At 39.4% G+C, this 61287-nt stretch overlaps 3 protein-coding genes across 4 annotated transcripts in view; 2 read left to right on the plus strand and 1 right to left on the minus strand.

Annotated features, from left to right (window-relative positions):
• The window catches only part of LOC100693141 (ATP synthase subunit beta, mitochondrial), a 3747-nt gene extending 2805 nt beyond the window's left edge, over positions 1-942 (minus strand). The window contains exon 1 of the mRNA XM_003440860.5: positions 788-942. Coding sequence (XP_003440908.1) covers positions 788-890 — 103 coding nt within the window. The 5' untranslated portion in view covers positions 891-942. The remainder of the gene's footprint in view (positions 1-787) is intronic.
• Positions 943-10782: 9840 nt separating this feature from the next.
• Positions 10783-47532, plus strand: LOC100699459 (collagen alpha-1(XXVIII) chain). 2 transcript variants are annotated; one of them, XM_005449934.4, is made up of 36 exons: positions 10783-11091; positions 11223-11380; positions 12719-13293; positions 16084-16104; positions 16194-16253; positions 18627-18680; positions 18772-18816; positions 19008-19034; positions 19378-19422; positions 19542-19586; positions 20598-20651; positions 25149-25217; positions 25326-25394; positions 27032-27100; positions 29688-29756; positions 30549-30617; positions 31733-31801; positions 32378-32446; positions 32562-32633; positions 33655-33723; positions 33811-33882; positions 33992-34060; positions 34549-34617; positions 35144-35212; positions 35842-35910; positions 37182-37250; positions 39090-39158; positions 39296-39364; positions 39451-39531; positions 40239-40274; positions 40353-40389; positions 40554-41111; positions 44214-44500; positions 44585-44759; positions 46231-46425; positions 46588-47532. In XM_005449934.4, the coding sequence occupies exons 2-36, from the start codon at positions 11230-11232 to the stop codon at positions 46593-46595; spliced, it is 3633 nt and encodes a 1210-aa protein (XP_005449991.1). In that variant the 5' UTR covers positions 10783-11091; positions 11223-11229; the 3' UTR covers positions 46596-47532. The 2 variants fall into 2 exon arrangements, with proteins under 2 accessions (XP_005449991.1, XP_005449992.1); XM_005449935.2 differs by lacking the exons at positions 10783-11091; positions 12719-13293 and having other exon boundaries at positions 11295-11380.
• Positions 47533-51281: 3749 nt separating this feature from the next.
• Positions 51282-59492, plus strand: LOC100695463 (kelch-like protein 41b). The gene is made up of 6 exons (XM_003440869.5): positions 51282-52518; positions 53696-53853; positions 54154-54261; positions 56251-56436; positions 58831-58977; positions 59080-59492. Exons 1-6 carry the CDS (start codon positions 51406-51408, stop codon positions 59189-59191), a joined length of 1824 nt encoding a protein of 607 aa, XP_003440917.1. The 5' UTR covers positions 51282-51405; the 3' UTR covers positions 59192-59492.
• The last annotated feature ends 1795 nt before the right edge of the window (positions 59493-61287 follow it).

The raw sequence follows: 61287 nt of genomic DNA on the forward strand, positions 1-61287 counted from the left end.
CATGAACCACAGAGTGTCATACAGATGTGCTGCAGCTGTGACCTTGTTATGCTTTATGGCCGCAAGAAGCACCGGAAAGGGCTTGTGTACTTGTGTGTGTCCGGCCGGTACATCTCAATGTCAAGTGGCTTCGGCTAATCTGCGAATAAGTTTTTAAACAGTGCTGGAAAGTGAAACAGCAGTACTAAGCAGAATTCAGTAAAATTTCAGTTTATTTTATCAAGTGCAAATAAGCGAGTTCTCCCACTAAATAGCGTCAGCGCCAACAGTGACAGATGAATGGATAGCGATTCCGAGCTAGCATTGCTAATGCTGCATACTTGGCCACAAACTCAGTGACATAACTTTGTTTTTCACTTTATAGTTTTGTTATTTTGGCATTACATTACCTCCACACGTATCACAAAAGTGAACTGTGTTACCGACTGTCTAACCCTGCTAATCTGCAACTACTAATGCTAACAGCAGTCTCCGACCGCCTCATGTCATTACAGAGGTCATTTCTAATAACACAAGAATAATACAGTCTGCTCATTTCACAATGCGGAGCAACCATGAAAAGATCCGTTTGCACACATGTGTACTCATTTAATGTTTTAGAAACACTCCGGCTGATTTAAAATTTACATGTTAATATTAAGGCCTGCTAAGCCGCCGGCAGGCAAGCCAGCGTGTTGCTAGCACCAGCTAAGTTTAGCACGGTCCCTGCCCTCTTCTGACAGCCACGTAAATGCGTCTGTTCTTTAAACAGTCTCCTTTCCAGAAACAACGAGCATGCAGGACTCACGTGAAAGGACAGCAGGAGATCCAACAAGAGCCTTCAAGGGCTGGACTCCAGGCTTCAGAGCCTGCAAAGCCCCGGTGCAGCAGCGTCCCACAGCTCCTAACATTGTCAAAATGGCTGAAGGTGGAAAGAGACAGAGAAACTTCAGGCTTTATAATGTATGACCGCTTAGACGAACTGCGCATGCGCGCAACGTAAACCACGCCACAATGAGCATGCGTAGTAGTTAAGCGCATGTAGTTGACATTCTGCCCTCGATAGAGCTGTCTTATTTGAACCAAATGACCGCCCAAACAAAAGGTTATAATCCCAGTTATAATTCTGTGGTTTAGTTAATGTGGATGGTTTGGACATATCAGTGGGGTAGCCAAATTAAATGAAAACCCTAGTGAAACTCGTTATCCACGTAACTTATTTTTACTGTAGGTCACTGACAGTGCCCTCATTAAAATGAGAAATAGCCACAGCTTGCCTCAAGACATTTTTACCGTGTTTACATTACAGCAACAGCCGGTAGACTTTACGGAACAGAATAGCCCTTTATTTTTATTGTACATGTAAATCAAATTACCTTACTAATGTTAAAGATTCACTGCATAAATTGGAAAGTACTGTGCTGAAGTAATAGGGTTAGGGTTAATTCAACTATAATTGTATTGTGATTTTAGTTTGACTTAGATTTAGTTTGTTCCTGTCAAACCACTTTTTTAAATTTTGCACATTTATATTGCCATTATCAATAAAATATTGAGGACAATTTTGTTGTCCAGAACTGTTTTTAACAATACAATTTAAAATATCCCATATTCCCTTTATATTGTTGAATATTTTACTATAATACTCCTTTTTTACATTCATTATTGATCTTTTGTTTTCCATTTTGATGGTGTGAGTAAACTGTTCATCAGTGAAGTAACAGCAGTTGTTGTTGAAAGTCATGTCCTTAAGAAACAGGAAAATAAACAGCAAAGACTTGACTTGCATCCTGAAAAATGCATCTGACCTTTCATTTAATCAATCCGCTGTTTCTGAAATGATCAGTGGATGTCACAAAGCCATTTAGCATGACCATGATATACACTGCCAATGCCGTAAAAGCACAGTGAGTGTCTACAGCCATCCTGTTTTGCAGCCATATTTTAGACAGTGGTGTCTGATGATCTGATGGGGCCAAGTACAATAACTGAATCTGTAATGTGCCCTATAAATGCTAGAAATATGGTGTTTAACAAGATACTTACTATGGATGGCACTACATTGTCCTCCAGTAATACTTTGAGGAATCTTGGAATCTTGTTTTTGACCAGGATGTGTCTCTCAATGTTCATATTAAAAAAAATATAGGGCTGCTTCTTTGCATTTGCACAGTATCTCTAAAATCACTAACATCCTGACTCAGAGTGATGCTGAAAAACTAGTTCATGCATCTATTAATTTTAGGGCAGACTGTTGTAGTGCATTATTATTAGGCTCTCCAAAAAACTCTCTGAAAAAGTGTATCCAGAATGGTGCAGTGAGATTACTGACAGAGTCTAGAAAGAGAGATTATATTTCTTCAACACTGGCCCCCTGTTACATACAAAATCTCATTTAAATTCCTTCTCTACGAATACAGGATCTTAAATAATCAGCGCTCATCATATCTTAAAGATCTCATATTACTGTATCAGCCTATTACAGTGCTTAACCCTCAGACTGCAGGATTACTTGTTGTTAGAGTATAAAGTAGAGTGGGAAGCAGAGTCCCTCTTCTGTGGAACTAGCTTCCAACTTGGATTTGGGAGAAAAACACCCTCTCACCCTTTTAAGATTAGGCTTAAAACTTTCCTTTTTAATAAAGCTTATAGTGAGGGCTGGATCGGATGACCTTGAATCCTTCTACAATAGGCCTAGGATGATGCACCTTTTTTCACTCATTATCTGTTTATACACATATTTATTTCTGTCTCTCTGTAATTGGGCACTGTATAAATATAACTGAATTGTGTTTAACTTGATTCAGTTTGATTAAATTGTGATCCACCATGCCAAACTTGTCAGAGGATGAAGCAAAGGTAGTGTTTCATCTGTGTTCGAATTGTACAATCTCTGTTTGTGCCTTATACAATTCAGTCTGTTTGTTCGCCCATGTTTCAATGAATTGCTGCATTTATTTCCCATTTTGCTAACAAAATATAAAGACATAACAGATGGCTCAAGGCATCTGGAGAGGTCTATCAGTTTCTTAATCAATCAAAAGAGAGAGAGAGAGCGATACACATGCACAGATAGAGACAGAGAGAGAGAGAGAGAGAGAGAGAGAGAATATAGAAAGAGATTTCAAGAGAAATATTTTGAGTTAGTCTGCAGGCTGAAACTGGGAAAATGTGAATTGTAATTCCACTAGATTTACAGTAGAGGGAGCTGCCGTACCAAAAGATATAGAACGTGTGACTCATCCTCTTTGCTAGTGTATGCACAGTTGTTTGGGGTTTTTAGTGTATGAATATGTATAGAAAAGTCTGTTGTCTTTGTTTTATTACACTTTGCCTTTTCAGCAGCACATAGTTAACACTACCACATTAACAGCAGGAATGTCTGTGTGCTAATCTTTCGCCAAAAGTCAAAATCAGACGTTGCATCTGATTACAAAGCATACTTAAGATTAGAATGGTTCTATACAGAGCATAACTGCAGGTGAGTCCAGTCAGCATGAAATAATCAAGTTTAGTGTTTGCTGATGCACTCGTGGTATTCTATTAGTTTTTTAATGTTTCTTTTAAACACCTATAATTTGGGTTATTGCTGTAAGTGAAAAATTGGCATCCCTCCACATGCCTGTAGATGACTATCTGACAACCAGCAGGCTCAGATAGAGCTCTACTAGTCTGAATTTGCCTGCAAAAACAGCACATGAATTAAGCATCCTTTGCATGCCCCAAAGTAATGTCTGATGACTGATGACTGAGATTAGTTGCTAGGCTTTGTGGTTTGTGTTGCTGGATTGTTACAGGTAGAAGCTCGTTGAAAAAAACTATTTTAACATTTCTGCTGAAAAAGCTCCAATGTAGTCGGTGGAACAATACTGACGTCAGTTGGCAGCCTTTACTTAGTGTTTGACAGACTTTGAGTTTCTGTTACTGTAGCCACAGTGATCTGCTGTACGAGTTCACAAGAGTGTGATACAAGAATCAACATGTTTATTCAAACAGTCAAATGCAGCAGAGGTCGAAGTGGTTACCGTTCAAGCACATAAGCTTAATGTGCTATTTAAAAAGTCTAATGATAATCATTACGGAGTTATCTGTAGAATCTACTCTCTGTTTGAATCCACAAAAACTAACCTTTGACCTTCTATGGGCATTGTCTATGGCAAACTGTAGTATTTCCTATTTTTGATCATGAGATGATGGGAGCAGTTAGAATGCTCACAGTGGAAGTCGTGCTTGCATAGACTACATTGCTTTTCTTTTTTCTGGCCTATTTAGCACTGCTATTGGTAAGGTTCTAGACAATCTTGCAATGCCTATGTTTTTTTTGTCAGGTGAGTATTTGAATGAACTATATGAATCCACAATGTATTTAAAAGATAAACTTAGCAATGTCTTGTCCACTTAGTTTGTGAATTCCTGTCCTAAATGTGTTAGCCTGTAGGTAGTTTGCATGCTAACAATGAACTTGATGAATATTAGACCTGCTAAACATCCAAATTCTATTATCATCAACAGGTTTCCATGCTAATCCAAGCATTGTTTTAGGTGTATTTTGGAAAAAATGTAAATGTTTCGAAATGTTTCATAGATTGCAGTACGGTATGATTTTCCCCTGCAGATATAACTGATAACATGTGACCTCTTTGACTTTTCATCTGATTCTTCTTATTGATACAATATAATTTAATTAATCCAATACTTGGCTTTATAAACCCAAGTACTAGACTCTCTCCCCAGCCGGTCACTGCAGATGGCTGCGTCTGGTTCTGACGGAGGTTTCTTCCTGTTAAAAGGGAGTTTTTTCTTCTCACTGTCGCCAAAGTGCTTGCTCATAGGGGGTCATATGATTGTTGGGTTTTTCTCTGTATGTAATATTGTAGCATCTACCTTACAATATGAAGTGCCTTGAGGCGACTGTTGTTGTGATTTGGAGCTGTATAAATACAATTGAAGTAAAAATTGAATTAAATAAAACCAAATACATTTAAACTACAATTAAAACATCTAAAAAATTGCACAAAAATAATTACATTTCCTTACTGGCTTACTATTTGTATTATGTATGTTCTAGTGTGCTTATAATGGAAAACATCACATCTACTAGCATGCTGATATTAAGATCCAGAGACTATGAAATAGCAAGGAAATCAGGTGACTTGTATCAGTGAGAACAGAATAACTGTTGATGATGCAAAGCGATGAAAATCAAGTGATACTCATCACCCTTCCACTGTGATGCTTGACAACTGATATGAGGTGTTGATGCAGAGCTACTGGTTTTTAGTAAAAGAAAACTAATCATTGATTGATGTCTCCATTTTTGTCTTGCGTGACCAAAGGAAATTGTTCAATAAGTCTTATGAACAAATCACATGAATTAACACGTAGCCTAAAGCAGATAACTCGTAAGCTGGAGAGGAAATGGTGTGTCACAAATTTAGAGGATCATCATTTAGCCTGGAGAAATAGTTTGCTGCTTTATAAGAAAGCCCTCCGCAAAGCCAGAACATCTTACTATTCGTCACTGATTGAAGAAAATAAGAACAACCCCAGGTTTCTCTTCAGCACTGTAGCCAGGCTGACAAAAAGTCAGAGCTCTACTGAGCCAACAATCCCTTTAACGTTAACTAGTAATGACTTCATGAACTTCTTCACAAATAAAATTTTTATCATTAGAGAAAAAATTACCAATAATCATCCCACAGATGTAATCTTATCTACAGCTACTTTTAGTACCATCGATGTTAAGTTAGACTCTTTTTCTCCAATTGATCTTTCTGAGTTAACTTCAATAATTACTTCCTCCAAACCATCAACGTGTCTTTTAGACCCCATTCCTACAAAACTGCTCAAAGAAGTCCTGCCATTAATTAATGCTTCAATCTTAAATATGATCAACCTATCTCTAATAATCGGCTATGTACCACAGGCCTTCAAGCTGGCTGTAGTTAAACCTTTACTTAAAAAGCCATCTCTAGACCCAACTATCTTAGATAATTATAGGCCAATCTCCAACCTTCCTTTCATATCAAACATCCTTGAAAGAGTAGTTGTCAAACAGCTAACAGATCATCTGCAGAGGAATGGCTTATTTGAAGAGTTTCAGTCAGGTTTCAGAGCTCATCACAGCACAGAAACAGCTTTAGTGAAGGTTACAAATGATCTTCTTATGGCCTCTGACAGTGGACTCATCTCTGTGCTTGTCCTGCTAGACCTCAGTGCTGCGTTTGATACTGTTGACCATAATATCCTATTAGAGCGATTAGCACATGCTGTAGGTATTACAGGTACTGCACTGCAGCGGTTTGTATCATATCTATCTAATAGACTCCAATTTGTTCAAGTAAATGGAGAGTCCTCTTCACACACTAAGGTCAATTATGGAGTTCCACAGGGTTCAGTGCTAGGACCAATTCTGTTTACATTATACATGCTTCCCTTAGGCAGCATCATTAGAAGACATAGCATAAATTTTCACTGCTATGCTGATGACACGCAGCTCTATCTATCCATAAAGCCAGATAACACACACCAATTAGTTAAACTGCAGGAATGTCTTAAAGACATAAAGACCTGGATGGCCGCTAACTTTCTGCTTCTTCATTCAGATAAAACTGAGGTTATTGTACTCGGCCCTGAAAATCTTAGAAATATGGTATCTAAGCAGATTCTTACTCTGGATGGCATTACCTTGGCCTCCAGTAATGCTGTGAGGAACCTTGGAGTCATTTTTGACCAGGACATGTTCTTCAACGCACATATTAAACAAATATGTAGGACTGCTTTCTTCCATTTGCGCAACATCTCTAAAATGAGAAATATCCTGTCTCAGAGTGACGCTGAAAAACTAGTTCATGCATTCATTACTTCCAGGCTGGACTACTGTAATTCATCATTATCAGGATGTCCTAAAAACTCCCTGAAAAGCCTTCAGTTAATCCAAAATGCTGCAGCAAGAGTCCTGACAGGGACTAGAAAGAGAGAACAGATTTCTCCTGTTTTGGCTTCCCTTCATTGGCTTCCTGTTAAATCCAGAATTGAATTCAAAATCCTGCTCCTCACATACAAGGTCTTAAATAATCAGGCCCCATCTTATCTTAATGACCTTGTAGTACCATATCACCCTATTAGAGCACTTCGCTCTCGCTCTGCAGGCTTACTTGTTGTTCCTAGAGTATTTAAAAGTAGAATGGGAGGGAGAGCCTTCAGTTTTCAGGCCCCTCTTCTGTGGAACCAGCTTCCAGTTTGGATTCGGGAGACAGACACTATCTCTACTTTCAAGATTAGGCTTAAAACTTTCCTTTTTGCTAAAGCATATAGTTAGGGCTGGACCAGGTGACCCTGAATCCTCCCTTAGTTATGCTGCAATAGACGTAGGCTGCCGGGGACTCCCATGATGCATTGAGTTTTTCCTTTCCAGTCACCTTTCTCACTCAGTATGTGTTAATAGACCTCTCTGCATCGAATCATATCTGTTATTAATCTCTGTCTCTCTTCCACAGCATGTCTTTATCCTGTTTTCCTTCTCTCACCCCAACCGGTCGCAGCAGATGGCCGCCCCTCCCTGAGCCTGGTTCTGCCGGAGGTTTCTTCCTGTTAAAAGGGAGTTTTTCCTTCCCACTGTCGCCAAAGTGCTTGCTCATAGGGGGTCATATGATTGTTGGGTTTTTCTCTGTATGTATTATTGTGCGATCTACTGTACAATATAAAGCGCCTTGAGGCGACTTCTGTTGTGATTTGGCGCTATATAAATAAAATTGAATTGAATTGAATTGAATTCTGGAACAAATCTAGCAACTTCAAATCTAAGCCATGCTGCCATTCTTTTTAGGAAGACGAAGCTTTCTCCTGGCACCATTTCTGAACAAGCTATATTTCGTCAGTTGTTTTCAAATGATATTGTCTTGAACTTTAACATTTAACATGCTAGCTGAGGCCTGCAGAGTCTGAGATCTAGGTTTTGAATTTTTGCAGTTTCTGCAAACATTGCATGGTCTGACCTTGTGGTGAATTTGCTGGAACATTCACTCCTGGAAAGACTGTGGAATTATGTTAGCATCCAGACTTCTGCTTTTATAGAAATGCTCACACTTACTGATGATCAGTTAATCAGTTTCATTTGATTACCAGGACCTGGCTGCTGCTGGATCTCTCAATTCCTGTAAAGGTATATTTAGGTCGGTGTAGAACTGCAAAGAGTTCTGTGAAAATCTTTCACATGACAACCAAAAGCCTGAGCTATTGACTCCACTGTGGTATAGCCCTCAGCTCTCCTTTACACCACACTGATGCGAGGGCTTGTTGGGACACATATGCGTGTTTTGTTGCTCCAAACGATCTTAAAAATACGTGATATGCATTGATGCGACAGTCAAGAGCTTCACATGTCATGCGTCATTGGGGCTGTAACTATCTGTTTAAAGATCATGCATTAACTTGTAAAAGCAGTGATTAAACTAAAGTCACCGGAAAGATGCCTGGAGGGGTTATGGAATATCAAAGAGCTAAGTGGTTTCTTCCGTCGTGTCATAAAAGAAAGATCTGCCATACACTTTTTCCAATGAAGCTATTTGCTCATTAAAATTCAATTCTGTGTCACAGCATAAAAATACCATGCCCTGCTCTTTATTGATGCCCTTTAGTGGTGTCTGCATTTGCTCAGAGCATCACAGTACACTTTCAGATAGGATCATCTTTATTAATTTATTATCATGCTCTCCACGAATGTCAGTTAATTGTTGTGAAATTTAGAGGCATGCTGGGTGTTGCGTTTAGAAAACCATCAACAAATAAAAGTTCACAGACAGAAAATGCAACCTTTTTTTAATAACAATAAAAAAAAGTGAGAAAACAAAGCTCGAAAAAGTGTCATGAGAGTTTTGTGGATTTGCAGCTGTTTCTAGTTTTTCAGAAAATTTTTTGGCCTTTCAATTTTATTATACGTATCATATTGAAATTCAGTGCTATGCTGCATCCTAGTTTTACCATATGGTGTGTGTTATGGAACAAAAAAAGCGTCTGTGCAACAGACGTTCCCTTGATTCATGTGAAATATCCAAAGCAGAAGCAGAAACAACAAAAGTAACTTCAAGAGTTTCTTGCTTTGCTTAATCAGCACTTGACACTTGAAAGAAAGCGAGCCAAATAAGATGTAAGCAGCTTTATCTTTGAAAGAGAGCTTTTTTTTGTGACCGCTTACTTCTACCGAAATTCAGCAACACAGGAGGCAATAACAACACCAAGTGTCATTCCAGTTTCTGAGTTGTGGGAGTCTGGTTCAAGTTATATGGTTAAAGCCTGGGAATATAAAACTTCTCTGATCCAGTACTGCACAGATATTATAATATATTTGAGGAGCTATGAAACCGTTCTTTGGAACTGAAAAGGATTAATTTGGCTCCAAATTAGACCTACTGGTTCTGTTTTAGCCCCTCACATCCAGCTTTAAAGTTAATTCTGTCAGAAAATGACAGTAAATCTTATGTTGTGTGGAGGAAACCTGACTTAAAACCTTGGATATTAAAATAGGGGGGATGGAGCCTTTCCCAGCTGCCATAGAGCAAGAGGTCTTTAGACTGTGGGAAGCTGAATTTGAACCCACAGGGAGACACGGTATTCAAATTCAGGATCTTCTTGCTGTGAGCTAACAGTGCTAACCACTGTGCCACCATGCTGCCCGCTATCTAAAAAAATCTATTTAACTTTGTGAAGATCTGAACAATATAAATAAATGAATATTGCAAATTTCATCCAAATGTACTCTCAGAAATATATTACACTAGTATTTACCTGTAGAGACTAAATTGGTCTGTAAATATTCTTATTAGTTTACTTAGTTCGGAGTATTGTAAATGTCAGGAAATCAAGTCAAAGGAAAAACAGATACCTGCTCTGGGTGTTTTCAAAGGTGGACAGAGACTTCCAGCTTTATTTTCTTTTACTCTTACTATTTCTTTTAGCCACAAATAAATTCTAAAAATCCAATATACATTACCGGTATATTCAGACAGGAAAAACTATGAGTTAAATGTTTACCTCTGTTAATGGTGGGGTCTAAAATCTGAGCTAAAAGGAAGCTAATGCTAGACTTACAATTATCAGGTAAACACAAATGTGAATAAATATTAAAATGCTCAAAGTGTAGCCTAAATAAGTACTACTGGTTTATATGGAAGGCTAATAACATATACAGCAACCAGTCACCAGGGGGTCAATGGGACATTTTTGGCTGAGCTTCTGTCATCTGTAATGTGTTCACAGCAGTTCCAAGAGGCAAAATACTTACCTGAAATAGCTAACCTGAAAAAAGGGCTTTACCTTCAATGGTCCAGTCATATTGACAGTTACATAATAGAGTAGCACCAGTGGAGAGGCTACAGCTCAGGAGGTAGAGCAGGTCAACTACCAATCAGGGTGGTGGTTTGAGCTCTGGGTACTCGAATCTGGATGACAAAGTATCCTTGGGCAAGGATGTAACACAAAAAATGCACTTAGGTGTATAAAAAGTGCTTGGATGAATGAGGCATCTTGTATATCGAAAAAATTGATAGATTGCCCATTTTCTCACCAGACATATTATAATATCTTTATCTTTATGTCCTAAATTGCCCTACTGCCACAAAACACACTGAAAACATGGATAAATACTCACTTGGAACCCAACCAGCAGTTACAAAAAAATGATCTTAGAGGGAAAGGTTACTAGTTGCTCAGTCATATCTTTCTAGAATATCTGTAACTGCCTCTCTACCCCACCCACACTCTCACCCAAAGGGAGTGATCATCAGAAAAAGGGCCGGACTTCTCTTCATTTAATGCAAGCTTGGGGACGGCTTGAATTTATGGGAGTCCCATGAGAGCCAGAATAAAGGTTTTGGGCTTTTCACTGCTGCTCCAGCTTCTGGTGTGACTATATGCTGCCTGCTGCAGCTGGAGACTCTGCAACAACTTCTGCAACTGGCCAATAAACATGATGCACAGGACATGGAATCAAACTTACTCTGACTGAAGAAATTCTTATTTGTCCTATTTTAAATTTTTTCCTGAATTTCTTCACTGCCAGGAGAGCTACGAAGTACAGGGCACAAGTTCTTAAGGAGTCAGCAACACTGCAAGGTATGCATGCTTGATGGCTGAGTCTTAAACATTTATGCTTGTTAAAGCTTGTTCTGTGAGTGTGTACAGGGTTTTGTGCGGAGTATTCAAATGCATCTCTTTTTTAATCGCTTTCCCTATACCTCTGTTAGGGAAGTCATGGTCCCCTCCACCCACTGGCTCCTGCTGCTATGGGGACTTCATGGTCTATTGGCACAAGACTATGAAGAAGGCTATGAAGAACCAGTGGTAACCCCCAAGAAGAAGAACAAAGTATATTCTTCAAACTTCATACCTCAAAATGGCAAATGTAAGTTTTTTGTTTCAAGCATTTCTTAGAAAACCAGAGTCTACTTTTTTTCTTTTCCACTAAAACTCTAATTTGGAGGGAGTGGTGTGGAATTTGTTCAGATAAAGAAACAGTACAGCTACAGGTGAAAAGAGTAGAACATGATATTCAACAAGGACATCGCTGCAGGATGCAATCCACTTGGATTGATTGTATCTCTGAGGCTTCTCAGAGTCATCCATCTCCCTCGTGACCATTCAGTGCTCTGTTACCCAAATGTTTTATTCGCTCAGAATCCTGTTTCCCCAGGCACATTCTCTCTGTGACATATTCCCGTGAAGATTAATGTGATTTATCCTCAGCCTGTATTAGATCTGTGACCTCCTTCCACCAAGGTTGGCACAGCAAGTTGAGTTACTTTTATTTTCTTTTTAAAATGACATGTCACATTCACAAAGTCATCACACTTTTCTGGAAAAGCGATCAGCCTATAACAGTCAATAAATCACCTTTCCCCCCTCTAGAGGACAGTCTGATAAAAATGTCACCCCTACTAATGAAATTTGTTTGACTGTGATCAGTCGGGTCTTTGCATTTGGGTGGGTATAAAATCATTAAAATGAAAATTTCCAGCCAACAAATACAGGAAAATTCATTGTATCCAGAGGTTTGCTGTGACGCTTAACAGCTGTCCTCTAATAGTGAAATGCAACATGTGCTTCTTTTGCTAAATACTTACTTGGTCCTTTACACTCTGCATTTTAAATGTTAAACATTAGTTGATGCCACTCATTGGTTCAGAGTCTCATTCAATTGAGAATTTTGGCCATCACTGTCATGCTGTTGGAAAATGCAGTTGTGAGGATTGAGGGGAGAATCTGACTGAGAAACTGAAAGATGCTCATGGTCATTAACCTGTCAGTCACATGATATCCATGCTTTATAGCATATCCTACTATCCAGGACAGCACCATTACCTACTGTGAAAAACAGTATTATCACCTTATTGTCAGTTTTAACAATTACTCGAAGTGTAGATGTATTTTATAATTTAATGCTCAACTGTTGTTGGATTGCACTTGATTTGGTCGGTTTATCCAGTGACTGTAGGCTTTATCGATAAACTAGCCCATGAGTTTAATATAACATAATGTAATATGTTAAACATAATATAATATAATGTGATTCGATTCTGACCTGAGGCCCTTTGCTACGTGTCGTCTCTGCTCTCTTGTCTTGTCTTCTCCTGCCTCTTCACTAATAACTTCATTAATATTTAAAAGCTGAGAGATTTCAGTTTAAGGCAGCTGACATTTTTGCTATTGCATGTTTCATAAAAACTAACTCCTCTCTTCGCAGCGCTTGTTGATGAGGACTGCAGTTTGGAGATAGCTTTTCTTATCGATAGCTCAGAGAGCGCCAAGGACAACCATGCCCAGGAAAAGCGCTTTGCCTTAGACTTGATGGACCGGCTGCAGGGCCTGCGACTGCAGACTGGACGGGGGCTCAGTTCCCGTGCAGCTCTCCTTCAGTACAGCAGTCACGTCATCATAGAGCAGACCTTCAAACAATGGCGAGGCACAGAAGACTTTAAGGCTCGAACTTCTCCAATCGTGTACATTGGCCACGGCACCTACACCACCTATGCAATCACTAACTTGACCCGCATCTACTCAGAAGAGTCAGATACCAGCAGCGTAAAGGTGGCCATTCTGCTCTTTGATGGCATCTCGCACCCAAGGAACCCAGACATATTTTCAGCCGTGGCTGATGCCAAGAACCAGGGTGTCCGTTTCTTTGCCATAGGAATCACGCCTGAAGCCAACGAGCTGGCTAATAAAGCACAGCTGCAGCTAATTGCTAACTCCCCAGCTTCCCGCTACCTTCACAACCTGCAGGACAGAAACATTGTGGAAAAAGTTATTAAAGAAATTGTGAGTAAAAACAACATTTAGTTTTTGCTTGTTTTGGATTGTATGCAAAATTATAGCAAACAAAGTAGATTCAAGGCTGGCTTATTAGCTTTTTATGGTACACTGCAATAAAAAAAAAAATTGCCCACTTCTTGATTTCTTAGTCTTTGGCATTTGTCATAATTACATGTTTCAGATAATCAAACAAATTTTAATATTAAAAAAGATTAGTAAACACAAAGTGATGATTTAAGTTATTAAGTTATAATGCTACCCAAGCCTTCCTATGAGACAAGCCTTTATGTGTTTTTCTGGCTTGGACTTTTCCCACGGATGGCATTTTTCTCCAGGCTCTTTCTTCCTGTTGAACCTTGACCTTAACTGAGGAAAGTGAGGCTTGCATTTCTTTAGATGTTGTTGTTTAAGGAGCTTGGAAAGAAAATCGTCTGGACTTGTTTAAGTTTCTTGAAGACGTTTCACCTCTCATCCGAGAAGCTTCTTGAGTTCTTAGAACAACTGGTGGAGAGTCCCAGATTTTAAGCCCTATGGGAGTGTCCCCCAAGAGGGTCATGGACCTCTACCAAATCACACAAGCCAAGGTGTGAAAACGGGTGTGGGTCAGTGGGTTCACCCGAAACCTTGGCTTGGATTGTGACCCACACCTGTTTTCACACATTGGCTCGTGTGATTAGGTAGAGGATCAATAGGGGGTCCTTGACCCTCCTTAGACTACGATGACCTCGATGACTGAGAACTTTCACAGATATTTAGATGTTGTTCTGGGTTCTTTTGTGACCTGTTGTATTAGTTATTGAGGCACTTTTGGAGTCATTTTGTTAGGTCGCCACTCCTGGGAAGATTCACCACTGTTTCAAGTTTTCCCCATTTTTGGATAATGGCTGTCCATGTGGTTTGGTAGAGTCCAGACCCTTAGAAGTGGTTTTTCCAGACTCTGTTCTTGACATTGTTTTTCAACTTTTTTTTTTTTTTTTTTTTTTTAAGAAAGAGTCATGATGTGTTGGTTTCTGAGCTCATTTAGCATAGTTCATTTTGTCAAACAGGTTCTTTTTAAGTGATTTCAGGATTTATCGGGTATGGCAGCAATCAAGCCTGGGCATGCCTAGTGAAAATGAACTAAGCTTTGGAACACCCCCCGCCCCTTAATCAATTAAATAATCATTAAAGAACCACATTTTGTATTTATTCATGTTGCTTTTTCTCATACTAAAATGTGTTTGATAACCTGATGCAACATTTCATTTTTTGCTTGTTTTGGGGTTTGACAAATACGCACTAACACTAAGAAATCATGCAGGGTGCAATTAATTTTTCATGGCACAAAAATATAAATTGCCCAGTTGTAGTTTTTAATTCAATTCAATTCAATTCAGTTCAATTCAATTTTATTTATATAGCGCCAAATCACAACAAAAGTCGCCTCAAGGCGCTTCATAGGTACAGAGAAAATGTATTTTCTAAATCTCCAAAAGTTGAATCTGTTCATCTGGATGTAGCGTTTTGTGGGAGAAACCTTTCGTCACTCATCCAAGTGACTTGGATGAGTATACTGTTTATAAGGTTTGGGGAAACCTGCAGTCAGCTGAGACTGAAGAAGTCACTTGGATGAGTGACGAAACGTTTCTCCCACAAAATGCTACATCCAGATGAACAGATTCAACTTTTGGAGATTTACTTTCCTGGATGATTGAGAATGCATCAAGATATTTTCTAAATACATTTTCATTCAAGCACCTTGGAAGAAAAGCCTATGTTCATGCATGTTCAGACTTACATGTAATCACTCTGAATTGGCTAGAAACCATATATCTACGGCTCTTACACTGCTTGTGAAATTGCATGTATGTTTGATATTTGCCTGTTTCCAGAGGGGAAAAGAATTATGACAGATAAAATCTTCAAAAAGCCATTATGCAGACAGATGCTTTCCAAATCAAATGTCTTTAGTATCTCAAGGCACCGCATAAGCACTTCCACTGCTGCTGCCATTGTTGCCACCCACTGCTTTGATTTCTTGCCTTATTGCATTCCCTATATACACCTGCTACCGGCTGCCATGGTAATAGATCTGCTGTCATTAGCAATAAAACTCTGTAGAGAAACGTGATGAAACTAAGAAACATTTTATATTGACTTAAGTTAGTTGGGTTAACTTTTATAAGTATTTCTGCCAAGACAATTGCAGCATGTGTTGCTCTGAAACATTCTCCAGACATGCTTCCAGGCTACTGGCAGCAACACGTGCTCCACATTATAACTCTTTGTGGGAAAATTGGGTGCAGTAAGTATAGCAACCCAGCAAACCCATGCAAGCATACTTCATCATTCAACAAGCCCCTCAAATGCCACTCAGGCTTCAAACTTAAGCTTTACTGTTGACACAGGTGGTACACATCCAAATATGACAAAGGAAAATCTTTATGGAAAACCTGCGCTGAGGTTCCCAGAACACTGGATCTGACAGACTGAATTCTGATGGCATGCAACAGCCGAGCAGCATCTACACTCACGACTTTCATCTCATTGTACAGTCAGCATCTGTATGTCATAAGCATGTAGTCCTGTCCCAGCTGAGAACTTGTCTTTTATCTTTAGTTCTCATTGAATAGCAACACTCAGGTCCTCTAATAACAGACGTGTCTTTAGACGCAGTCTTTTGAAGCCAGAATACTGAGAATATTGTCTTACCTTAAATTTTGAGCTACTCTGTTGAATTGTATATATGTAAAAAAAAAAAAAAAAAAAAAAAAAAGGTTACAACATCTTGATATTGTTCTGTTTCTTCCATCACAGACAGCTGTGGCTGATGAAGGGGTAAGTCTTGAGCCTCATGTGTTTCCAGACATATTTTATTACATGCCCCTGTATGGTCCATCTCACTCTTCTCCTCTTGTTTTTTGAAGTGCCCCCTGCAGAACAAATGTGCATGTGAGAAGGGTGAGAGGGGACCCAGCGGACCTGCTGTAAGTATGCCAATGTCTATGGAACAGAAAAGTGTCCAATATTCAATAATTACAAAATAAAGTATGTAATATGTAAGATAAATAAAATTGGGTAACATTGCTTTTTTTCTTATGTAACAACACAAGAAAAAGAACTGCATTTTACATATAAATAAAAGATAAATATTGAATTTAATTTTACAGAGTTGCTCAAAACCAGGTGTGAGAGGTGAGACCTCTATAAAAACAAGGATCTTGACTGTTCACTAGTCTGTAGCGTTCAGATATTTGTAACACAAAGCAGGAGACACATCATCAGAAACCTTTAAAAAGCAATATTTGTTCTCCATCAATCTGGAAAGAGTTATATGACCATTTTCAAATAACTTGTAGTCCATCACTGTACAGTGAGCAAGATTATTGAGAGTGGAAAATATTCCCAAATTCCCAAATTCACCCAAATGTCAAATATTGCAGTGCTCAAAGAAATTACTAAAAAAAAGCCCAAGAGCTACTTTTCAGACTTTACAGGCCTCAGTTAGCATGTTTAATTTTAAAGTTGTTGCCAGTAGAGTTAAAAAACCTGACTGAGCTATCAAAATTACATATACTGGCTCATATATATATATTTGGCTGGATGTCCTTTAGTAAGTTAAATCTAAACCAGATGCTTCCTGTATCATTCTGACGGATATTTGACCAAACTTGTTTTTATAGTTCATTTAAATTGGTTGGTTTCCTGATAAGAGACCCTGTTTTTAAGCGTAGTTTCAATAAGGTTGAGGTCAGAGCTTTGGGATGCCCACTCCAAAACGTTAATAGTTTGCTTTATCTTGCTTGCGTTATCTATTCAAAAACCAGTTTTGATGTGTGTTTGGAATCATTATCATGTTGGAACACCCAAATATGACCACGTTTCAACTGTTTACCTGATGATTTCAGATTCAACAGAAAAGCCCCAGAACCTGATACTAGACAGTTGGTACAGTGTTCTAAGTTTTGAGCCTCACCGAAAGCCTCCAAACATACCAGTGTTGGGGTTGTCACTCACTATAGAGCTCTGTTTAACAGAAGCAAATAACTGCAGCATTTGAATATTAAATATCTTCCCCAGAAAAATACAATTTTGAAGAAGTTAAACAGCTCAAGTACACTTCTAAACAGCCTTGCTGTTACATTTATAGCTTTAGTCATTAGAAAACTGTCTTTTCTGCTTTTCCAGATCAAAAAATAATAAATTAGAATGACATTTAACAACGCCGCTATGTAAGAATTTCTATAGTATAAAATTATGAAATTATATTTATTAAAAAGGAGCTAAACTGTAACAATTGCTCCTAAATAATGTTATAAAAATCACCTCATTTATCAATTTTAAATTGTTATCATTTATTTTACAATCATAATCCATATTTTTCTACTGTGTTGAAAAGACAGTGACCCCAAAACTGGCTTGTTTGATAACAAGCACAGCACAGATAACAACTCTGTGTCTATGCCAGAAGACTACTTCTGAGGGAGGGAGTAAATCTTATGGTTTTAAACAACCCTGAAGCAGTTAGAGTACATTCCTCTAGCGATTTTTTCATAAAAGATCTAAATGTACATGAGAAATCAGTAGAGTCACTTCTGTTAAAGCAACCCATGAACTTGGGATTGTGTGAGGACTCATCTCAGCAGATACGATGTTACAATGAAAGACCTCCTTTGCCTGCCAAAGCCATGTCGTGACAAGAGGATGTCTTTTATTATGGCGAGAAGGTCAGCTGCAATTAGACACTGCAGTTTTGCTTTGATGTATTTTCACAGGATGAGAACAGCGTAATTACCCTTTCAAACCTAATGCTCCAAAACCAAAGCTGTGTCTATCTGCACACACTGACGGAAACACTGAGACAGACACACACAAGAAGGCGCATACTTACAATGTAAGAACATGCACAGTTCACAACACAAAAACAGCAAAAACAACCAGACGGTTGTTCGGCTATGGACTTACACTCGCATGCAGACCACGTCTCTTTTGTCTCATCTGCTCCCAGACTCAGCGGCTATGATGAACTGGAAACATGTTTCTGTTAAACAAAAAGAGCTGTTATACTGTGCATTGCAGAACAGCAATAGGAAGAAGGAAAGCTTTTTTATTGGCCTTCACTTCCACTGACAGCTGTTCAACATGTTGAAGGGTCTCCTGCAAAAGATGGCATGGGCCAGACTTAAAGGTGTATTGCCAAGTAGTTATAGTAAAATATAGTTATTCACTATCTTTACAGGGAATAAAGTTAATTAAATAAGATTTAATATATTTATTTTATACAAAGTATTAACAAACAGAAACGTTACTCTGTGGATGATTATGTATCTTTAACCTTGCTACAATGTCTTTCTCTACAGGGCAAGAAGGGTCGTCCTGGAGAGGATGGAAGCCCTGGCCCAAAAGGACAAAAGGTGCAGGCTTGTATTTATTTTACACAGTTAAAGCACATGCAAACAACGTGGGCTGCCTTTCCTTTTTAAACTAAAATGATCTTTTTCACAGGGTGAGAGTGGGCTCGGTGGACTTCCAGGTCGAATTGGAGCAGAGGTGAGCTTAAATCAAGTTGGTAAGGTCAAGGCTAAGTCAAGACTGAAAAATTCAGTGTGAAAGCCTTAACATCGCTCTTCCATAAATCATTGTTGTAGAATAAGAAGAATGACAAGTATTTTTCTGTTAACTGTATGGCAGAGCTTTTCTCTTTGTCCTTCTCCTCCTGACGTGATGTTTTGTACACACAGGGAAAACCAGGATACAAAGGAGAGAAGGTAATGTATAGATTCTAGTCTCTCTTTATGTCTCTCTCTCTGTGTCTTCATGGTTATGCAAACTTCACCATGCTTGTGGGAACCTACAGAATTATGTCCTCTGTACATGACATAATAAAGTAATACTGGAAATGTGATGCAGTTCAGTTTTGTTTTCCTTTGTTCAACTATGTTTGATGTCAATCTTGTGTTTACATATTTCCCATTCAATAATAAAGTGAACATTGGGAACTGCACTCTGTGTCATAAACGTGTCATAGAAAAACCATGGGTTAAAAGTCCTAAATTATGCATAATGATGCTGTACTAAAGAACTCACCTAACACTTTTTATTCTATCACAGGGAGAGAGGGGGGAGTGTGGCACACCTGGAATTAAGGGAGACAGAGTATGTTGCAATTTGAATGCTGTGAAACCAATCTTATATGTGTTTAAATATTACAAAGTTGTAAGCATTGCTTGTGATCACCCTGAAACATGAAGCTTAACAAATGTCATTTCTTACAGGGTCCTGAAGGACCAGTTGGACCAAGAGGAAATCGTGGACTTCAGGTAAATTTTATTTTTTATTTTTCTTGGTACCAAATCAACTGTCAAAACATCCCACAATGCACTTAAGAATGATAAAAAATAGGACAAATTTGTATCATTAAATTGTATAATATTTTTTTAATAGTGACTGTTAGTGGCAGGTACACATCATGTCACGATCTGAGGAGGCAGACCGTGCGGTGGTGTGTGTGTGGACCCAGGTGCGAACACACGAGAGTAGGCTGGAGTAAACTTAACTGAAAGCGAGCCTTTATTGTGGCTGGTGACAAGAAGTGCGAACAAGGCAGAAACGCAGTGATAAACTAAACTATAACTAAACTGGGAAAATGATACTAGGAAAAGCTATGAAGACACGGGAAACCATAACTATAGATACAGAGACTGGCTGTGACAACATAGAGGGTGGAAACACAGACGACGCGACACAGACTGCATGAAACACAGAGACTAAATACACATGAGGGATGATCAGGGGAAGTGGCCACACATGGGAGCACAGCTGACACACATGAACCTAACGACAGGACAGGATAAGTGAAACTAAATACACTGACATTGAATATAGACTTTCAAAGTAAAACAGGAAACATGGAGATTAGACATGGAGATAAAACATGACATGAACTTAACATAACTGCATAGACAAGAAACGTAGACGCAGAAACCAGGGAGACTGAGTGCAGGGGGAGATGACATAAGGGAACAAGACTAAATTGCAATCTAGAAATAAACAAGGTGAACTAAGCTAAGGCACAAAAGAATACAAAAGATGCATAAACTCAAACACTGGGTCGCTCGACCCAGGACCATGACACATCAACAGGTGTAGCCTGATCCATACAGCCTTAGCATGTTGTTGTTCAGGTCAGTAGGACACCAGGACAGTATTTTTATTTCAAAGATGTCGGTCTATGTTATCCATAATTAATTTACATTAACTTAATATACTACTTCAGTCTACTACTTATATATACAGTAAGTGTGTCACTCACAAACTCATTTAACTTTTAGGGCTTATCCGGCCCACCTGGTGATACTGGACCTGAAGGTGTGATGGGCAAAAAAGTAAGTACTCCTCTGTCTCACTGAAGCCAATTGCAGTGGTTGACATGCTTTAAACTTCTATCTAAAATACTGATATTATGTAGTGTAGTGTATCCTCGGTTCGCATAATGGATAGAGATTTGTTTGCTTTTACTTTCTTTCCATCTTTTTTACCCACTTCCTGTTTGCAATATTATTTGCAATTTTTTGCCAACATCATCAAATCTCAACAACAGTTATGCAAAGTGCTTTATATTGTAAGGTAAAGACTCTACAATAATACTGAGAAAACTCCCCCTATGAGCAATCATTTGGCAAAAGTGGGAAGGAAGAACCCCCTTTTAACAGGAAGAAACCTCCAGCAGAGCCAGGCTCAGGGAAGGGGAGCCATCTGCCGTGTCCAGCTGGAAGTGGGGAGATGGGGACAGGACAAAAGACATATTGTTGAAGGGAGCCAGACTTTAATAATAACTAATGATTAAATACAAAGTGGTGTATGAACATATAGAGGGTTAAAGAGGTGAGTAAAGGAGAAACAATCATTGCATCAGGGAAAGCCTCCAGCAGCCTAGGACTAATGCACCGTAACTAAAGGAGGATTCTGTGTGATCTGATCCAGCCCTAACTATAAGCTTTATCAAAAGCATAGATGAGAGTACTTGAATGAAGAAGTTTGAATGGGTGAAGGAGGTAAGTTGTATAAAGTGCTCTGAGTTCTCAGACAGAGTAGAAAAGTGCTATGTAAGAATCAGTCCATTTACCATTTACCTCACCTTATCCAGCCCTAACTAAACTTGATTACAAAGGAAAATTTTAAGCCTTATCTTAAAGGTAAACAGGCTGTCTCGTGGGAGTTTGGCCCACAGAAGAGAGATGCTAGACATAACACGGAGCCAATGAAGGGAAACCAGTATGGGAGAAATAGGCTCTCTCTTTCTAGTCCCTGTAAGTACTCTTACTGCAGCATTTAAGATCAACTGAGGGCTTTTCAATGAATTGTTAGGATATTCTGATAGTCCAGCCTACATTTAATGTATTAACTTGTTTGTCAGGATTATTGGCTATTCAGAGTAAGTATCTGGTTAGACACCAGGATTTTTAGGGCCCAGTACAATAACCTCATCTAATTTTTTTAAGCAGAAAATAAGAGGTCATCCAGGTCTTTACGACATTGCTGCAGTTTAACTAATAGGTGTGTTTCATGGCTACATAAAGCTGGGTATCATCTGCATAGAAATGATGGTTGGCTCGTAGCAATGGAAGAAAAAGAGAGGAGTGGCTCAGAATTAAACAAACACTTTACAAAAATTATACCAAACAGCTGACGGACAACAAAATACATCAGCATAATCATTTCCAACACTCTGGAGGACAGCGAGTAGAATTTGGAGCTCTCTAGGAACACACTGACTGGTGCTTTGACGCTATAATCATAAAGAAGGCCCAGAGTTCCTCTTCCCCAGCCAAGAACAAGACGCCGTCCTCCAAGAGAAGTTGCCTGACAGACTCCCTCGAAACAACATCACTGCCTAGTAAAGACTTCCTGGACTAAACTGATAGCAAATTGTCCAGTTTCGACGTGAGGTTGTCTCTGGTCAAAATTCTACTCCTGGAATTTCAATACCTAAGGGAAATTTTGGAATTCAGCCAGCAGCAGGTGGAAACACTTGTTGCTGAAAATGCCTCGCTACGGGACTTGGTCAGTTCTCTAACTGAGAAAGTGACCCAGCTTAGTGAAGAAAATAAAAAAATAAAAGAGACTGTTATCAATCTCCAGGCCCATAGCATGAGAGATAACTTGGTGTTTTCAAGCATCCCAGAGTCTGATGAGAGGGGACGTGAAAGGAGCAGACTTTAGCCTAAACAACCAGTTCACACTAGAGATCCTGGAGTGACACAAGGTCCTGTTCCCAGTTCGACACAGCTTTATTAAGAAGGGCTCCCATGCTGTCCCGTGATGTGGCCAGACAGCTCTACCGCAACCACTGCAGGGTTGTATTAATGCCCCTCCAGCATGGTTGTGGTTATCCAAAATAAGAAATCCTAATAAAGTTCTAAAAAAATATCACTATCAAGTGGACAATTATAACAAATGCCGTAATGGTCCACTTGTGAAAGTAAATCTGTTTGGTAATTTTTGGCCTTCAGACAGCAGTTCTGATTGCTACAGTGCTGGAGGACAGGAGGAAGAAGAAAAAAACAACAACAAATGAAACTGTATGCTATCCCATCGAATGATACTGCTAATGGGAAGGATGTATAATATACGTAGAACTGGGCCTAGCGTGGAACCACTGGAACTTCATAAATAACCTCATTGTATGAAGAAGACTCATTTGAACATGAATAAGTTGGCAAGTAGTCCGAAAGAGGGTTGTTAACAGTCATTATGTGCACCAGCAAAAGTCAGGTCAAAGTTCAACGATCTCGAACTGTAGATGCAAACCCACTTTGGCTAATACATCTCCAAATGGATACAGTAGATTTAAGTCATTTTAAGGTGGCTGGATTTAAAGTCACAGAATTCATGTGAAATAAAGGGTTAATGTGTTTTATTTATTGCTTTAAAAAAAAAATAATAATAATTTCTTGTTACACACAAAAAAAGTGTTGATTTTCTTACTCTTCCAGATCTGCAATAAGTTGACCACTAACTGACAGGTTTAGCCAGAAGGCAAAAATTAATGTGAAGACAGAAACAGTCTATAAGTAAGAGCAGAAAACAAATGTTTGAAAAACGTAGCACAGGGAAATTAAAAATTAAGTAAAAAAGTGGGGAAAGTACTTAAGAAAAAGAAATGAAATAAAATAGTTGGATGGCCCAATGAAAAAACTGATGAGAGTAAAATTTTTCCAAAAAGCACCAGCATCACTGGTTGAGTTGAAGCGTAACACACCTGTGCAGGTACACCTATACCCATGCAGGTGTACCTGTCAATTAAAGCAACCATGGATACACCTACAATTTCACTTTAAGCCTGTATCCAAATGGTTAATTAAAGCAGTAGTACAGTTGAAGCCAAAATAGTTTTTGTGCCATACTCTAAATAAGGTTTTTAATGTTGTAACGTTGGACATTTTAACTGGTGAGTCTATGCGGACTGACTCACTTTCAGAGCCACCTTAAGCGGCTTTAGAGGAACTTTATTTTTGAGCAATCAAGCCAGTCCCTATTTTTGTTTGATTGTTGTATAGAGAATAAAGCATTTTTTACATTTAAGATAGGTGCATCTGATTATGGCAGCCTTTTCACTCCACCTTCCACTGTGGCCCCTGTGGAAGAGCTATAAGCTCATTTGATTTTCAACAAGGCTGCACTACATGTCTTTAGAACTTGTTCTGAGAGTACAAAAGGAAGACATAAAGGAGACATAAATCAGACATTCCTTTATATGTGAGGGAATTCTCTCTCAGCCAGAGACTGGCCTTTCCCCTTCTCCAGCCACAAAGCATTCATCAAAGGTGACCCAAAATCTTAAAACCAGATGTATATCTGAAGGGTATACTTTCTTTCTTTTTTTTTTAGTTGGATACATAAAGTCCTCTAAAGTCTGCTTTGGGTTAAGTCTTACATAGCTGTATCAAAGGAGCCTCCAATAATTCTGGTACCTGTGGAGTAGTAGTGGTGAAACATGAAACGCTTTGCTGCATATGGAAGAATGTGACATAAATAAAGTGTTTGCCCTGATCGTCAGATGCAAAATATCACACACACAACATTGACATTTAAAATGCAATTTGATTAACTTCATCCAGTGCCGGCATAAATAACATCACAAATGTCAAGTAGCTCTACTAACTGATAACACTGATTCAATGACTATACATTTGAACCCTTTTATTGTGAGTTATGATCCGTCCCTGCTGGAACATTGGAAAGCCCTCTGAAGTAGCTCATCTGTTATTACCTTGTCAGCTTATTTGTCTGTTCCCACTTTTTAAGCCCCCAGTCCCGTGTTATACCTGCCAATTCTGCCATAAGCACACACTCCCCCACCAAGTGTTCCCTCCTTAATTATTTTGGAAGAATGTTCATGTTGATAGTCTGGCTGTCATCCTATATCACCTGAATGTCAGACTAATGTCTGGCATTAAACATTGTCCCAACTTGCTTGAAAGGGGAACCAAAGAAAAAAACTCTACTGGTATGCGCCTGCTAACATTTCTACACCCTCTTCACGCCTCTTGCTCGCCCTCCTGTTGCACAGGAAAGCTGTGATTTATGACCTCTGCGTGAATAATTGCATTCTTTAACAATAAAGCTAAAGGAATGAAGGAACACCGTAGTACTAAATCCCCTTTAAAAACAGCTGAGAATGAGAGGAAGCAGATCATGTATGTTTATGTGGGTGTGGGAAAGAAAGTCAGTCATTTTAGATTTGTTTTTCTAGTTTTTGTCGTTTCAGAACCTGGGGAGCCTTGCTGATGTTTACTCAAGATTTCGATTAACACAACTGTACGTGCAACTGTTTATGCGTCTTTGTATCCACAAGTCTGTCCCTGCTTGTCTTTTTATAGGGGGAAAGGGGACTTCCTGGGCCACCTGGAATCCAAGGGGAACAAGGGATTGGCCTTCCGGGACCCAAGGTAAAGTCTGCTACCCTATTCTTTTGGAAAATTAAGTCACGAAGGCATAATAATCCACCTGACTCTCACCCTGTGTGAGCACTCCTCTCACTATCTTGCACTCTGCAGGGTGATATTGGTTTCCAGGGGCAACCAGGGCCTCCAGGTCCTCCAGGAATTGGTGAGCCTGGACCACCGGTGAGAGAAACTAGCAACTCACACTTCACATTAGCATTGTAGATGATGGCAATGTAATGTTAAAATGCCAAATGTACAATGTAATGGCTATGGAGTAATAATGTCTAGGGGGTACTTAAACTTCTGGATAAATAAATAAATAAAATGCGAGAAGATAGCATTTTTCGCTATTGGTGCCTTCTCCCAGGCAGCTAAAATAGTGAATGGTGAAACAACCCGAGTAACTATGGAAACTAGCTTGCAAAAGTGGAAGAGCGCTGTTTTTGGACAAGGCAAAGGAGGCAGAAACAAGAGTAAACCTTGAAAGATGTAAAAATTTGTTGAGTGGACATTAAATGAAGACCATTATGAGTATGTTTAGGAAGAAAATACCTCTTAGACACATATAGTTTTGCTTCAGTAGTGTATTAAATAGTTTAAAAAGTGACCTATTTCTGTATAAACGTGAATGATAGAATCGTTTGACATGTAAAGAAGTGACAGAAGAAAATATGAACAGCCATGCAGAGAAATTACATTTTACCTGGAGAGACAATCTAACTTACATTAATTGTACCTTTGTGATCGGTGTGACTAAAACTCAAAGCAAATTACTTGACAGCTGGGATATCTCTCACTTTTTCTCTTGCCATGTTTTGCACCCTGCATAGGCATTGCAACTTTAGAACAATAATTGCTGAGGGAATAATGTATCTTTTGTGCAATATGTTGACCATTTTCTTATAGATTTTGTTACTCACTGTGTTTGTGGACAAATGTCTTTAGCCATACAGAATGCGGGTATGTGGTCAGGCGCTGATTTGAGGAATACTTGATCTGGTAATATCAATCTGTCATGTTAATTTAATTACGAGAACCCAAAATCATGATTGAGATTCAAATTTTATTAATTTTGCGGCCCTAGCTTTGTGTTTTCAGGATACCTAAAACAACAACAACTGCTTGGAGATTTTCTCTCTATAGATAACTAATGCTAACATTGTGAGCTGGTTTTAAAAGTCTTATATTTCAGGGTTTTCAATAATATTTTTTACCATCAACAGTTTTTATTAAATGTAACAAATACTCACGAGAGCTAGGTACACATAATATCTAATTCAAGTTTTAAACTTCTGTTGCAGGTAAATGATGGCTCATGCTGAGAAATATTTGGTTATTGTCATCCTGTGTTTGCACCAAAGTACAACTGAAACTCAATAAAAGTAATTTAAAAAATGAAAATATGAAAGAAAAACAATAAAAATCTTAATTTTGACATTTGGCAACACATGGAACACCAACCTCAGTCTCCTGTCTCTTGTCTCTCAGCCATCCAATAAAACCTAAAATATATGTGAACCTTGCCACTCTATAAACTACTACACCTGAGTTTTAAAAAAGCTTTCTGGCAAAAGTCCCTGAAGGCAAACCTTCCCCTCTGTGATCCCCCCTCACTGTTTAAGGATCTATTGCTAATACCTTGGCCAGATGAGAACATTCAGCGGGGATTAGATCCGGTTTGTCACCACACCTTAGACAAGAGACAAAAAAGCAACAGAAGGAAATGTTGACATCCAAGCAGGGACATTACATTTTACCTTCAGAGACAACCTAGTTTGCATGTGAGACATCTTTTCAGTTTCCTTTGTTTTACTCAGGGACCTCAAGGACCACAGGGAGTCCAGGGAGAGAGAGGGCTGATAGGAGAAGGTCTGCCTGGACCAAAGGTGAGTTAGCGTTCATGCTTTTTAAGTCTGACATTTTTCATGTAAGAAACCAGCCAGGGAAACTCTTTTAACCCCTTTGACCCTGTTTAAGGCATTCATGCATTTCGTATCTACAAACTGACTTACACAAAGATCCATCTGGGCTCCAGATTCCAGAATGTAATGACAGGAAATTGATGATGTGTAGGATTACAAGACATGATAACTCAACACAAAAGTTCCATAAATTAACAGTGTGGTATGGCTCTCATTACCTTGTGCTGTGATCTAGTCCGTTGATCGTATCCAGCACAGGCATGAGAACATCTCCACATAAAGCAGAAGTTTCAGAGATGGTTCAAGAAAAAAGCCAGGGCATCGTGTCAGTGACTCACTGAGAGAGGAAATAAAGAGTCTTTTCCTATGTCTGTGTTTTCTCAAGGCCATCAGGCACACATTCATATATGCACACTCAGTGTCTTTTAAGCACAAGTGCACATGTGGATATATACTTTCTCTCATGTTTTTTTTGTTTTCCAAAGCAATTTCCACATGAGAGATATCTTTGACATTTATAGGCCAAAAAAAATTATTTCATTCAGTATTTGAGGGTGAGAAATTTACTCCTTATACTGTGCAGAAGACTTACACAGCATGTGTTTGTGATGCTTTAATGTTTCCTGCTGTTATTCTTAGTTTTCCCGTCCTTTTTCAGATTGCACACTGTGTTTTGTTTATGGGCTTCTGATTGGCCAGCATTTCTGTATGTTTAGATTTATGCCTCCACCTGTTCCTTTGGCATGATTTTGAATGACAGAGACATTTTTGAAAATGAAAGTGGAAAATTTAAGAGAATTTGAAACATCCAGCAGAGTTATTTTATTCTTTTTAATGTTGAAAAATATTAAAATATTTATCAGACTCAGCCCTTAGATCATTTTAATTTTCTCCCCCAAAAGCTGTATTGATTCCCCAAGCGATTAAAAACAACATAGCTCAACATCAGTGTAATTGCAAAAATGTATCATAGCTGTTGGAAGTGTTCCTTTGTAAAATGTTCATGTTTCCTTTCAAACAGGTGTCGGATCTGTGCATTTGTCACACAGCTCTGTTGTTTTGATAAATGCACACAGCTAAATTAAACATGGTTACTGTAAAAACTTTGTGGCTTTGTTATAAGGCTAACAGAGCAGTTTTGTATCACAGGAACTAGAATTCATGTGAATGTTTCCACTTTAGACTGCTTCAGACTATTATTTGATTTATCACTTGGTGACTTGCCTTGGTGATGGTATCAGCTAGCCCCCCCGACAGGAGAAGGTGGATCCCCCACTGCTCAAGATTGGCCTCAAGGGTGCTTTTTCCCCACTTTTTTTAATGGCGTTCTTGTTCCAAAGCAGCATTCTTCACATGACAAGCCTCGACAGGCTCCAGATTCACAGGAGCTCTGCAGCTTTTTCCACATCATTAGCACCTGAGCTTGTGAGGGATCATAGAGTTACGACAGTAAATCTTTACCTCTTGAGGCTAACATGCAAGAGCGGCATGTTAACCAGTGTACTCCTCTATGCGACATTGTTTCTGTTGTCCTTGGATGTCCTTGGAAGACACAGAAATATTTCCTCAAGGGAAATGGGACTTTTCTGCAGTCTATAAAGTGCAGGACATTATGCAGCATTTTTTTCATTTTACTGACTGTCATCCTGTATTACTCTTCTAATCCCTCACTGAATTTTTCCTCCTGCTCTTTCTCTTTGTGTAATACTTATATCTCCTCTAGGCACCTTTTGAAATACATGAAATACCACAATATTCCTATATAGCATATAGCATGGCTACTTCTGCTTTCCGTAGAAGAAACAGAAACTGTGTGCAAGTTTGGATCTTTCCGGCCACTTCTGATGAGCAAGTTACACTCTTCTATGAGTAACTGACATAAATCAAACTGAACATTTAAAATAACAATAAGCTTTTTGCTAAACCAGACATCACAACAAGCCATGAAGCTAACTGAGAAATGGCTCGTAATGCACACTACTGCAATGGCAGCTTTTCAGTTACAAAGCCATCATGCTCTGTAATAAGTAAAGATGTCTTTAAAGTCAGATTAAAAAGTCGAAATAATTTACCGTGAATGAAAAGCAAGACATGCTGTGGTGGTTAACACATTTGCTTTACATATTAAAGATCCCCAGTCTGACACTGGGAGGATAAATAATCCAGCCTTGGGTGGGTGGGTGGGGTTATAAACCAGTGTATTCTTAGTGCGGGGCCCAGGCCTGTAGAAATGGGAGTGTTGTGTCAGGAAGGGCATCTGGTACAAAAACTGTGCCAAATCAAATATGTGGATCCATCTGCTGTGGTGAAACCTCGGGGAATGAGGAAGCAGCTGAAAGATGATACATTGGTTAAACTAAAACTCCTGTTTGGCTTCAAAGTCGTGTTTTACACCGTGTGAGTCCTTTTGGAAAATAACATCTGTATTTTAACTAATATCATATTATTCTAACTTTTATACTTATTTTTCTGCTCCTATTTTGCCATTATTTTCATAAATCTTACTATTTCAAGAGTCAATTTGCAGTAACTTCTCTGTCCGTCTTGGCAGGGAGAGCGAGGCTTGGAGGGGCCACGGGGGCCCAGAGGACAACCGGGTGCTGGAATCAAAGGAGACAAGGTGGAGTTTAAAGAGGCTGTAACTAAGGCGCCTGCTGAAAAGCCTTCACACAGCCATGAAGAGAAAGCCGGAGTCCTGTTGTGAAGAAGGCCATAAGTTGGCAGAGCCACGGATGAATGCATTCAGTGCAGTGTTATGTAGGAGGTCACAGTCCGCAGATGATGAATCAAGGTCAAAGCATATAGTGTAGGAGGAGCGCAGTTTCACGGCTTGTGCTGATGAATGTAGAAAAGTTAGCCTGCAGTCAGGTACAGTCAGACATAGACATAAAGGTAAAGGTTTGTCTTTCAGGATGTGTTTGTAGAGCTTCACAGCCATCTGGCAGTATTTTAGCTCACAGACTTACAGACAAAGAAAGGCTGAGTTGATTTTTAGTTATGTAATTCTTTCTGCTCCATGAAAAATAATTTCCCCCCCAAAAAACTTTTTCGTTGTGATTTGCACGGGTGTTCTCGACACTGATCTTGCTGACAGTTTTACTGTGAGCTTTGTAGTGAAGTTCATTGGAGGTAATCGCAACGTTTTCATGGAGTAATGACAAACACCGCCTGCAGGGTTCTCTGCATTACCATCATATATTTGTGATGTGATTATAGCATGTGACAGATAAAAGGAAGTGAGGCAAAGGAGCAGATGTAATCATGTGTGGCCTATATTTTTAATTCATTAAAATGCAGCGCTATAGAATTGTATACAGATGGGTGTTTTCCACATATAATAAATCACATAAGCATTTCAGTGTGAAGCACTGTCAACCTATTAACATTTACATGTTGTTATCTGAACTTGTAGGGGGATTTTGGGCCACCGGGTCTTCCAGGGCTTGTCGGTCTCCCAGGACTAGGCATACAGGGTGAGAAGGCAAGTGTTGGACTCATAATATGATTCCCACAGTGGCTCTAATACATTAATTATGTATGTATCCATATGAAACAGGAAAAAACTGCTATATAATCCATTTATTCAACCAAAGTAACTGTATTCTAATTATCACCTATTTAAGCTGTAACTGTAACTGAAACAGTTACTCAGATTTTGTATTTTAAATACATAACGCCTGTACATGTATTCTGTAACTCCCCAATACTGACCACAGTAAACAATAATTCTGCCAAGATCTTCATATTAGCACGTTCGTTGAGAACAGGTTAGCAATCTGACATTAACATTTAGCTTAAATCATGCTTGTGCCAAAATCAAACACCTTCAAGCTACTAGCATCAGTATTTTTTGCAGACCTACTAATAAATAAAAAGTTATTGCTGCCACTTAAGATATTTTAGTAAACTGTAAAGAAGCATCTGTTTTGAGCTACTTTTTCCCTATTCTTTGATAACAAATGAAAGAAATTATGATTACATGAGATCAGGTGTTACTTTATTAATACAAGCTTTTCATCAACAATCATAATTTAACCAAGATGATACAGAAGTACATAAAAATACATGCTCTGACACCATAACAACAGCTGGAGACTAGTGGAAACTGTTGGCTGCTGGCAGCTTAGCCAAAGAGCTTTTCACTGTCATCAAAACATCAGCTAATTGCTATCAGAACAGGTCTGGTTCTAGTTCACCATTCACTCGCTTGTGGAAGAGAGGGACACAGGTGTGCTCTCACACAGGGCTTTCTGCACAGCTGAATTTATTTAAAGAAAAGTCTTCAAAATAGAACTGAAAAAGTCTCCATTAATCACCTGATTATAGAAAATAAAAAAAACAGCCTATTGGAAATTATAAACTACAAGAAGAAAAACTTTTCATGCTAAACTGTTTTTTATTTTAATATGTGTTTAAACCAGAAACATATATTACACTGAAACAATGAAATTGTTTAAATTTTGTGTTAGAAGAAAAGTTCACCTCCTTCTGATGTCCCAGAAAAAATTCTAATTACTCTGCCTTCAGCAAAAACACTCCCCGTTTACAGATTCCATTCAGGCTTCTTTTAATTACTGCATTTATTCATCCCTGCAGGGCATAGAGGGTCCAAGGGGGCCACCAGGAAGCAGAGGTCCACCAGGAGAGGGCATGCCTGGGCCCAAGGTTTGTGCATATGTTCAAAATCTTAGTGGTAATAACAAGGGGTCAGGATTTCTATGTGGAGGCCACAGAGCTTATAGTTGGAACTGGATTATATGACCCTGAAACATCACATAGTTAAGTGGTATAATGCTTAGCAATGATGACTTAAACTGCAGGATCTGATTAATGATTTGATAGCCATGCAAGCAAGGCTGATACTTTTAGTCATATTTATCTCCACTGTACGTGATCTGCTCTCAGCACTGAAGACAGAAATTAAAGGTTAACCTGCAACTGGAGCGATATATCCACACAGATTATCAAGTGTACAACTGGATGAGGATGTTAAATAAAAGTAAATTGTATGCTAAACTGTCCTGTATTTTAAGCTGTTATGTAAACTTTCATTGCAAGTCTTCCTGGCCTCTTAGCATAAACGCTTTTGTGACCAGGCCTGTACAAAATAATGCCAGCAAGTATATTTTCTTAAAAAATGCGTGGCTCTCTGGTAATAGTCCGCTTAGCAAATATTAACAATACTGGTGTAAGTGTTTTAGTAATTACGACAAGATGTGAAGATGTCATTGCCTAACACAGGGAGACCAAGGGTTTCCAGGTGAAATTGGTGCTACAGGGGAGAGAGGGGCTGGAGACCCTGGAGCTAAGGTGAGTTAGAACCATTTGGTAAAAACTCACATCAGCAGCAGTTATCAGTATACATTATTTAAAGTATTAAACATTCCCTCCATAAACTCATACAGAGCCACCAATCTGTCCTCAGGGTGAACCAGGATCATCAGGAATGCCAGGTTTGCCTGGGCTTCCAGGGGAGGATGGAGCCCCTGGACAGAAGGTAGTTTGAAGATGTTTTAACCTGAGCAAACGCAAAATGCAGTTTTTAAGTGATCATTTTATTTATTATGGGAAAAACCTATCTAAATCTATCTTGCTCTACGTGGCAATTAAATTTTCTGTTGTATCAAAAAAATCACTTAAGTAAAACCTGTCTGATCAAGTGAAGTAGGCTAAAAGGTCTCAAGAACCAATGCAGCATCCCATGATATAGAGAAATTTTCTAAAGATACTTGACATCTATCAGTTTGGGAAGGATTATAAATCCATTTCTAAGGCTTTAAGCCTCTCAAGGCAGGCGTTGCAGATTTGCAACAGTTAAAACACTAACAACCTGATTACCCCACATACATATTTTATGAGTGGGGTTTTTTTTTTGATAATTTTCCCCAAATATCAGATTTTTCCTGTAACTAAAACTTAATTTGAGCCTGAGAGGGTTAAGCAAACCACATTGAGATCCATTATGAACAATGGTACTATGATTGTCTGGGGCTTTGCTGCTTCAGGACCTGGACAACTTGCCTTAATTGATGAAACCATGAATTCTGCTATCTGTGAGAAAATCCTGAAGAGAATGTCCAGCCATCAGTTCATGTCCTGAAGCTCAAGCCCACTTGGCTTACATAGCAGGACAATTATCAAAAACAGACAGGCAAGTCCACTTCTGAATGACTCAAAAACAACCAAATGAAGGTTTTGGGTTTTTGAAAATTCTCCAATTAAAAAGTTTGTGCAAAGAGTGAGCCAAAATTCTTCTGCATTGATATGAAAGCCTTATTGCCGTTTGCTGAATTGCAGCTCTTACTAACAAGGGTGTTACAACCAGTTATTATTTTTTCACATAACTGAACCAGGTAGATTTTTTTCCTTAATAACTGAAACCCAGGTTAGCAATATCTATTATTAAAATTTGTTTGATGATCTAAAATGTGTAAGTATGACAAATATGCAAAAAATTTAAAAAAAACAAAAAAAAAACAGGAAGGGGGCCAAATACTTGCATGCATGTGTGTCTTTAGGGCGAGCCTGGAGCTATTGGCCTAAGGGGGCCAGATGGCGCTCCTGGAATTGGTATCCAAGGTGAAAAGGTAAGAAAGTAATATTCCATATTTCATTTTCCTGCAAGTCAGTAAGTAAGTCAGACCAGTGAGTATATTCCTGATGTGACCTTCAAGGGTGACCAAGGCCAAAGAGGAATCAGAGGCTTGACTGGGCCGCCAGGCATTGCTGGACCCTCAGGACCAAAGGTGAGCAATCATTAGGCCATCATTAACATTTACCTGGAAAGCGATAATGAGAAAATATCCTCTGTAAGTTTTTGGTCTTAACCAGTTTGCATACAATAAACTTTGTCAGGGAGAACCAGGAGCGCAAGGCAGGTTGGGTTTGCCTGGTCCTCCGGGACGCTTCATCACTGGGCCCAAGGTAACAGGTTCAGTTTTACTGAACCATCAGTGTAAGACTGCGGAGATTCTTTATGTTTTCTTCACATTTTCACAAAATATGTGGTAGTTATTTTAGGTTGTTCCAAGACTCTTTGTAGAAAGAAACATTGATTCTCCTGATGTAGGTAAACTTGTTTTTGGAGTTATTGTTATTGTACTACATACATACTCCATTATTGTAGGATCTCTGCTGTGATTTGGCGCTATATAAATAAAACTGAATTGAATTGAATTAGTATGTTTAGTTTGTAGCATTAACCCATTATTAAACAGTATTATCAGTGGTAGAAGTCTTTAATTTGTTTCTAAGTAGCAACAGCACAGTCCTAAAATGTTCTACATTTTATATTGTATATATAGTGTCTATTAAAGTTAACCTTTTTATATTAGATGTACAACATCCATGTTGTACATCTATGTACAACCTTCTGTACTAAGGGCAGCTTTGTTACTAAAAATGTGTTGTAGGGTGATCCTGGTCCAAATGGTCCTCCTGGTCCAGTTGGGGAGACTGGCTATGGACTTCCTGGTCCTAAGGTAAAACTGATATTATTCTTCTCTGGTTGAAAAAAAAATACACATATAAATATGTATTGCATTTCTATTGGGTGCCTGCCTGTAGAAACAAGCATGAGTCAGATTTTCGAAAAAACACATTTAAACATGTTGTGCTGAGTGTGTCCAAATCTGGAAAGAATTAATAATCAAACAAGTAACGAGAGGCAGGTCAGGAAACACATGTGTGTGCTTTCATCATCAAGGCCATTTACAGTCCATCTAGAAAGAACAGAGAATATGTCAAAAATTAGAATGGGAAGCACAACTGTACATCCTGTCATGCTTTCCATACGCTAACATTTGCTGAAAATCTCAGCTAATAAAATGCTACAACCTGTTCTTATGTTTTGCTCAATACTTAATATAAGGGACCAAGCAAAGGAGCAGAGGGCATATGTGTCCATTTATGTGCACATTCCACTTTAGTTTGTTTTGCAAGTCTATAAATCTCTTTGTATCCTTTGTATGAATGAATTATTGATTCATATGTATCTGCCTCCTGTAGGGTGACCGAGGGGATCGAGGCCCTCCAGGTCCATTTGGTCCCAAAGGAGATGGCTATCCTGGCCCCATGGTGAGGAGCTGATTTAGACAATGACATATGTCTCCTCATAAATCTGTACAGCCATACCTTTCATCTGCACACTATATCTAGTCCTCCATCCATCTAGCATTTGTCTTTCCTATGCTACCGCTCAGTTCCAACCCTCTATCAATCAGTGAGACATTTATTACCCAACTTTACAGTAGGTGGCCCTTACACCTGAGTATGTTTCCTTTAACTTAAACCAGAGGGAGATGAAATGAACATGATTTGCATTAAGGGCAGTAAGAATAAAGGTGGTTCCTTAAAAAACACAAGAAAAAATCACTTACTATATCTTACTTTCTCATTGAGGGTTAGATATGAAGATTGATACCAACTGTTTGGTCTGTAAACCAGATGCTTAGCTTAGCTTAGCATAAAGTCCGGGAACAATGAGAAGCAGCTAACCTGGTGCTGTCCAAAGGTAACAAAATCCCCCTGTGGGGCTAACTGTTCCAATTGTTACACATTAAATCCTGTTTTATTGCATTATTTTTTAAAAGCCAGACAATTTCTTATTCAATTTCAAGTATTATACTCTGCTTGTTTCAGAGTACAATATCAACTTACTCTTCTTTCTGGAAAGCCATACTTAAGTTTGTTTTTTGCTTTTTCAGGGTCCTCCTGGGCTGCCTGGACTTCCAGGAGAACCTGGGCCTGAGGGAGTGGGCATTCCTGGACCGAAGGTGAGAACATGGATCCATAAGATGGAACTTTCTAGTGTGCATTTCTTTCAAATGTCAGTGTAAGGTTGGGTCTTTGTTTAAAAAAAGTTGAGAATTATAGTAAGGTTACAGTAGGTTTCCACACTTTCCAGCAGACTTTGTGGTTTGTACAAAGGTCCCAGTATAGTGATGTGTTGGTAATTTACAGGTCTACATAGTCATTTGAAAAATATGTCTACACATTAAAGCTATGTGAAATCAATTCAGTTCCATTTGCAAATCAATTTTATTTATATAGCACCAAATTACAACAACAGTTGATGTGCTTAAAATTGTAAGGTAAAGACAAAACAGTAATGCAGAAAAACCCCAACAATAAGACAAGACGATCGTGGCTCAAGACTTGGGTGTTCGTCTTGTAATCGGAAGGTTGCCGGTTCAAGCCCCGGCTCGGACAGTCTCGGTCGTTGTGTCCTTGGGCAAGGCACTTCACCTACCGCCTACTGGTGTTGGCCAGAGGGGCCGATGGCGCGATATGGCAGCCTCGCCTCTGTCAGTCTGCCCCAGGGCAGCTGTGGCTACAACTGTAGCTTGCCTTCACCAGTGTATGAATGTGAGAGTGAATGAATAGTGGTATTGTAAAGCGCTTTGAGGGGTCCTGAAAAGCGCTATATAAATGCAATCTATTATTGTTATTATTATTATTAATACCCTATCAGCACACACTTGGCAACACTGGGAAGGAAAAACTATGCTAAAGGACCAGCAACAGCACAAACATGAAGAAGAGAAACCCACATTAACAGTTGTTGCTGTTTGTGACGCTGCCCCCAGGTTCAGTATACAGTTATAACATGTAGACATGCGGTCTGCAAAGCTCTTGGTATGCCTGGATCTGTCATACTGTATTGTGATGATAGTTAGTCACTGTTTATAAACATTATGGAATTCATTATTGGTTTGAATGCAAAATTCAATCAATAATGTCCCATGTTTCGAAAAACTTGTAGGATGTAAACCTTATATGACACAGATGGTTCTTTCTGTGAGGTCAGAATTTAAATATTGAGCCAAAGCCATTGTCAAGTCCTAGTAAGATTAATTTCCAAGTTGTGTTTGAATCCGCACTGAAGATAAGTGAGATTATCTCACCATTGAAAGATTTGGTCATTTGTTTAGGAAAGCTAATTAAGGGAAACTAGATTTTAGTCGGTGCACGAGTTTGTTTGACAGATTGTAAATTGCTGTGCTGTCAGTGTTCATCTATCTTTGCTGTGCATCCATCTTTGCAGGGCGATATTGGATTTCGAGGGTTGCCTGGTTTACCAGGACCTCCAGGTGAAGGCCTCCCAGGACCTCTGGTAAATTTAAAACCTTTACATTTTTCAAATCTTTAACCTCTTCTATTTGAAGCAACTCCCTTTTACCTGTTTTGTAATATTATTATTATTTGAAATATTATTATATTATTCTTTCTGTGTGGAGTTTGCATGTTCTCCCCGTGTTTGCGTGGGTTCTCTCCGGGTACTCCGGCTTCCTCCCACCGTCCAAAGACATGCAACTTGTGGGGATAGGTTAATTGGATAATCCAAATTGTCACTAGGTGTGACTGTGTGAGTGAATGTGAGCGTGAATGGTTGTCTGTCCCTGTGTGTTGGCCCTGCGACAGACTGGCGACCTGTCCAGGGTGTACCCCGCCTCTCGCCCTATGACAGCTGGGATAGGCTCCAGCGCCCCCCGCGACCCTGAAAAGGATAAGCGGAAGCGAATGGATGGATGGATGGATTTTTATTTGGTTTTTTATTTGGTTATGGAAACATAAGTCGAGGACAACATTCTAAGGTGTTTACTTGTGAGGAGCCTTTTCCAAATTTCTCCTAAGTACTGCCAGATGGTTGTGACTGAGTTACATTCTCTGAAGAATAACAGATTGAAAAAAAAAATCCACAGTGCATTATCTTCTGTGCAAACATGCCCACAACCGGGCTGCCTGTTCATTTTTTGGTGGCATTTATCGTGATTTTTCCAACAGCACTGTGACACATGGGTGCAGGGTGTGAATCTCCACAGACATATGTGTCTGATGAGAAACACTTGGCCTAACAGGCCTCACTAAAACAACACCCGGCACCCCGCACGTCCTCACATATCACATCCAGATTCCCCACAGGCTTCAGGCCACTGTCTGTGCATGTCCGAGCTCTGTCATAGTCATGCAGCAGTATTCAGGTTTTAATTGAAGACTCAAATAACAGGAAAAAATGGGAAAGCAGAGCACAGTGACACATGTCAGCTCTTATCCGTGCTGAGAAAATGGTGATGTGAAACATTCACGACAACACTGGTAACCTTGAAGTTGCTGCTTTTTATCACAAGAATACAAAGTGTGTTTCATACTCATTATAGATAAAGTTAATTTTTTGTTGAGTTGAGTTATTAATTGCACATGTGGTATATATAGCTGCTATTGCCTTTTCTCACATTATGAAGGCAACCCAAACAGGAAACGTATTACAGTCAAAATTTTTAGTGGGTCATGACATCAGATAATTTCTTGGATTAAGCTGTTTTCACAGATGCACTGCAGCCCAGAAATCAAGTTGTCATAGCAGCATACAGACAACAAAGCAATCAAAGTAGAGGCGTGCACAGATGTCACACATGCATGTGCAAGGTTGAGTTGTGGCTGTTTTCTAATCAAAATCAGTAATCTTATTTTACTTATTTTCTTTTTTTAGCCATTCAAGAAAAATTAAGGATATTTTGCCAACTTTGAAGCTTTAATACTGAACACACAGACAAGAGAAAACACATTACTGAATTCACTTTGGAGTTTGATGATAACTGGTAGCTGCACATGACTTGAATTTGCTGTAGTCATGACTGGTTGACATTCAGTCATGACTACAGCAAAAGGCTTTTCCTTCACTTGAAGGAAGAAAGAGTATTGTCGGCTTTTTTAAATAGCATTCCACCTGACAGGTGTCTCCCTGCCTACACCTCCCCACAGGTGGAGCCTGTAAAATTATGTGAACAGCAGGTCAGCAGGTCTGCTGCCTTGACCGCAGTAACTGTGCCATTTGTATGGCTGTAACAAAAATTTCTTTCATAAATTACAAATCTGCTTTTTTGTCACATTGTAAGTATTTTGTAACTGACCTTGAGCTGTAGTTATACAAGCAACATGTTTTGACTTGCAGGGTAACCCTGGGAGACCTGGTCCACCTGGGCCAACAGGTCCTCAAGGGCAAGGAGTTCAAGGGCCAAAGGTAGGCTGTGATTTATTGTCCTTTATAGACATTCACATATCTGTAAAATGTCAAGACATCCAGGGCTCTGTATACTACCTAAGTCTGTAAGTATCTGTCACAAGCTGTAACACAACTGCCTTGTGTGTTTGATTCAGGGTGAACAGGGGGCCCAGGGTGTGGTAGGACCAAGAGGAATACCTGGAGAAGGCTTTCCTGGAGCTAAAGTCAGTCACTGTGTTGCGTGGGACTGAATGTTTTGAGCATTTACAATTCTTTGACTGCTGATGTTTTGCAATGTGGTGTGCAACAGGGTGATCGTGGTTTGACAGGGGAGAGGGGGCTGAAGGGGTTCAAAGGAGATGTAGGAGACCCTGGAACCCCTGGGCAACCTGTGAGTGACGCTAATGATTCCTTCATGTCTCCGTTTGTTGTGTTCTGTTTTGTGATGGCTGGGAAGAGGGCTCCAACCCCTGAACCTGCTCCTATGCTGCTTGTTATCGCTACTGATATTTGTCTGCCAAATGGAACTGGGAGATTTGCAGAAACACTTTGTCTGCAAAAGTTCATTCTGTTCATCTGGACATAGTATTTTCAGTGGGAGAAATGTGAAACCAGCCCACTGAAGGAACAATGGGCTGGGAGGTCAGTTCCTTCATCATGATCATGCAAATTCTCATGACCATTGATCAAAGCCCACTGATCAATGGCCATGAGTACCATTCACAGAGAGTTGGGGAATGGCTGCAATCACAGCATTGTAAGATGGCGAAAGATGTACCCTTAGGCCCCCTCCTTGATTCAGAGATGGTCTTTCCCTTTTCACGTAAATGGCCTCCTTGACTCCACGCTCAAACCAGTGTTTCTCCCTGTCCAGGATGTGTACATCCTCATCATTGAATTGGGGAAACCTGCAGTCAGCTGAGACTGAAGAAGTCACTTGTGAAGTCACGTGGATGAGTGACGAAACGTTTCTCCCACTGAAAACGCTACGTCCAGATGAACAGAATCAACTTTTGGAGATTTACTTACCTGGGTGATTGAGAATGCATCAAGACTGACAGTTTGTGAATAAATATTGTTTAATATTTTTGATCCTAGGGCCGAGTCGGTGCCAAAGGTGAAGCTGGCCTCACTGTGAGTGTCATATGTTCATATCTGTATCGTTTTACTTTTTGTGATTAGCCATATGCTTATATTGTGTATTCATTGCAGAGAGAAGACATCATTCGATTGATCAAAGAGATCTGTGGTAAAATATCTTCTGATAGCACAAATATTGTAGTAGATTTAGTTTCTCAATCGAAGCCACAGTGTCATCTTATCTGTAAAGTGCTGTATTCAGTTCCACAGACTGGAATTCATCAATGTGACATTTCCTCCATGATCTCATATGTTGGTGTGATGTGATTCTAGGATGTGGGATCAAGTGTAAGGAGAGGCCTATGGAGCTGGTGTTTGTCATTGACAGCTCAGAGAGTGTGGGGCCTGAGAACTTTGAAATCATCAAGGACTTTGTGAATGCATTAGTGGACCGGGTAACAGTGGGCCGAAACGCCACCAGGATTGGCCTGGTCCTGTACAGCCTGGAGGTGAGAACTGTATTCAACTTGGCCCGCTATGTCACCAAACAGGATGTCAAGAATGCAATCAGAAACATCCTATATATGGGAGAGGGCACCTACACTGGTACAGCTATCCGCAAGGCTACGCAGGAGGTCTTCCATAGTTCACGTTTAGGAGTAAGCAAAGTGGCCATTGTGATTACTGATGGGCAAACCGACAAGCGAGAACCAGTGAAGCTGGATATAGCTGTGCGAGAAGCACACGCTGCCAATATTGAGATGTTCGCCCTGGGGATCGTTAACACCTCAGACCCAACGCAGGCCGAGTTCCTGAAAGAGTTGAATCTAATCGCATCTGATCCAGACACGGAGCACATGTTCCTCATTGATGACTTCAACACCCTGCCAGGTAAGATGCATTTTCTTTACTTACACTTTATTTTGTTATTTTTCAACCAACACACTAATATCACATTGTAGAAAACAAAATCTGTGGAACATTACAGGTGGGGGAAAAAATCGATAGAGGATAATACTGCGATATTTTTGAAAACCAAATATCAATATTTTATTAAATGAATTAGTCCTTTAATATGAATCTTTGTTAATGAGTTGAGCTGCCAGCTGATTGTATTCTGATTATATTCCTATAGAACAGGAATGATGTCTTTGTAAAAAGCAACATAAATTTTCAGTGATTTATTACAGCTAACTGCTGTAATATCTGGAACAGATTGCATGCAATTGCCAACTTAACCCCACTCAGTTGCAGACTGATAGCAGACTTATTGTGTCTTGTGGCAACATTTATGTCAGGTTTTAGTGACAGTGTTGGTATGTTTTACAATCTCAGTTTGCAGCAAAAAAATTAAGTGAGATAACTTTATCTTATAGGATAAAACAGATACTGACAAAGTTTGAGGACATAACTTGTATTTGAAAAATCTCAATATATGTTATACTCAGCTGCATTCTTCGCAAAATGTGAAGAATCATTTGAAGTATTGTGATAATATCCCTTAGTTGTCCAACTCCAGGCCTCAAGGGCTGGAGTCCTACAAGTTTTAGATGTTTCCTTGATCCAGCACAGCTCATTTAAATAAATGTAATTTAAATTACCTCCTCAACATGTCTTGAAGTTCTCCAGAGGCCTGGTAATGAACTAACCAGGTGTTTTGACCCAGTGTGAGCCCTTGAGGCCTGGAGTTGGACACCCTGATCTACCTGACCCCTGACTCTTTTTGCCCTAAGGATAAAAATGACACCTTCCCACAAATGGCTGTAAAAATATGACATAGTAATCTTTTTTCCACTTTAAATGACACAGTCTTTAAAACTACTTCAACCTGAAATATAAATATAATTATAGTTTATGGATTTTAACCCTTTAAAGAAGAGGGACTCCAGCTGAGGTGGAGCAGAGGCTGCAAATGGACAGAATGTGGTGTTTGCATGTAAGCGTCCCACGTGGTGCAGCCAGCTGTTCTCTTTCTGTCCGTGCAAAACTCACACTGCCCTTACATTTGCTGATCAGAGGGGTTTGCAGCAGCACCCTTCAAATTTGAATTGATTGATTTTTTGTGAACACCGTCCAAAATGAGCATCTCTACATAAACCTGCAGGTCCTCTGTGTCCACATAAGCCACTGAGTGTTTCCCATGCAGGTTTGTCATGACCACTATTTGCTACAGGACTTCATTCATCAGCAGCAGTGCATAGCTGGTGGCATGGTGTGTAGGTCCTGGGATCAAACCTCTGGCTGCTGGGACGTAGCAGAGCGTTGCAGGCTTTGTGGGAGACCAAATTATTGAGATGGAGAAGCTCATCCTGTCACTGCTTCAGCCATCTCCTCTCCATGCTCACTTTCAGATGAGTCAGAGTTGGACTCCAGGTGGGCTGTTTCAAACTCTGAGGCCTCCTCTATGTCAGTCTCAGTCCTTGGAGGAGTATGAGGCGCCATCTTCACACTCCAGAGCCTCCTGTGTGCTGTAGTCTTGCCATGCTCCTGCACTACTGCAATACCTCTAACCATGGCTGTAGTGCAGCTGCATAAACTACTTGAGTGAGAACCAAAATAAAGTCCAATTTTGTTTTGCTTCTTGCTCCTGAGATATCTTTGAAGCTGAAAGGTTACTCATTGTATAATTTCAGTAGCAAAGCACCCCTGCAGAAAACAGAAAGTGTGAAATGTCTTGTTTGGTAAAAAGAAGCGCCACCTGGTGGATAAATATAAAAATTAAAATTTGAAGGCACATAGTCCAAAAAATAAAACATAAAGGAATGAGTGAGTTGATGTCAAAATAAATGTGGGATCCAAACTTGTATTTTCAGTGATTTTCAATGGGGCATTTTTTGGCCTTAGGTTAAAATGTGGCATTTTTGTGTAGCTTAGCCGTTTTAAGCTAATTTAAGGAACTGAGACAAGAATTCTAAAATTAAAATAAAGTAATATCCTCTGGCAAATTGGCAAATTCATTCAGCACAGCCAAAGTAGCATGAAAAAAACCCCATAATGGCACAAAATGTCCCCAGGATCACCTTAGGGATGTCGTATTGTGAGTTGCCTGGTGACTCCCGCCTCTAGTGAACCAATTTTTTAAAAATAGATTTTTCCATTTTCATATGGATCCATTTATATTTTAAGAGTGAAGTGCTTGTCCGCCTTGAAATCTACAATTTTGTGTTATATTATTTAAAAAATCATATCTTAACTTATATCTTATACAGGCTATTTTAGACACCTATTTAGCTCACGTTTATGTGCCCTATCGTTAAATTTACTTTTTTTTTATTAACAATGCACCAAGTCTAACTACAGATATGCAAGTCACACATACTCACTATTATTTAATCTAGGCAGAATAACTTCATAGTGATTTCAAATCTCATTAGTGTTCTGATCTTCCACTGTTAGTTGGTTAGTTTGTGGTTACCCCTACTGTCTATGGCAATCCATAATTTGGCATTATATGTTGATGTGAGTGACAATTTGAAGAAATAATGGATTATGTAGAAACAATGTATCTCATTGCTACAACTGTCACACTTTCAGCAAAATTTATCTTCAATAACACTTCTGAAGAGCTTAGCCTAAACCAGCCGGCTACTGTACTTTTGCACACTTAGCCAGTTCGGTTTCACTGTAGCTTTGCACGTTACTGGAGCAAAAGTAGGCATTATTATAATGAATGTAGTGTGTTTACAAACCGAAGTCTGATAATTAGCAGAAGGCAAAGCTTTATAAAGGCATGGGCGATAGGGATGTTTATTTTTCAAGTTTTATCTGTTACTGGCACTAAATGAAGTATATTAGTATTCTACCTCTGCATATGACCTGTATGTTTGTTTGTGTACCAAATTAATGCAAAGCCATCTGATAGTTTTTGAGAAATTTAACAGAAAATAATTCCTAAAAATTATTATGCTATGTCTGGGGGGCGAATAGTGATAAAACAGTAATTAGTTAAATCACTTTTTCCTAGTTCCTAACTTCTGTGTCTTTGTATCACAGCCCTCGAATCCAAGCTGGTCAGCCAGTTCTGTGAAGATGAGAATGGAGCCCTAATATATAACAGAATAACTAATGGCTACAACGGCTATGGAAACAATGGTTATAATGGGAACAAAAATTTAATCAATGGAAAGTATGCTACTGGTGGCTATGAGTACAGGCCTGTGACCCAACCGGAAGTAGAGAATGGACGTCAGACTGGTATCAACACTGGCACCAGCACACACAGCCATGGAGGAACAATAGAGACCACGCAGCAAGGGATTAAAGGATCCAACAGAGTACACGTATGAAAACAAGAATACATCTTTATATGTACTTTACACAACTGTATTATTCTAACGACTGGTTTCTGGTTTTATCCTCAACAGGAAGGAGGGGTGCAGCGTGGGGACACATTTACCCACAGCACCTCAGACAAACATCTCTCTCCATCCAGGGAACACTCTTCATCATCATCATCATCTTCATCCACAAGCATAACTACAACATCCTCCGGTGTTTCTGTACAGTATGTACCTGTACCAAGGCCAGTTCTTCCCAAAGGTATATGAAGTCCAATACTTTGCTCTACTTTTCTACCTTTCTTATGAGGAAAATTATTTTTATTACAGAGATCCAAAATAAATAAATTCCCTCACTGCAGAGACATACTATGAGCAAAAATTCAGTCAGGACCTCAATATTTAAAAGACAATACACATACTATGTGTATCTTCCCTCACATACATATGAACTCGATTGATATTTCATTCATAAACAATAGGGTTTAATATGACATTCAGTTCAATTTTATTTATACAATGCCAAATCACAACAACAGTCGCCTCAAGGTAGACCCTACAATAATACGCGCAGAGAAAAACCCAACAATCATATGATCCCTTATGAGCAAGCACTTTGGCGACAGTGGGAAGGAAGAACTCCCTTTTAACAGGAAGAAACCTCCGACAGAACCAGGCTCAGGGAGGGACGGCCATCTGCCACGACTGGTTGGGGTTAGAGAAGGAAGACAGGATAAAAGCCATTGGCCAAACCTTTGCAGCTGTTTCAACTCTTCTGGAAAACTCCAATAAAGTGTGACTCTTAGTGTGACTGTGGCCCAAGGTGTTACAATCAGTGTAGTATATTTACAAGGTTAAATAGAGCTAAAGGTTAGCAATAAGTTAGCTAGCTAGTTGACATGTTAAAATGATATGTCACGCTATAACTGAACTATTTTTTTTCTAAATGTACAATATCCTTAATTAAAGACACGAGAAGAGGATAATACTTTATTTATCACATAATAGGAAAATTCTTTATCTTTTAATAACTTTGGACTAATGGCAGTTTTCAGAATTATTTAAAATAGGCCAATGGACCTAAAGTGATACGCCACCTCATGGCCACAGTATGTTTTTGTGACATGAATATTTTTTGTAACAACCTGCATACAGATGTTAATGTCAACAACAGAAATGAATAATGGCACAGAAAATTAGTTATGACATCAGATAAAATCCAAACCTCTGCCTTCAGTATGGGGGTGGTATATTTCAGTATATGACACTAGGTGTCAGCCAAATAATAATCCGTTCATGTTTAAATGTTTTCTGTGTTTTGCACCCTGTTATATTTTTGTCTGTATAGTGCTGATAGCAGTATAGTATAGTGCTGATAAGGGATGGTGACAATGGGGGGTTAAGCGAATAGTCAGCCATCTCAGTTTTGAGATGACTACAAATGTGGTGTGATGACACCTGATGGAGTAGATGAAGCTCCATTGGAGTTCCAGTCCAGTGTGCTTTGAGTACAGGCTGCAGAAAGGGAGCAGCTTTCGTTGATGTGGCCTTTCTGCTGTGTGCGCAGCAAGGTGAAGAACAGGGAAGCCAATTATTTTTGATGCAGTGTGGCTGATTTTGTGGAATCTGCTCTTTTCTGACAGCATGGTGAAGAAACGGAGCAGAAAGGGCCACTCTGAGGTTAGATTAGGTGGAAACAAGTTCTCTCATTCATATGACATCTTTTCCTGCAGAGACTGTCCCCTTGGACCCCCGCTGTGGCTTGGTTCTGGACCAAGGCACGTGCAGGGACTACAGCATCCGCTGGTACTATGACAAACAAGCAAACGCATGTGCCCAGTTCTGGTACGGAGGCTGCAATGGCAACAAAAACCGATTTGACACAGAGGAGGAGTGCAAGAGGACATGTGTGGAAGTCAGATCAACCGGTACGCTCTCATGATTTATGTCAGCCATATTTTTGTCTTTTATGTCTTTCACACCTTGCTGCTTTATTTGCCTTTTTTCATGACTGAAATATTGAGGCTATGTCACTCTGATTTGATCCAAATGTTTGGGAGTATTGACTTCCTCATATATTTTTTTTCCAGGTGGCTGAGTGAGGGCATCTGTCACACATCTGCCTACATTTCAAGGAGGGGCAGCTATGACCAGCCATTTTTCACAGTGTTATGTGAAGTTTTTGCATAATTCTCAGGCATATACATGTACACTGATGTTCTGTATCATCTCCACATTTTTGCCTCCTCCTCCAGGATCTCTTGTAATTACAGTAAAAAAAAAAGGAACGTAGCATGGATAGATAGGGCAGGAGATCATCCGTCTTCTCTCAGGAATACAGATGAGGGCTGGCTCGTAGCGTGTTAGGAGTTCCAGAGGACTTGACATACCCACAGATCATTTTTTTCATACAAAGCCTGAGTGCTGCAAACGTGGTGAAAAGATGGACTATAACTAATAACTCCAGTGCTTCATGACTTGCCATATGGATTTAATTTCCTTACTCAATCACTCTGAGGTCTATTAGTGCATATTCACAAAAAACTAAAAACACACAGTAGAGATGAAGCTTCTCATCCCTTGTATCAATCAAATATAGTTTTTTTTTCTTTTCATATATATATATATGATTCCTAACTTTATGGAATCTTTTTGAGCATTTGAATGTGTTTTTTCTTAGATTTACTGAATGAAAAATGTTTACACCGTTTCACTTCACAAGCTGTAACAATAATGGAGATACACGCATACATGTGTACTCACACACACTGCCCTCTACTGGGTAACAAGTGCTGATGTCAGAACTGACGTCTGCTGTATGAGCAGAAAACCTACTGTTGAACACCCCGTCTTTGTTGCTAGGCTATACTGACTGCATTCATACATACTGTACTAAGTGCTACATGGTCATCATTTAATATCAAACGTTTTTGATAAATCAGTTCTAATATGTGTAAAATGCACCAACATCATTGTATGAACATGACTTGGAGTATGGGGGTATTTTTTCTAAAATAAAGCTGACTTTTATTCTTTCCCAATGTCTATATTTTATTTAAGCCTTCCTAAAAATCCCAAAATTGATCATATAAAAAGTGTCCTAACATCGCCATTTGTAGTATTTATTAATATTATTAGTAGAAACATATTGACTGAGGATGTTTAAAATTTGGAACATGTTTCATGTTATCAGTGCGTCGATTCAACGGTTCATCAAGGCTCATAATAAAGCCAAATTGTGTGTAATACGATAAAAGGTTGCTTTGAGCGTGGCAGTTCATGGTTCTTGATGGTTAATCGTTCAGACATGAACGTTAACATAGGCTTTCATAGACTGAATATAAAAGATGGAACACTCTGTGACTATTTTCATGATGACTTCATGAGCTTCATCAATTATGTTAGGTCATATTGAATACAACATGAAATTATTTTTGTAAATAGTGGTCAGCATTGGTCAGAAAGGAGAATAAATCAGGTAATGTACCAAGAGTGGGTGATGTCCCTTGGTTTCACAGTCAAATCCACTCTACAATTGGGATGCCTCATTTGAAAAGGGTAAAACTTTGTTTGTGATATTACCACAGCCCTGTAACCATTATATTTGTGTTGAAAAACGCCAGACTCTGGGCAATGTTCTTCTGACGATACGTGATCATAGGGAAAAATCCTCTGCATTGGCACTGGTACCAAATATAAATAGCTTCCTGTTTAAACTTCTTCTAAGTGATTGCTAAGGGTTTTTCATCTTTCCAAGCTGTTGCAACATTCTCCTCTCTGTAATCTGTTATATATTGAAATGCCAGTACACTCATGTCTCCAACCTGGGCATGCTTTGTATGCCAGGTTACAAAGACTGGGTGGTGGGTGACCAACTGAAACAACTCCATCTTTTATAAAACAAGTAAGCACCCAAGGAGAATAAGGGGCCAGTCAGAGTAAAATATAATTTAATTTTGATCCACTTTCCCCAACAGTAATTTTTATACAGTCCCTTAATACCCTGGACAAATGGCTACTTTCAATACGGTGTAAGTTTGCATAATTAACCTCCTGTGGCTTTAGGGAAGTGGCAGAGTCAGCTCTATCCTTCTCCTTAAATTACATTAGACACTCCTCGAAGAGTGGCATAGTCTGATCTATCTTTAGCACTGCCCACGGGAGAAATGTTACCTAACTCTACACACTCCTCACTTTATCAGGCAACAGGAATAAGACTCATATTGATTCAAACACCAGTAATTACCTTTTTTAATTGGCATTTTAACATCTTGTAGTAACTTCTGCGGTGTGACCATCCATCCATTTTAAGACCTAGGAAATCAAATAAATGTTTTCATTTTAAAATCATCTTGGTGAATGGAAGAGTGTTTTAAAAGGTTCAGTAGCGGAGTACCACACACACATGCTGACACAAACCAACAGCCAACAAGGAAAGTGCTGAATAATGCTGATTGGTGGAAAGAAGTTCTTCTAGGGACAATTTTTGCTGTCATCATGCAAAATTCACTCATATCAATAGATTCCTGCTCATGTGAGTAACCACGGTGATTGGCCTCATCAATGGCAACGATGGACTGAACACACACACACACACACACACACACACACACACACACACACACACAACCACCTATAACTGAACACACACACAATGGACAAAAACAAACAAATGGCCAACTGTACCCTCATACACACAATAATAACATGGACTGAACCACCACTCACAACCACTAGCACTTTATATAGCCTCTTTAGAAATTATCCACATGGGTGGATATCTTAACTGCACTACTGTATAATTCTGTATAAACAATCATTCTGTACAATACGATAATTTTAATTCTACAACTGTTTACAACTGTTTATAACTTGCATAGTTCATATTTCTGTACAGCTTTTATATTTATATCCTGTTCATAGCTTGTACACCACTACAGCCTGTACATACTTATAGTTATAGCATATTCATAACATACCTTCATACCGTGTACATTGTAACATACCTATAAGAGACCCATTTTTGTAATTTATCTATATTATTGCTAATATATATTTTGTAATATATCTATATCATGGCTAAAGCACTTCTGGATGGATGCAAACTGCATTTTGTTGCCTTGTACTTGTGACATGTGCAATGACAATAAAGTTGAATTCTATTCTATTCTATTCTATTCTATTCTAATTTACAAGAACTTGCCACAATAGCTTATTATTATCCTGAATTTTTTGTGTTCTCTGTAAAGTGCACAAACACACCTTACAAATGGCCCATTTGTGGTGGAGTATCAGTCTGCTGTAATCCATTAGCATTTGATTTCCATGAATTGATTTTGAATTTCATTTCTTTTCATTTCTCGTCAATATTTTTCTGTTTGACTTGCAGCTCAGATATTAGCATAAACATAAATGTTAATATTGTCAGTTAAAGTGGATTGTTGATGCTATCTCCATCCATCCATCTTCTTCCGCTTATCCGGGGCCGGGTCGCGGGTGCAGCAGCCTGAGTAGAGAAGCCCAGACCTCCCTCTCCTCAGCTACCTCCTCCAGCTTGTCTGGGGGAACACCAAGAGGTATATAATCTCTCCAGCACGTCCTGGGTCTGCCCCGGGGCCTCTTCCCGGTGGGACATGCCCGGAACACCTCACCCAGGAGGCGCCCAGGAGGCATCCTCGTCAGATGCCCAAACCACCTCAACTGGCTCCTTTCGATGTAGATGAGCAGCTTTCAAAGCTTTCAGCTCAAAGCTTACTTTGAGACCCTCCCAGATGGCTGAACTTCCCAGCCACCCTTCGGAGGAAGCCCATTTGTGCTGTTTGCTGGGCATAGCCTGAAAAAGGGACATGGACCCATCTTCCTGCAGGCCCACCACCCACAGGAGGCACCATAGGGGTCGGGCGGTGGCCAGGAGTGGAGGCCCTGGCGGTCCGATCCCCGGCTACCAAGACTTGATGCTATACTATAATGTTAAAATACATCAAACAGAAAAACCTACTCACAGTTACACACAGGTGGTGTTCATTTGGAACGAAGACCACCTGAAAGTTCTTGTGTGAGTATTTTGTATTTCTTTGCACTCTTCACTATCTCATTTCATAAGCCCCAAAAAAACCACCCATAATTTGTTGGTTTCTGAGTTCAGCTTTGATGATGAATTGTTTTGTTGGCTTTTCTTTTATTATCATCGGTTGATGATTCAGGCTACTCTTTTACTATGATAAAACAAGAACTTAAGAAGGATGGTATCATAACGTTGGGGGAATCTTTTGGTCCTAGGTTCAGATATGCCACAATTTAAAACTGACTTTATATTATCTACAAAATATAACGTCAATAATGTAATGCGAAGCAATGGAAACTGGAGTATGTTTCAGTACAAAAGCACATCAGTGGCTATAATCATCTGAAAATGGAAATGGAAATAAACTCAATAAGCCAGTGAACAATATGTCCAACTTCAAGAGGGTGCACTAATTTTGAATATGACAGTGATTGCTGTAAATATCTCCTAAGACTCCAGCTTAAGGAAAGCTATTTGTAGGATGTGACCACATTGTCTCCACTGTTACCTACCCTGTGACACTCTGGGAGCTGAATCATGGTGGCATATCTCCAGACAGAGCAGCCAGTTGCTTCTTTCAGTCTATGGCAGCAGCTGCTCAACCCTGGCCTGTGGTGCACTGTGATTTGGCCCAGTTAAATTCCACAGAAGCTGAACTATTCAGGGGGGCAGAGGGAACTATATTTAGAGTGGGATGGGATTAAATTGCAGGGTCTTCACACAGGGACCCTTTTCTTTGCTCTGCCTTTCCAGCCAGCACTGACTGCCAAGAGGACCTGTGGCCACTGTCTCTTTCCTCTCTCCACCAACTCCTTTGTTCTCCTACTGTTTACCTTCTGACACCATGGACCCCAACGCCATCAAGGAGGAGCTGCGCCTGTTTCAGAGCACCCTGCTCCAGGACGGCCTGAAAGAGCTTTTGAATGAGAACAAGTTTGTGGACTGTCACCTGAAAGTAGGCGATCGTAGCTTTCCCTGCCATCGGCTGATCATGGCTGCCTGCAGCCCTTACTTCAGGGAAATATTCTTTACTGAAGATGGGAAGGAGGTGGAGAACACCAAAGAGGTGGTCCTTGAGGATGTTAACCCTTCCATCCTGGACATGATTATTCAGTACCTCTACTCAGCTGAAATTGATCTCACCGATGACAACGTTCAGGATATAATTGCTGTGGCAAACAGGTTCCAGATCCCTTCTGTCTTCACAGTGTGTGTAAACTACCTTCAGAAGAAGCTGTCCTTGGGTAACTGCTTGGCCATCTTTAGGATGGGCCTGGTGCTCAGCTGTCCCAGGCTCGCCATCGCTGCACGCAACTACATTGCTGACCGCTTTGAACTCCTTTATAAGGAAGACGAGTTCCTAAAACTCGCTGCCCATGAACTGTTTGCCATTATTGGTGGAGACTCATTGAATGTTGATAGAGAGGAACTGGTTTTTGAAGCCGTCATGGCCTGGGTCCGCCATGACAGGGAGAAACGCCTCAAGGTCCTGAAGGATGCTTTCAACTGTATCCGGTTCCGCCTCCTGCCAGAGAAATACTTCAAAGAGAGAGTGGAGACTGAAGAGATTATCAAAGCTGATCCAGAGCTTCAGAAGATGATTCAGGTCATCAGGGATGCTTTCAAGGGCAAACTGCCAGAGAAACCCAAGAAGAATGACGGAGAGGAGGGGGCCAGCAAGGAAGGAGGTGAAGAGGAGGACAGTCCATTCCCTGGATTCCTGAATGACAATCGCAGACACGGCATGTATGCTCGTGACTTCATCCTGATGATCAATGACACGGCAGCAGTGGGATATGACGTCAGTGAGAACGAGTGCTTCCTGGCAGCCATGTCCGAGCAGGTGCCACGTAACCACGTTAGCCTGGTGACAAAGAAGAACCAGCTATACATCATTGGAGGACTCTTTGTCGACGAGGAAAACAAGGATGTTCCTCTGCAATGTTATGTATATTTGGTGAGGAGGTTTTCCTTTCATTTGACATTATCATTTCTCTCTAGTAGGCCATCTCCTATTTGGTAAGGAAAAATGTATATTTCCTGACTGGTCATGAGTCGTTGCAGGAGGTTGCTGGCTGCTGCTGGCTGAAATCGCTCAAAAAGAGGGTATTGTACCAAAGCTACCTAATTACTAAGAGGTAGCGAAACTTGAAAAAGTGTGACATAGACAGAAACTGTGGATATTCACTATGTGAAGTAAAATTTGTTCCTCATCCAGAAGCTAAGTCACTTTGAAAACAGCAAACAGTCTCATTTTTGCAAGTATCAAGAAGCTGGTGAATGTTTACAGACAAGTTGGTGTCTTCTATACAAACCAAAGAAATTGGAAGGTTTTACTACAGCATAGTATATCTCTTTGAGTCCAGATTTTAGAAAGATGCTGTCTTTATGAAACATTTATGTTTGTTAACACTGTTGAATAGTCATTAAATACAAAGCTCAAGGCAGGAGATGGTTAGCTTAGACTGAGATATTATATAAACTAGCTATCACGAAAGATTTTGGTTAGTTTAGCATAAAAGTTAAAGGCAGGGAAAAAGTCTGCTTTTTTTTAATTAAATGTTTATATCAATATCAATTAGAAATACAGTATAAATCTGATTCGGTGTCACTGGGTTATATTGTGTTACATAATTAGCTTTAGATGTTATGGTGGTTGTGAAACTTTTAAAAGTTAAATGCTAGGTAGTCTAGTACTAGTTTTCAAATTTCAAATAAAAGAAACAGTAGTATCAGTTAACCTAAACCATCTTGTGGATTTTATTTTAATTCCTTATTCAAACTACAAATAAACTAGAGGGAAAATATAAGTGAAAGTTATTTTTTTAGCATGTGATAACAAAAAAGGCTGCAAAATAGTTGCAGTATCTGCAACTATCTGAATTCTCTTTCCAATAAAAGATGAATTACATCATTACATCATCATACATTATCCATCAGGTCTAAGCAATATACACAATTAAGAATGTGATAGAGGCCTTGAACTGCTGTATCTTACAGCATAATCAATATGCGGATATCATGGAGCATAACAAGCAGATTCATGAGGTGAAAAAGACAAAGAGCTATGGGTGCTAAAAGTATGCTTTCTCCACTCTTGTGTGTTATAGTTTTGGTTTTTTCCTCCTCCATAGTTGGATCCGTTCAGCTCAGACTGGATCGCACTGCCCCCAATGCCTTCTCCAAGATGTCTCTTTAACATCGGAGAGAGCGAGAACCTGCTGTTTGCTGTGGCTGGAAAAGACCTCCAGTCCAATGAATCACTGGATAGCGTGATGTGCTATGATACTGAGTCAGTGGTATTTCTTTGTTTTAACTAAGGATTTTCTGGTGTTGAATTTAATTAATTAATTATGGTAAATCTGAAGTTGTCGATCGGCTCTGGCTGTTTTTTTTGTGTGTTTTTTTTTTTAGCAATTTAATGGCAGTTTTTTATTTCTTGCGTTCATTTGTGGGACATTTAAGTTATTGACATTACTCACATATATAACTATTTTTTATTTTTAATCCCAAACAAATTAGAAGCAATGAATTCAAGGGAAGAAAATACCACTTAATGATTTCAGTTGCTTACAATTGTCACATTCTTCAGGAAGATGAGGTGGAGCGAGACCAAAAAGCTTCCTCTGAAGATCCACGGCCATGCAGTTGTCTCCCACAAAGGGCTGGTCTATAGCATTGGAGGAAAGACGGATGACAAGTGAGTAAAGGACCTTTTGTATGTTTGTGAATGTTTCTTGTTCTTATACTTTAGAGGGGAAACTTTAATCTGAATGCTCACTGTAAATAATTCTGACCCAACACACTGTGTTTCCGTTCGGTTTGAGCTTTTTATCAGGCACACAGTAATACTTTTCCCGGCTCGGCACACAAGGCAGCCAACTTCCAGTCAGCTGCACATCCCTCCCCCTCTGGTCTCCAACATCACTGAAAAAGGGAAATCCTTGTCAGCACAATGACATCCACCTGTCCCTCCAACCTCCCTGGCACCACCCCTCCCCTGCAGCTGAGCCAGAGATCACACCTCCACCACACTCACTGATTATCCTAGTCTTAGGATAAAGATTAATATGGGTTTTGTATTCTGTCGTGATATTTAAGATAAGGGTGTTTATTGTGAGTGCTTTAAGTCAATGGGTGTCCCCACAGAGATAGTTGAACAAATGTGAGTGTGTAATTTAATATGCTGCAATCATGGAAAATACCAGCCCTGTGCATCTCTTGTTACAGCCAGCGTATGGTATTTTTTCTCTCTCTCTATGCCTGAGATAGAAGCCAGAGTTGGGAAGGGACACACTCTTTACAAGAAAATGAAGGTCTAAACCTTCGGCTTTAAAGCTGTAATAAGACATGCAGTCAACTCTTGATTTCAGCTGTCAGTAAAACAAGCTGCTAATTATCAAATGTAAAGAGGTGTGCTTGACCTGGCTTAATTTAGCTAGGACTGAGGGGGGTGGGGGTTGGGGGGGTGAAGGGTATCACCAGAAATAAGAGAAAGAGGTAAGGGTAAATGGCACTTTTCTACAACATACTACATTAGCCCATTCAACCCAGCACTTTTCTCTACACCCAACAGCTTGTTGTAACTAAAGTTACAGTTTTAAGTTACAACTTTAAATTTTAAATTCAGATCTTTAAAAAAAAGTAGACAGTCATTTATGATTGGTACATACATAGATTACTAAATAAATATAAAACAGATAATAAATAAAATATTCAATTAAGTTCAGTTTTGTTCTATTTATTTAGCGCCTCAACAGTCGCCTCGACCCTAACCCTACAACAATGTTTGGGTTTCACTGGGTATTTCTTGTAAAATTGTCCAAATTAAAGGTAAATCCAAGTTTTGTAGCCGCATAAGGATACTTTTTGGTCTAGCTACTTCGTTTGCCCATTTAACAACGTTTAACGATACTGTTTCCAAAACTGACACTGCAAATGTTTAATTAGGAGGAAAATGGAATCACTGTTCAGACTTTCAGTCTTTTGATTAAGTAACAATGAATGTTAACCTAACATTGACTGTTAAAAAACAATGCAATTAGTAAAGGTTTGTAAACCTTTACTAATTTTGTCCCTATGTCTTTAAGCGCCCCTCTCAGGACACTTTTGTATGTTATATAGATTATGTTTACTAACTGCTTTTTGTGTCATTTCTCTTTTCTTTTCTTGTAGAATTTCTTCTTTTTTCCTTCTTAAGTTTCTTTTTAATCCATTTACTCACTCCTGTTCTGTTCTTTATCCATGTGAAGCTTTCCTTTCTTCAAATGTGTTCCTGTTGATTGGTGTTTAGAGGCTGTGCCCTTTCAAATAGAGAAATCATGGATTTTTTTTAATGAAGGCTTCATGCTGAAACACACTGCGAGTCCATTAGTCCAATTAGTAAAAAAAAAAATTTAATGAAGACATGAGGTTACATTTTTATGATCAATCATTTAAACATTGGCTTTAAGATTAAATGTCTTTGTGGGTAAACAAACATGTATCTTTCCTTATTTAAAAGCAATTGATTTAAATTATCATCATTTTGGAGCTGTGTATTTGTACAAAAAAGATGCTTAAAGCACCCATTAATTGCATCTATTTATGGTGGTGACATCACCAAGTCAACACCAAAAATGAACAAAAATGTTTGACAGCTTTTGATTCTGAAAGTCCCACAGCTGTATTCTTTCCTTCATCTTTACAGCAAAGCCCTCAACAAGATGTTTGTGTATAACCACAAACAGTCAGAGTGGAGGGAGCAGGCAGCCATGAAGACACCCAGAGCCATGTTTGGAGCAGTTGTCCACAATGGCAAGATCATAGTGGTTGGTGGAGTCAACGAGGAAGGCCTCACTGCCTCGTGTGAAGCCTATGACTTTGCAACGAACAAGTATGAATATGTTTGCAACTTTCCTTTTAAATGAGAACACTCACTGGTCACTTTATTAGGTACACTATTCAGCAGGTTGCTAATGCATTTATCTAATGAGCTAATCGCATGGCAGCAACTCAGTGTATCACGTAGGCCTGGTCAAGGCAGTCTGCTCAAGTTCAAACTGAGCATCGGAATGGAGAAGAAAGGTCATTTAAGGGAGCAAGGCATGGTCTAAGGATTTTAGAGACGACAGAAATTTTCTAGTGAAGTTTTCCCACACTACCATCTCTAGGGTTTCCCGAGAATGTTCTGAAAACGTATCCAGTGAGCAGCAGCCCTCTTTTTCATGTTAGAGTTCAGAGATAGACAGACTGCTCAAGTCACCAGTCACAAGATCTTACGCCAGTGGACAGGGCTGGACTGGGACAAAAAAATCAGCCCTGGCATTTTTGGTCCAGGCGACCAGCCATGATTTCCTTATTAAATTTTTTTTTTAAAGAATATGTATATCTGTCAGGCATACACATATTATGCATTTTTTTATGTTTTTGTTTGATTATAGATATTGAAACAGGTTCTCATCAGGTACAGTTGTCCCTCCATCTATCTTCTTATCGTGTTCAATTCAATTAAATTCATTTTTATTTATATGGTGCCAAATCACCCGGAGGGAACCCACGCAACTCCCACCGTCCAAAGACATGCAGCTTGTGGGGATAGGTTAATTGGATAATCGAGATTGTCACTAGGTGTGAATGTGCGAGTGAATGTGAGTGTGAATGGTTGTCTGTCCCTGTGTGTTGGCCCTGCGACAGACTGGCGACCTGTCCAGGGTGTACCCCGCCTCTCGCCCTGTGACAGCTGGGATAGGCTCCAGCGCCCCCCGCGACCCTGAAAAGGATAAGCGGAAGCGAATGGATGGATGGATGGATGGATGGATGGCGCCAAATCACAACAACAGTCGCCTCAAGGTGCTTTATATTGTACAGTAGATCCTACTATACAATACAATCCTACTGTACAATATATAGTAGATCCTATGAATTAGGATCTATGAATTACACGATGTACAGTACATCGGGTGAGTTTCATCTTCACGGTGCAGCAGCGCCGACAACAAATATGTTGTTAATTTTGCTGCATCTATTTTTAGTTTCTTTTTATTGTTTTCTCTCAGCTTTTCAGCTCCACCTTTTACTTCTTCCACACTAAACTTCTTCCACAAGCTGCACCAGCGAACAGAGAAGGGAGGGGAGGAGAGGGGTTGATTGCATTTAAGAGATTCAATTGGGCAATGCAGTGTCAGTAATAAAAATGAACCAATGGGGCCCCCCTCAGTGCTTGCACGGCAGCAGCCTTTCAATCCATTGGCCCAAAATGCCAGATGACCAGATGACCAGATGACCAGAGCACCTTTGGGATGTGGTAGAACAGGATGCTTGTGTCATGGATGTGTAGCATACATCCTGAAGCAACTATGTGACGCTATCATGTGAAAATGGACACTGAGGAATGTTTCCAGTTCTTTGATTTGTTCTTTGATTTGATCTGTACCACAAAAGCACAGATTAAAGCAGTTCTGAATGCAATAGGGGATGCAACCTGGTACCTGGTTTCAAGGTGTCACTAAGTGACCAGTACTGTCCAAAACACAGCAATATAAACATATTAAATCAACATATTGGGAAATAATAAGAGAAATACATTTTTAGAGCAAAGAATCCTTTTTAAACCATTTTTTTCAAAAGCAATTTTTATTTCATGATGTGATTTTTTTTTTAATAATGTTGTGGTTTTATTACATGTCACATTTAAACTCATCCCACATCCCCCAAGATAGCTAGAAGGCTCACAGAGCTCACTGGTTCCTCATGCTCATTGAGTCAAACCTTTCTCTAACAATTTTAGCTAGCTGGCTCCTCAGTGAGATTTATCTGCTCTAGCTAGTGCACTATCTGGATAGGATTAAAAGGAGCATCAGTACTAATAAAACATTTATAGATTTATCTTAGTGTGGTTTATTTATTTGCAGCAGTAACCTCTATCAGGTTGATTTAGATTTGCTTTTGCACTGTAGTTGCTATAGCTAACTGGAGCCTGTTGGCTCAGGTTAATAGTATTTAAGCTAGCTAGTTTAAACTCTGACATTAAAATTTCTGCAATTAAGTGCAAAATATAAATACATTTAAGTAACAGGACTGGTTAATTTACTTGTTTATAACCAACAGAATTTTTTCATTTAAAAAAAAATACTGTTGCACTCATTTGGCTTTGATAAACTACATTTCAGTTCTCTGCCAAAAGAAAAGAGAAATACTGAAACTGGAAAAAATGACTGCGCTACAAACTACAACAACAGGGATAGCTTAGACTTATTTCCTACCTTCTCCTAATGTTGTGTCTCCTCAGGTGGGAGCCCTTCACAGAGTTTCCTCAGGAGAGAAGCTCTGTCAACCTAGTGAGCAATGGTGGCTCCCTTTACGCTGTGGGTGGCTTTGCTATGGTTCAGATGGAGAACAAAGAGGTGACTCCCACAGAGGTCACTGATGTCTGGCAGTAAGTCTTATTAAGTTATGGGGCCCAGATTTACAGGCTTTTATTTTTTATATTGCTACTTTGCTCATTTGAGAAAAATGACCCAATTCTCGCTCTTGTTAGGTATGAGGAAGACAAGAAGCAGTGGAGCGGCATGCTGAGGGAGATGCGCTATGCTGCTGGATCCTCCTGTGTTTCTATGCGCCTCAATGCTGCAAAGATGCCTAAACTGTAGACAGAGGCAGTTTTTTTCTTTCTTACACATCCCCATCATCAACACCTTCTGTCACCCTCTCCTCCTCAGGCGAGCTACCCCCTGGCCACCTAATCCTCTCTACTCAGATTTCTGTGCGTCAAGTTGAACTTTGACATTCATTTTTTTCTGAACTAAGATGATTTTTATCTCTACAATAAAACACTTCCTTCTGGACTGCGCCATCCTGATAGTGAATAGAAGTCACAATTTAGAGTGATTTCTATTCACTGTTTAATCATTTCTAGCTTCCCTTTTGTAAAATAAACATTTGTAAACCTCAGCTTCTTTTACTGCTTTTAAGTGCGTGCGTGAGGGACATTACAGAAAACATCAGTATGTCCAGGGCAGCCAAGGGAAAAAAGACGTATACTTGTAGATGCAGATGCTTTATGCTTTGATGTAAGTCAGGTGTAGACTTGACACTCAGAGTAATAACTTTTAAACACAGGACAAATATTAAGCATGACTGTGGTCAACACTGCACGCTCTAGCGATAACAGCAGTCAAACATAATGTGAAAATTGTAGGCGCGTTTTTGCAGCCTACCCCGACAATGAGTGAAATATATTCACACTGAAAAATAACAGCGTGCATGTTTTTATGTTTACATTATAAAGACTGACACAAAAGAAAGAGGAAATTGCACAAGGTTTAAATCAATATTTCAGTGTGGTCTGTAGCTGATGACTACATGAGGTGGGAAGATGTGTTAAGGCGGTTGCAATCATTAATGCCTGAAGTGAATAATTAACAAAGACAAGCAACCTATTTATAAGTACTGAACTACAACACTATGAAAAAGTACCCCCCTCCCACTTCTTGATTTCTCTTCTTTTTTAAATTTTCGCTTATTTTTCAGACTTACATGTTTGAGATCACACACACACACAAAGACAACCTGAGTAAATGCAAAATGCAGTTTTTAAATAGACATTTTATTTATTAAAGAGAAAACAGGTAGCCAGATCTGCCTAATCTTATGTGAAAAAGTAATTGCTGGTTTGGTACTACCTTTAGCAATGAAAACTGCAACCAGGTATTTGTAATGACTGCCAATGAGTCTTTCACATTGCTGTAGAGGAATTTTGGCCCATTCTTTTATGCACAGTTGTTTTAATTCAACCACATTGGAGGGTTTTCATACATTATAAGCCTGTTTAAAATCATGCCAAAGTACCTTAAATGGATTTGAGCCCTGAATTTGACTAGGCCACTCTAAACCCTTAAATTTTGGTCCTTTTTTGAGTCATTCAGAGGTCGTCTTACTACTGCATAACACAAGTGTGATTGAGCTTCGGGGTATGAATTGAAGGCCAGACATTCTCCTTCAGGATTTTCTAGTGAAGTAGTCACTGAATTTCATAAGTGGAAAAAATGGATGAATGGACAGATGGAAGTTGTCCAGGTCCTGTCCTGAGGCAGTGAAGGAGCTGCATAGGTCAAATGCACTTGGTTTTAAATCTTGTCTATTTCTAACAGCACTTGTGAGCTCTTTGAGATGACTAGGAACAAAATGCTTTAATTGCCTCAGGATAGAAGTGCAGAAAACACAGCCGTTGCGCTTTCGGAAATTGTCCTTATTCACACTTTGCTGCTCCTTTCTCTTGTTTTTACCCTTAGGTAAGTAGTGGTAGCAACATCAGGAAGAAGGAACACAAGAAACCAAGTAGTAAAATAAATAAAAACACATGTTAGAAAAGTAAAATAGTGTCAGAACCACTGTAAAATGTAATATTAGTGTTTTATAATATGTCACATTTGCTGGACAGAACTAATTATATTACTAGTTACTGATATCTGACATCTAGAAAATGCTGCATTTTACTATGTGAGCAGCAGTTTGTTGATTACAGATGTGCACAACTGAAGCACAGTTCACAACATATAAGTTGTAGTGTGACACTTTGATTGAAACGAATTTGTAGAAAGTTAAAGTAAAATGGTAACACACTATTATAATTAAGTGTTCATTTCCTGCTTCTAAACCTTCTTGTTCCTTTAATCAGAAACCGTGTGCTAAATTTAGCTCGGTAGTGCCATGCTGAGGTATTCACATGCTCGTTTCAAGAAATAAT

Source organism: Oreochromis niloticus, linkage group LG23 (assembly GCF_001858045.2).
Source record: "Oreochromis niloticus isolate F11D_XX linkage group LG23, O_niloticus_UMD_NMBU, whole genome shotgun sequence".
In the NCBI taxonomy this organism is placed as follows: domain Eukaryota; kingdom Metazoa; phylum Chordata; class Actinopteri; order Cichliformes; family Cichlidae; genus Oreochromis; species Oreochromis niloticus.

Bases quoted from the DNA above. Each gene is read 5' to 3' on its own strand.
- LOC100695463 (XM_003440869.5), top strand. From the start codon at position 51,406: ATGGACCCCAACGCCATCAAGGAGGAGCTGCGCCTGTTTCAGAGCACC. The intron at 52,519-53,695 runs GTGAGGAGGTTT...CCTCCTCCATAG, and splicing joins TGCAATGTTATGTATATTTG to TTGGATCCGTTCAGCTCAGA. The intron at 54,262-56,250 runs GTGAGTAAAGGA...TCATCTTTACAG, and splicing joins GGAGGAAAGACGGATGACAA to CAAAGCCCTCAACAAGATGT.
- LOC100699459 (XM_005449934.4), top strand. From the start codon at position 11,230: ATGGTCCCCTCCACCCACTGGCTCCTGCTGCTATGGGGACTTCATGGT. The intron at 20,652-25,148 runs GTAAGTACTCCT...GTCTTTTTATAG, and splicing joins AAGGTGTGATGGGCAAAAAA to GGGGAAAGGGGACTTCCTGG. The intron at 37,251-39,089 runs GTAAATTTAAAA...TTTGACTTGCAG, and splicing joins AAGGCCTCCCAGGACCTCTG to GGTAACCCTGGGAGACCTGG.